The sequence below is a fragment of the Giraffa tippelskirchi genome, chromosome 2 (genome assembly GCF_054371585.1).
Source record: "Giraffa tippelskirchi isolate mGirTip1 chromosome 2, T2T-mGirTip1v1.2.pri, whole genome shotgun sequence".
Lineage (NCBI taxonomy): Eukaryota > Metazoa > Chordata > Mammalia > Artiodactyla > Giraffidae > Giraffa > Giraffa tippelskirchi.
Genome location: NC_137276.1, coordinates 134859997 through 134932085, shown reverse-complemented (window position 1 = coordinate 134932085; position 72089 = coordinate 134859997). Strand labels below are relative to the sequence as shown.

At 36.0% G+C, this 72089-nt stretch overlaps 1 long non-coding RNA gene across 1 annotated transcript; it reads right to left on the bottom strand.

Annotated features, from left to right (window-relative positions):
* Window positions 1–16519: 16519 nt before the first annotated feature.
* Window positions 16520–35943, bottom strand: LOC145523590 (uncharacterized). Its single transcript, XR_014066737.1, has 4 exons — window positions 35812–35943; window positions 33230–33411; window positions 21869–22328; window positions 16520–16845 (listed from the first exon to the last, which is right to left on the bottom strand). It is a non-coding gene; the product is annotated as an uncharacterized LOC145523590 (long non-coding RNA).
* Between the last annotated feature and the right edge of the window lie 36146 nt (window positions 35944–72089).

Genomic DNA, 72089 nt, shown 5'->3' with positions numbered 1-72089 from the left:
TTCAAAGTCAGCAACAATAGCCTGTAACTTTTTTAATGATACATATGCCGTAAGTTTTAAAGATGCACACACCATAGACTGGCAATGCATCTGGGTCCATTGGGTTTTAATTTCAGGTATGAGTAGGAATAATCTCAAATCTACCAAAAAATTTGAGATATTTGAGAATCTAGCAATCGAGACCATGGAATACTGAGAAAGCAGGATACATTTATTCTATACACAGGTTTCTCTAGATCATATATAAGAAGTAGGATGTCTGAGTATATTGAGCATGCTTATTTTCAATATCATTAAAAATAGTCAGTTGCTTTCCAAACATTATGATTTATACTTTGATCAACAGTGCTTAAATTCCTGCTTCTCTATATATTAATATTTGTAAATATTATAGTTCATATTGTTATATATTTAATTATTTTTGCCCACATTTTAGGTGTAAAATTGTATCTTGCTGTTTTAATTTTTATCTCACTTGTTACTAGTTGAGTTAAATAGCTCTTCATATATTTATTAAACATTTATGATCTAGCGTCTTTGAAATATCTATACAAATTTTTGACTATTTCCTCACTGAGTATTTTATTATTGATTTGTAAATGTTCTGTAAATCTTATTGACACTCATATTTTCTCTATTAGATCTGTGAAAAATAGCTTATTCTAGTCTTTCCTGCAAAAGTGATAGTGGTGGTGGTTTAGTCACCAAGTCATGTCAAACTCTTGTGACTCTGCAGACTGTAGCCTGCCAGGCTCCTCTGTCCATGGGATTTCCAAGGCAGGAATACTGGACTAGGTTGCATTTCTTTTTCCAGAGGATCTCCCTGACCCAGGGATCAAACCCTAGTCTCCTGCATTGCAGGAGTTTTCCTGTATTGCAGGCGGATTCTTTACAACTGAGCCAACAGGGATACTTGGTTGTAAAATGTTTAATATTTTATGTAATCAAATATATTAATCTTTTCCTTATGATTTTTGTTTTGTATCTTGCCTATATATCATTCTTATCCTGAATTTCCTAAGATACATATTTCAACACAAACAAATGTCTGTATATCATGTTACGTGTTTATCCCAATTGGAATTAATTTCATGCCTAATATGAGATAGGAATCTATTTTTTTCCTCCAAAGCTTAAGTGCTTCAATGCAATTTATTGAATGCAATTATTTCCTCACTGATTTTTTTTTTACCACGTTCCCATATATTTATTTGAAAACAGTGGCAATGTTTACCAAAGGGGGAAATAATCATACTCAACGGTTTATTGTGAGGACATCCCACCACCTTCAAATTCCTTTTTTTTTTTTTCTTAAGAATTGTGTTGGGCAATCTTGATATGAAATTTCATAATTTTGTTAGAACTTTAGAATCAATTTATCAAGATTCCAAAGAGCTATTAGGACGTTGAATGACTTATCTTATTATTATATTTTAATGGGGAAATTTAACATTTTAATTATTGAGCCCTGGTATTCACAAATATGGATATCTCTTCCTTTATTCAAATCTTTTTTGATGATTGTCAATGATGTTTTGCAATTTTATCCCTAGAACCCTTTTATTTCATTTAATAGTTTTTAATCACAACTTATTACAATATTTAACCCATTAATTTTCCTATCTGCTAAAAGTAAAAGCAAACATAAATATGCAGAAATTGTAATGAACTACTTGGTGTTTTATGAAGTATATAGTACTCTTATATAGAGTTAATGTGTAAACATAGACTTTGGATTCATATGAAATTAAATTAGAGAAGTTTCTTATAGGGATAGAAAGAAAAAATTGAGATAAAGGAGAACATAGAGAGTTACAGCTTCATTTATAAATTATTTCTTTAAATACAGAGATTGTATAACCTGAAATAAATATAAATTTCTTTTAAAATTTTGAGTAATAGGCTTATGTTTATTAATTGTATCCTTGTAGTTACCTTTATTTAATTTTCTAAGCAATTAATAAAGAAATATAATAAGGCAAGGCTATAAAAAAGAAACATAATACAATCAAATAAACAAACAGAAATGGTATACACAACTGTGTACTAGCAATTGTTGATTTATCCAAGAGGTATTCCCTAGTAACCAGAGGAGGGACCTTTCAGGGTAAACAACATAGCTCTTCAATATTCTACTCAAAATCCTAAGCAGGTGGGGTACACTGTTATGTGTCAGGAGATCTCCACTTAACTTGATACAGAAAGGCCAGTTAATAGAAACATGCCTAAGATTTTTGTAAATCTTACACAACTGATATTCATATATCTAGACTGCCCAGTACTTCCTCTTGAGCATTTCCATAGCAATCTCTGAAATCTCTGTTCACTATAAAGAGATCCTACTTTAACCTGAAACTCTTTACAGAATTCTTCCTTTTTGTCCTTGCCCAAGGCTAAGACCTGACTTTTTTTTTTTCCCCTTGAAACATACATAAGGGGAGGAAGATGCTCATTCATCCACACATTCTCCTTGTATCTCTGGACAAGAAGATAATTTTGTTAGTATTCTCTCAGTGTTTCACTTCCAGACAATTTTTCCTTTAAAAATAGCATAAAGGTAAGCTTATAGACTGTGAGATCAGATTGCCTGGGTTTGCAGTCTGGCTGCACCATTTCCTAGCTGTGAGATCTTGGGAAATTAGTATTTTTTTCTGTATCTCAATGCCCTCATCTAAAAATCAGAGATGAAATTACTGAGCTTCCAGACTTGCTATGAGAATTAAATGAGCTAACATACATGAAACACATGACATTTTTCTTGAAAGATAAGCTTAGTATATTTTTCACAGGTGTTTATCACTATAATGTTTACTAGAAAAGCCTAATCTGTATCTTTTAATTTCCACCATTATTTTCATATATCACCTCTGGAATAGCACAAAATCTCAAATATTTCATTTTTTTAAATAAAACTCCGATATTTCTTTTTAGTTTTCTCTATTGGAAATTCTAGTTATTTACTGCATGTATTTCATTGTGATATAATTTCAGAAAACTTACACCCTACCTTCTCTATACCTGAATGATAGTTTGATACTGATTCACATCTAAATTTAAAAAAAAGACAAACAAACATAAGAATATTGGTTGGTTATAAGTAGGTGAACTAAGAAAAAAGCTCATAAACTAATATTTTAAATTATATAACTTCTAGTTTTTAAATATATAGAATTAAGAAGAATCAAAGGAAAAATATGAAGCATAAAATGAGGAAAGGTCTGTTGTCTTTTATATTATTCATAAATAAAAGGGTCTAGATTACTATGTAAACCTACATACCCTGCAATACAGTGAATACTCTATGACTCAGAAGAATTTACATTCTATTCAACAGGATAGACTCCCGTCCTGTGGGAGTTGTGGTATACTGGACAATTTTGGTGACCTCTCCAGAACACACTAAATTATGTAGAATATAGAAAATAATTTTACTAGCAATTAAGGGTAATAGTCCTTGAAGTACATACACCTGTTGCAAGAGGTTATTTTATTACAGTTTTATATCATTATTGATATTTCACTGGCTTCTTTTCTTAATGGATTTGTCATGGGAGCATTAGATTGAATTAAATTAAATATTATTTATAAAGATTGCTTAAAATGACAGTAGTAAGTCTTCCTTGGGGTTCTTATTCTTTTAATAATGACAAAATTGAGTCTTGAGGAGATAAATATACATATTATTGCTTTCTGGTTACATTCATCATTTATAGCAACAATAGCCACACTGATAAAATTTTTCTCTTTAACTGCTCACTCAGTTAACTTTCTGAGGTAGTTATTATCATGGCCATGTACCTAAAAACTAATTGTCAAACTCTAGGGCAACTAGATTTTTCCTGTTATATTCCAGAAACTATACAATTTTTCATTCTATATTTAGGTTTATTGTTACATCACATCACATCATCTAATTGCTCAGTCATGTCCAACTCTTTGCTACTCCATGTTCTGCCAGGCTCCTCTGTCCATGGGATTCTCCAAGCAAGAATACTGGAGCGGGTTGCCAGTTCTTTCTCCAGGGAATCTTCCTGACCCAGAAATTGAACCCAGGTTTCCCACATTGCAGGCAGATTCTTTATCATCTGAACCACTAGGGAAGCCCATATTAAGTTTATTATCCATTTTGAATTAATATATTGTGAACTGCATAATGTCTTTGTTTACATTAATTATTGCATCTACCTGTGTCTTCATATTTAAAGAGAATTTCTTGTAAAAAACATTAGTTGGATTTTTTTTAATATGCTCTGTCAGTCTAGGTCTCTTATTATAATTTGGATTGTGTAGATCATTCAAATTTAAAGTGACTATTGCTATAGTTGGATTAACATCTATTCACATTGGTCATTAACCTTATTCTCTATAGTTGTTGTTTTTTTTTAATGTTCCCCTCTTTTTCTGTCTTCTCAGGTTTTAGTTAAGTATATTATGTAATTCCACTTTATTTGGCATATCAATTATCTTCTTTTAAAATTTTTTAGTTATTTCCCGAAGGTTTGTTTTACATGCTATGACTAAGTCCACTTTATATAACATGCTATCATTTCATGGATGGTACATTTTCCTTATAAGAGAGTATTCCTAATTCCTCTCTCATGTCCTTCCTTTCATTTATTTCACTTATACATAAGCTATAATCAACATATAATATCAATATATATAATACATTGCTGCTATTATTATTTGAATACTTATCTATTAATCAATTAATAATAAGGAAAATGAAAGGTTATCTTATCTTCATTTATTTCTTTTCTCATGTTCAAATATTTCACTCTACTTTATTCTTCCTCGTATGATTTGTGAAGATTAGTCCAGTGTAATTCTTCTACTTCTTCTTCTCTGAAAGTGAAAGTGAAAATCTTTGCAAACCCATGGACTATACAGTCCTCGGAATTCTCCAGGCCAGAATACTGGAGTGGGTAGACTTCCCCTTTCCAGGGAGTCTTCCCAACCCAGGGATTGAACCCAGGTCTCTGGCATTGCAGGAGGATTCTTTACCAGGTGAGCCACAAGGGAAGCCCAAGAATACTGGAGTGGGTAGCCTGTCCCTTATCCAGAGCATCTTCCCAACCCAGGAATCAAACAGGGGTCTTCTGCGTTGCAGGAGGATTCTTTACTGACTGAACTATCAGGGAAGTGTTCCATCCTTCTTCTAGAGGTGAGGTGAGGTGATTGTTTTTTTCCCTCTGACTTCTTTCAAAATTTTCTCTTAGGTTTTGGATTTCTTCAGTTTAAATGATATGCCTAGGGTTAGACTTAAATATTTATCCTGATTGTTTACTATGAGCTTCCTGGATCTGTGCTTTAGCATCTGTTATTACTTTTGGAAAATTTCAACCATCGTGGAGTCAAATATTTCTTATGCTAATTTCTCTTTTTCTTCTCCTTCCGGTGTTCCCATTTTATATGCTGTATCTTGTGTATTTGTTTCAGTTTTCTGATACTCTTCCTTTTTTTTTTTTTTTTTACTTTGAGTTTCAGTTTGAAAATATTCTATGAAGATCTTCTTAAGTTACTACATACTTTGGCTCTGTCCAATGTGCTAATGTGCATTCATTTCTGAAATATGCTTTTTTTAATTTCTAGACTTTCTTTTTTATTCTTTTATAAAGTTTTTCTCTCTGCTTATGGTACTCATCTATTATTATATACTATCTACTTTTTTAAAAAATTAAAAACCTTGGCATATGAATAATGGTTATTTTAAATTCTAGATCTAATAATGTTACTGAGTCCAAGCTCATTCTGCTTGCCATACAACAGGCCAATTAACCAAGAAACGAGGTGTTGAGGCAAGAAATACAACTTTATTTGGAAAGCCAGCAGACCAAGAAGATGGAAGGCTGTCTCAAAATAACCATCTCTTTGGGATCTGGGTGGTAGGTTCTTTTATAGAACAAGAATGGGGAGAGGTAAGGAACTAAAGTAAAGAGGCCATTGCATGCATGCTAAGTTGCTTCAGTTGTGTCTGACTCTTTGCAACCCCAGGGACTGTAGCCTGACAGGATACTCTGTCCATGGGATTCTCCAGGCAAGAATACTGAAGTGGCTTGCTGTTTCCTACTCCAAAAATGTCATTAATCTTTCAAATATCTCCTACAATGGCAAGCCTTGGGAAAGGGATGTGTTAAATTCTTCTTTCCTGTAGCCATGCATAAGTATACAGGGTCTTTAACAAAAAGGCTCTTTTGTTTAATATTTAGACAGAGGGGCAAGGTTTCCTGAGAAAGGCCAACATTTGAAAATACTATACTTTTATTGAACAAAAACAGGGAAGCAAAGAGTAAAGTAAAAGAAATAGATTCAACATGGAGTCATAATTGGCTCTTCCCTGAAGCAATAATTCCAATTTTTATTCCATATACACTTTATATATGAGTCTGTGGCTTGCTCTAACTCTTCAAACTGTGGGAATGGGGGATATTTTTCTTTTTGATTATAGTATTCCCTATAAAATTTATTTAAAGCTTGGCATGATGTTCCAGGTGATAAGAACTGAGATAAATAGGCCTTTAAAGTGAGGATTTACATTCATTTGGTGTTTGACTTTGGCTGCATTTACTATTTGTGGGCTTTCCTAATGGCTCAGTGGGTAAATAATTTGCCTGCAATGCAGAAGGCACAGGAGATGAGGGTTTGATCCCTGGCTCAAGAAAATCCACTGGAGGAGGAAATGGCAACCCACTCCAGCATTCTTGTCTAAAAAATTTCATGGACAGAGGAGTCTGGCAAGCTACAATCCAAAAGGCCAAAAAGAGTCAGACAGGACTGAGTAGGCACATTAGTTGCTATAGCTATGTCAGAGACTAAAATACCTTCTGGTATGTTTGTTTTTGCTTCCTCTGCTATCTTTTGGTTTCCCTAGTGACTGCTTCTTAAATGAGGTCTAAGGTTTGCAGTTCTTCTGTTGCAATCATCTGCTATAGTACAGATGTCCTATTGACATGGTGGTGTTAAGAGAAGCAACCATTCTCTAAATCTATGAGTAGATCTCAACCCTTTATTGTGTCTGTACCCCTTAGTTATGACTTTCACAAATTCCTCTCAGTCTTCTTACCCACCTTAGACAAGACAGGAAGGCTAGATGGGGCTGTCCTTCCCAAGTCCATAATACTTTGTTGAAGTAGTTCCCTTTGAGGACTACTCTTTGTTACAAAACCATAAAGAAGAGAAGAATACCCTGGGCATATTTCAAATGGTTTCCTTCCTTCCTTTGTTAGATGCTTGAGAAGAGTTTCCTGCATTTTTCAAAATGAAAATATGGTGGGGTTTCCAGAGGTAAAACATATAAAATGCTGGGGCCTCTGGAGTTTTTAATCTCAAGCCAGTTTACACTTAGCTGCCTGCAATTCCTTAATCATAGTTAAGTGTCCCAGTGGTATTTGCTCAGGAGTAAGGATGAGTGTGCCTACTACCAGGTTTTTGGGTAGGCAGAACAGCCCCTGGCATAAGTCTGAGCAGACCCAGAATTGGGTCACAGGGTTTTGTCAGGGTACACAGTTGGACAAGGTTGGTGATCTTGTCAGAGGCAAAATCTTAAAAGCAGAGAGAAGATACATTGCCTTTAACACAAACAATAATATTTTTCAATAAAAAAATATATATAATATCTTTAAAAAATTGGAGGAAAATGATTCCTAATATAGAATTCTATACCCAATGAAGATATTCTTTAAAAATAAAGATTAAGACTTCTAATATTCACTTTGACCTGTGAAAAACTGGGAAGTCAACATTCCTATACTCACGACACAAAAAAGCTGAATAAATGAATAAAAAACAAACAAAAAATCTTCTTAGATCTCTCAGAGAATTGAGGCCACAGGATGAACTCTTGCCCTCCAAACTGATGAAAGAAGCATACAGATAATGACTTATCTTGCTGGGAAAGAAGTCCACAACTTGAACCAATACCATCATTAATCAGCATCACTAATCATCAGGGAAATACAAATCAAAACCACAATGGGATATCACCACATTTGTAGGATGGTTATTAAAAAAAAAAAAAGATAAATCACATAGAAAACATTATATAGAAAAGGGAATTCTTTTATGCTATTTGTGGGAAGGTAAATTGGTACAGCCATTATGGAAACAGTACAGAAATTCCTTGAAAACTTAGAAATACAGTATCACCCAGCAACATTACTTCTGGGCATATATGCAAAGGAAATAAAATCTGTGCCTCAAAGAGATATGTGCACTTCCATGCTTTTTGTTGTTGTTCAGTTAAGTCATGTCCGACTGTCTGTGATCCCATAAACTGCAGCACACCAGGCTTCCCTGTCCTATGTTTATTGTAGCATTATTCACAATAGCCAAGATAAGCAAACGGCCTAAGTGTTCACTGATACATTAATATGCAGAAAAAATTGGAATGTATACACAGAATATTATTCAGCCATAAAAGAAAGTCATCTTGACACTTGTGACAGCCGAAAGAAAACTAAAGAACATTATACTAAATGAAATAAACCATATACAGAAGGACAAACACTTTATTAACTCATTCTATGTGGAATCTAAAAACGTTGAACACATAGGAACAGAGAGTAGAATGATGGTTGCCGGGGTCTAGGTGTGGGGTGGGAGAAATGGAAGAATATTGCACAGAGGGAACAGATTTTAGTTATAACATGAATAAATTCTGATTGCATAATGTACATCACAATTTCTGTAATTTATAATACTGTACTGTATACTTGAAATTTGCTTAGAGAGTGGAACTTAACTGTTTCCATTACATGCTCTAAAAATGAAAGCTATATAAGGTGATAAATGTGATAATCAGCTTGATTGTAGTAACATTTCACAATGTATACATATATCAAAACATCACATTGTACTCCTGAGTTATAAACTTTTATTCATCAATTATACCTTAATAAAGCTTATATGGAAAAGTTTGCCTCTGATTTTCCAGCAATATTATGAGTGTTTCTAAATTTCTTATTTTTTGCATTTATCTTATTAAAGGTTTTATAGATTCTTAAGTCTGTGGATTTATTAAAATTTCAAAAAATTCTTGCTCATTTTTGCCAACAAACATCCATATAGTCAAAGCTATGACTTTTCCAGTAGCCATATGTGAAAGTGAGAGTTGGACCACAAAGAAGACTGAGTGCTGAAGAACTGACACTTTCAAGCTGTGATACTGGAGAATACTCTTGAGAGTCCCTTGGACAACAAGGAGATCAGATCAGTAAATCCTAAAGAAAATCAATCCTGAATATTCATTGGAGGACTGATGTTGAAGCTGAAGCTCCGATAGCTTGGCCACCTGATATGAAGAGCCAACTCATTGGAAAAGACCCTGATGCTAGGAAAGATTGAGGGCAGGAGGAGAAGGGGACAACAGAGGATGAGGTGGTTGGATGGTATCACCAACTCAATGGACATGAGTTTGAGCAAAGTCTGGGAGATGGTGAAGGACAAGGGACCCTGGCATGCTACAATCCATGGGGTTGCAAGGAGTAGGACACCTCTTAGTGACTGAACAATAACAATAAAAAAGTTACCATGCTTATAGCAAAACTAGGGGCTACATCCATTGGCCAAAAAGTATCTGCTTCATGCTCTGGGAACCTGCTGTGCCAACTAAAGTGATTATTACATTAAGTGTAAATAAACTAAAACATTCTATACTGTCAATGACAATATTCAATATAATGCATGAAAAAGTGTCTGAAAAACATACACATAGAAGATTCTTATACCTTAGTAAAATAATGATTCTGTAGCTGGCTTATTAGCATATAAATACTCTTTAAATACCAAACAGTTGAGTTCTAAGATTTGTACAAAGTTCTAAGAAAAGTGCAAATAAAAATGTGAATCTTTCAGTGCCATGCATTTTTAATTCATATTTTGAATTTTCTACTTAAATGCAATTATAAAATGAATGCAGTATGTTTGGCTCACTGGAGAGCTGTCTGCCAAAATATTAAGCCTTTGAAAAATTTATGAATCCAGAAGATGCTATAGAAGTAAAACAAGTCAAGTAAAAGAAATAACTTTTTTAATGAAGATAAGTCCTAAAATACCTTAGCAATTGAGAAAAGATCTTATGGGTAATTCTTTTAATTTATGTAATTTAGCATTTATTCACATCAAGTACAACCATTTATACATGCTTACATTTATTAATATGCAGTTTATTTATATTCTTGCTTGATAGTAAAGAGGGCAGAGGAATAACTTTAACTACACTATGTAGATAGTGTAGCTGTAAAAAGTGGAACCTATCTTTAAACTATCAAAAGGAAATCAAATCTTTTGACATAGAATTCTATATCCAATGGAAATATACTTCCCAATATAAATCCCAGGTGTGGGAAACTACAACAGAAAAACATAGTTTCTTCTATCTTAATTTATTCATAATAAAACATTGATACATAGAAAAATATTTTTTAAAAGTTTTGAATGTGAGAATAGGTCAGTTCTTTCAAAGTAAAAATTATGAGGCAAATGGAATTTTGAATATTGAGTACATATTTTATATTACAAACATAATATTTTATTAAAATGTTCAATGTTATGTATAACATTTTAGTGAAACAAAACATATCTTTTAAAAGTACATATACTAAAATATATCTTTGGATTTGATTGTACAATATCTGGGATTAATTCTGAGTAATACAGAAGGATATCAATGGAAGCAATATGGAAGGATTATGAATGGTACATGTATAAGACAGAATCAGCCAGATACTGAAGGTTTGAGGGTGGCAATATGTTTATGAGGTTGAATTATACTATTTCCATTTTCGCATATGTTCAACTATTTCTCCATAAAAGAAAAGGAAAAAGTCAATGTGGTTTAGGAGAGGTCCTTATGATATCCATAGGATAAGAATGGATATTATAACTAATAGTCTATGTGTTACTTTTTAAGAGTTGTTGGAGAGAAAATTTTGAACAGCAGACAATATCTATATAAGAGTAACGTTTTAAAGCAAAAGAAAGAAAATGTACAATAATTTATGGGAATCAGAAGAGAACAGAATGAAAATTAATATCTAAAGAGAAGTGTATGAGAGAAATGCTCAGTTTTACCATAGTATGATTAGAAATGTAACAGATGTCATGAGAAACACATTTTCCCAGCAATAAAAAAATCATATAGAAAGGAAGAGTCTTACGTGAGGGAAGTACAAAATTTCATTCAATCTTAAAGTATAACATCAAGGGTTGTTTCTTTTTGGAAATCATTTCTGTTGTTCCAGAATAATATAAATAATTAAACCTCCCATCCTCAGCCTTTCATAATCACATAGCTCGGTACATATAGTCACCAAATGCTTACAGTATTAATCATGGTTTTAATGGTTGACTTTATAATCTAGGAATTTCTAGAAGAAATAAAGTTTTACCTACTTTGTGTCTGCAATACTCTGTACAGTATTCAGCACAAACTAAACCAATACTTGATAAACAGATTAACCCTGGTACATCTAGAAGGGTAGGAAACATGTTTTGAAAAAAATAGCAACACTTTATTACTAAATAATTATTTACCTCATGCTAAATTTATCTCCAAGTATAGTCACATTAGAGTGTATGGCTTCAATATATGAATTTAAGGACATCAGAATTCAGTCCACATAAGCTGATATATCGAAAAGCTTCTCTTTTTTTAGGGTTGACTTTGTATTAAAGAAACTTAAGTTAATTTGTTTCTAATAATTTTCTGTGCTTTTATTCCGCACCTAAGAATTTGTCATCTCAAGTAGTGACAAGTCTTCTAATTCCTCTGGCTATTATTTATTTTCTTTCCCTTACTACACAGTGAGGGTTCTTCACAAACGACAAATAGAAGGATGACAGGGTGTAGTGCTGCCTCGATCCCTATCTCAAAGAGAGTTTTCAACATTTCACATTTAAGATTGCTATATTTTATCAGAATAATGAAGTTATCATTCACCCCTTTATTTTATGCTGGTTTTTATATCAAGAATGAATTTTGAATTTTGTTGTTTTCCTGAATGAAAAATAGATTATTTTCTCCTATATTTTGTTAATGTGATAACATCAGTTGACATTTAAATATTAAAAACCATCTCTGTTTTTGTAATACACTAAATAACTTGTGCATATATACATTTTATTTTTATCTGAATTTTATTTGCTAGTATTTTCCTTAGGAGTTTGCTATCATATATGTAAGTGCGTGCTCAGTTGCTAAGTCGTGTTCTACTCTTTGTGACCCTATGGACTGCAGCCCACTAGGCTCCTCTGTCCATGGGATTTCCCAGGCAAGAATACTGGAATAGGTTGCCATTTCCTTCTCTAATACATATGAAAGATTTTTTTTTTTTTTTTTTTATACTTGGAATTTGTCAGGTATATAGTTTTGGCTTGGTATAAAGGTTTCAATTTTCAACTGAATAGCTTCAAATATTGCTTTGGGACATTCCCTTACTTTTCTCCTTTTATAGTTCTATGTTCTCTTTATATTTTACTCTCTTTTCTACTATATTTTGCAACATTTGTTTCTTTGTAATCCATTGTATTTTCTTTTTAACTTATTTTTCAGTTTACTACTTTTTTTCCTGAGCTGTGTCTAATCTTCTAAACTATCCATTGAATTCTTAATTTCCTTTAATATAATTTTCAAGTCTAGAATTTCAATTGTGTTCCTTTTTTTAAAATAATTCCCAGTTCTCCTCTAGAATTATTAATCTTGCTTTTTAAGTTTGTAGGTCTACTGTTTCCTCTTTTTCTCTGCTGATCTGTGTTCATGTTTTATCTCCTTGCTTATCTAATTTATTTATTGTGTACTCAATGTAGTACTTGCAAAAATGTTTAAATGAGTAATTTGAGACCTATAAAGAAATAAAATTTCTCTAGAGATTTATTTTCTGCCAAGTGCCTGGGTCACTATCAGTTTAGGACTATTATAATTTCTTGGACTGGGGTGACTTAAAATTAGAATGTAATCCTCCTTGACTTCACTTTATTTTTAGTGCTTAGTGCCTTTGGAAGTTTATGCATAAAGTAAGAGTTGTTCGCCTGGCAATCCTCTAGATATGTCCTAGACTCCTTGTCCAGTTTATAGCCACAAAAAAACTCTTAAAGTATGCTCTTCAACATTTTAGCCACTATATTTGGAATCAATAAGTGCCTTTGGAGTAAAAGGGCTCTCAATAGAGTGCACACATCCCTGGAACACCAACTTTCCCCAGAAGAATGGCCCAGTTCTTCTTCACTATCATGTTACTGCTTCAGTATTTTCAGACAGACTTTTACTTGTTTGATTTTTTTCAGTCCAAGTGTCCTATTTGCCTTCAGTAGGATAGACATCAGCAGATAGGATAACTATTACTAGATAGGAATAATTCTTGTTTAATTATTACAATCCAAGCAGAAATATTTAGGTGTAATATGTTTTGCTTGTCCAATGGTGACACTATCTTATAATAAATATTGTTATATTTTTTGTTTGTTTAATTCCTATCCCCACCCCCAACTATTCTTCTAGATTCCCTTTTTACAGGAATATCATATGTCAGTGATGTAGAAACGTGTTGCAGGCTAAACGGAGATTTTTGTATAATTCAGGAGTTTGAATTTGAGTTTTTTGAGCTTTCATTCTTTGTCAGTGATAATAGGCAAGAGTATACAGTTCTCTGTCCCACTCCTCCATTCAGAGACTGTTTTTCTTCCACTCTTACAGAGCAAACTGTTTCTTATAATTATAGACACACATATATATATATGCTGCTAAGTTGCTTCAGTCATGTATATATAATATCTCATTTAATCTCTTCATCAAGCTAATTCCTTCTTGGTGCCATTGTTGCAGTGACAATATTTAATTTGTTCAACTCACCTTAAACATTTTGCTTTATCTTCAAAGAGTAATTTTTACTGTACCTCCTGAGATAAGGGATGGAATTACCTGTTAGAGATATCTTCTGTTTATTTCCACCTCATACTCCTTCTCTAATGAATATCCATTGCTATGAACTTTTTTCCATCCGTTTTGAGTGTTATCTCCTCCTGCTTTCTCTTCATATAGAGCTTAGGTGTTTGCTTCTCATAAACATTGTGGTTAACCATGTGCCTCCCATCCTGACTGGGGAGTGATGGTGAGGGAAGTTGGGCTGGATAACAGCTCGGCCTAAGGAGGAGCTAAGCAGGCCCTGCGGTTAGAGGAAGGCCAGAGGAACAGCTTTGTGCTGTGGTTTTCCCTCAGGGAATAGCAGAAAGGAATTGGCCCTCTCAGCTGCTTTTTTTTGTTAATATTAAAAAAAAACAGAGAGAGGGGTAAAAAAAAAAAATTGTGGTTGAAAAATAATGGAGGAAACAATTTCTAAAACACAGAAAAATTTTTCATTATATGCAATATATACTTTTAAGAATTGATATCTTGCATAAGTAATTTCTAGAAAAAACTTAATAAGCTAATAAGCTTATAATTAACATAATTTTTATGCACTTGAAACAATCAAAAGATTTATTTTGTTATACATGGAAAAATCGCTACTCTTCAATAGTTTCTTCTACTGCAAAATTCTTTGAAGGGACTTGAAAATTTTTAAGATCACTTTCTGTCCTAGATATTTAGGACTCCATTACTTGCTTTATCTAAGTCCAATTTTATAGTAAGACTAAAGTTTATAGTAAGACCAGTTTTTCTAATAAATTCTCCCTTTGGATGAGTGAATTTTGATTATGAAAGTATTCTGTGAGGGATAAATTTATGTTCAAAAAGTTAAACTTTCATCACGTTTCTTAAAAACCCCTTTATACTCAAGAAAAAATTGTATAATCGTGCCTCAGTGTTTCAAACTATTTTATTATTAAATGTAACTGCATTTTCTTTCTTTGCTATGTTAAAATGATGAAACAATTTCTTCTCACTTCTACAGAAATTTTAAATATTATACTTTCCTTTTCTTTCCTCAAGAAAATAAGAACAGATTTTAGGGTTTTTGATGTTTCCAAATCTGAATTAATAGACCATAAGTGTCTTTTAAAAAATTAGAAGGAGAAATAATTAGAAGAGGTAATGTAACAACAACAACAAAAAAAAAACAAATCTGACTCCATATTGTATCTATTCCTTTAGCTCTTAACTTGTGTGCTCTGTTCTGTATTCCATCACATTGGTTCTGCACCTTGGTAAAGGAATGCTGCCTACAGCCTGAAATACACATAATGAGATCTGCCTCCCAGGCTTGACCTTTAAAGGTATTATACTTTTCACCCATATAGGGATAAAAATTGCAGAACAGAGAATAACATTTATGTCATTGAAGGATTAGGGGAACATCGTGACCAGACCTACATGGACAACTGCAAGAACAAAGGATTATCACATCTCCTCCAACTTCTGTCCAGCACCGAGAAGTTTGCAACAACCAGCAGCATCCCTTTCCCTTTTAGTATAAAAGGAGCCTCAGTTCTAACTCCAGTAAGATGGTTCTTTAGGATACTAGTCTACCATTTCCTTGGTCTGGTGGCTTTCCAGATAAAGCTGCTATTCCGCGCACTAACACCTCATCTCTTGATTTGTTGGCCTTTTGTGCAGGGAGCAGTATGAGCTTGGACTTGGTAACAGTGAGAGATATGGTTCTTCTGGGAAGCAAAAAGAAGGAATAATTTTACCTAGAAGGGAAGGAGATGATCCTGGTTACTCATAGCCTGAAAAGAGCCGGGTGAATGGACCAAGTAGAGCCGCTGTGAAAAGACTTATGGGCAAGCTCTGGAGTCCTACTGGAATGGAAACAAGGCCTAAATGATTCTCAGTCTCATTGTCTCAGCCCTGAAGATTATTATCATCTCTAACTGATCATTATCAAGACCCATTTAATAAAAAATCCACTTATTATGGCATATTTTCCAAATAACTTTAATAATATATTCACTGAGTAAATTTTGAACGTACAAATTAAATCAGGACACTGGAACTTTCAAGATTATTGCCTAGAGATCATATATAATAGTCATTTATTCAGCAGATTATTACTTTTTCAAAGAACAATTAAGCTCATGATCTTATTTACTCTCCATAATAGAAACTGACAGTGAGGTACAATTGAAAAATCGTGGCCTGTGACTCAGGAATCTAAGACCCAACTTGGCGTTACTTCCAAAGTTATTTCACTGGGAAAAGTCACTTAATTTCAGTATGTATCAAGAGTTGGAATGCGATTCTATTTTTTTATTTCTAATGTTAAATCTCATTTATTTGATAACAAAACATCATTTGCCTAATCTATTAAGCATCTGTTGTTGTTGCTGAAGCTCTAATACTTTGTCCACTTTATGCAAAGAGCCACCTCATTGGAAAAGATCTTGATGCTGGGAAAGATTGAAGACAAATGGAGAAGAGGGCAGCAGAGGATAAAATGGTTAGATAAACATCATCGAATCAATGGACATGAGTTTGAGCAAACTCCAAGAGATAGTGAAGGACAGGGAAGCCTGGTGCGCTGCAGTCTGTGGGGTCACAAAGAGTCAGACATGACTTAGCAACTGAATAACAACAACAACAAAGTATTCCACAACATATGTATATTCCAAACAGCTACTTTATATATATCCATGGATAGGTCCTGTAATCACATGGAGTCTGCCCTCTTTCACCTCCAGATTCAACTTCCCACAGGGATGTCTGTTGCCAAGAACCCTTTGCTTGAAAACTGGAGGAAGGTTTGACTTATGTATGGTTGAAGTTTCTCTACCAGGCATAGGCATCACTTTTACTAATCTCTGTTGCTCCCACCAATGCTGTCACCTTTGCTAGGCATTATTGCTTCCTCTTTCTCTGCCAGGAACTTCCATCCATGGTGAAATGGATATCTGAGAACCAACGAGGATCTTCTAGAAGAAGAACAAAGTTATTAGTTCAGGCCTTTTATTAAAATATGGAAACATGGTAAAAACTCATGACTGTTTTATGAAGAGCAAGAGGCATAAAAACTTTGTAAGAAGTCCAGGCAAAGTCATTTTTTCAGAGAAGTTTCACTGTTCAAATTCTTGAAAGCTATGAAGAAACTGAGTTTCTGTTAATCATGGGACAAGATGCAAGGACAATGGGACTGAATCCATGGTCAACTGGCTTTAGGTATGGGGAGGAACAGCTGGGAGCTAAATTCTTGCTAGTGTAGGTTGAAATATTTATTTCTTTAGCATCTTTGACACTGAATCCAGTGGGTTCTCCATGGACATATGTTCAATGCAGAAGTGAAGAATGCTTTTCTCACTTTTTCTATGTTTTATCGCAAGGTTTTTATAATGTCTTGTAGCTTACATTTCTGAAACTCTCCAGAGGAATTAGACAGAATATGGGCATCTAGGTCAGGGGCTACTTTTCTGCAAGTATAACATTGTACTTAGAATCAGCCTTTCTATTTTGAGCTGAATTGTATCTTTCCAAAACTTATATGTTGAACCTCTAAATCCCCAGTCCCTCAGATGTGACTGTCTCCAGAAATGGAGCCTTTAAAGAGGTTTGTTAGTTAAATGAGGTCACTAGAGTGATCTCTATTCAAGTATGATGGAAATCCTTATAAGAAAAGGACATTTGGAGACAGACATGTAAAGAGGGAAGACTGCATGAAGACACAAGGAGATGGTCATCTACAAGCCAAAGAGAGTGGCCTTAGAAGGCATTAACTTTTCAGGCCCATTGATCTCAAATTTCCAGCCTCTAGAACTGAAAAAAGAAACTAAATTTCTGTTGTGTAAGCCATTCAGTCTGTTTTATTTTGCTATGGTACCCTTAGGAAATCAATACATCTCCTCTCTACAAACTAGAGTTTTGTTAATAGAGGAGGTCCCCCTCCAAAGCCTCTCCAGTACTCTGCTCCATGAATTTCCTACATATACAGAGGCCTGAATCCCAGTTTTAGATGCAGCTTAAGCTTGAGAAGAGCCATACACTCTCTCTTTTCAACTCAAAACACTCTTGTACTTTTAATGAATGGCCGCAGCACTATTGTTGGACCCATCATTATGACAGATGCTCCTTTTAGATGGTAAGGCTTACTTTGTTATAAATCAGTCTATCATTTAGGTTCACAGACTTGAACTAATACAAAGGCAAACTCCACTTAAATGAGAGAGTAATGGATTTGTTGAATCACCTCTGCTTAGTAATAACAGCTTTAGGAGAATCTCCCTATTGCTCTTCTGTTTGCAAGTTTTGGTCAATACCTGAAGTAATGGTCTTATCACTAGGTTCACTTAATCACAAAAGCTTTGTGGTATCAGGGAGAACTCTCATTTAAAAAAGGAATTGACTACATAGCACACTTTAAGGTGCTGGTACTTCTAAATAAATTTGTAAACTCATCCTGATTGATGACACATTGGGAAAGATCTTGCGGGGTTGGAAAAGAAAATTAAAAACACATAGATTGCACACTGATAAAGGGTGAATGCTCTTTTCTTTGCTCACTGTGATTTAAAATCTTGTTATGTTTTAGAATAATCCATTTTTGTCTCATTTTAAGTTAATAAAGTATACTACAAACATTGAAGTCAAATAGAAATAAATTTAAATACTGACTTTCTTATTTAACACTATAAGATCCCTTTCCCCTACTCACCATATAGATTAGACTCTATTAATCTGCAAACTAGGAATGAAAATGATGTCTATTCCACACTATTTGTGAGAATTCTTAATGCATAATGCCTGGAAATTCAGAAATGTTCAATACATGTTAGTCAGCAGAGGCAAAACATTTTGTCACTACAATAAAGTTGAATATAAAATGTGCATATATTGCGTACTTTGAGAGGATATAAGACTTCCCTAGGGTTGTCATAACAATGTACCACACACTGGATGGCTTAAGACATCAGAAATTTATTCTTTCCTAATTCTAGATGCTAGAAGTCTGAATCAAGGTGTTGGTAAGATTTGTTCCCTCTGGAGGCTTTGAGGGAGAAGCTTTCTCATGCCTCTCTCCTAGCTCCTGGTAGTTATCAGTAATCCTTGGTGTTTCTTGGTTTCTAAATGTCCCACCTCTATTTTGTCTCTGTCTTCACATGACCTTCTTATAATCACTTCAGTCACTGGATTTAGGACCCACTCTAATCCAGTTCTGACCTCATATTAGGTTAGCTAAATACATCCGCAAGCCTTATTTCCAAAGATGATCACGTTCTAAGGTTCCAGGTGGACATGAATTTTGGTGGAGGACATTCTTCAACCACATACAGTCTGCCTTCTGCCCCCCACCCAGATTTACATTTATCCTACCTGAAAAACAATTACCCCATCCCAGTATCTCTGAGAGTCTTAACGTATTCTTGCATTAACTCTATCTCCAAAACTATCAACTAAAAAGTTCAAAATCCATCATTTAAAATCATGTAACCAAAGGACAGTTGACTCTGGGTATGATCTATCTTAAGGCAAAATTCCTCTCTATCTTTGGAGCATGTTGAACTAGAAAACAAGTTGTTTGCTTCCAAAATACACTGGTAGGGGAAGCATATAAGAGGCATAATCATTCTGAAAGGGAGCACATAGAGGGAATTAAAAGATTACTGGTCTAAAGTAAGTTCATAACTCATCAGGGCAAGTTCCATTAGGTTTCAAAGTCAGAGAATGATCCTGCTTTGCTCTTTGGGCCCCACTGGCCACAGCCTGTGAGCCACCCACAGTGTCATTTTCCTTCCTTTCATTTCATTCTATTTCTATCCCTTTTCATCCAGGCTGTAAGGGTTACTGTTGGTAAGAAATTCTCAAAAACCTTATCAGTGTTCCATGTATGTCAAGGGGATCCACACCAGTGTCCAATAATAAGAGTATCATTTTTTTCTTCTGTGAACTCACTAGAAACACCTATAACATTCACAGTTCTACCAACGTATCAGTGCTAATGAACATTCTGTTCATCATGTATTCTCTAAGCTTTCTCTACCATCTTCTTCAGCTTGTGTCTGAACCTTCACCAGAATCAGCTTTAACATACAAATTTTTACCAATCTTCTCTACAAAGCAATATATGCTTTTTCTATGAAGTTCCTCTATTCATTGCCCAATTCTGAAGCTACTTCCAAAGTTTTGGGTATTGATATTTGTTATAGTAGCACCTCACTTCCTAGTACCAAAATCTGTATTAGTTTCCTAGGGATGTGTAACAAAATAAGACAAAATGATTGGCTTAAAACAACAATTTCTTTTTTTTTTTCCTCACAGTTCTGGACAATAGAAATCTGAATTCAAGGTGTTAGGAGAGTTGATCTCTCCTGATGACTATGGGACAGAAAAAATTTCACGCCTCTCTCCTTGAATCTGGTGGTTGTTTGCATTCCTTGGCATTCCTTGTCTTATAGATGTGTTACTCTAATCTCTACCTCCAGCCTCGCATGGCTTTCTTCCCAGTGTATCTTCACATGATCTTCTTATTTCCAAATAAAGCCAAATTCTGAGGTTCTGGATGGGTGTGAATTTTTGGGGTGCTAGTCAACCCAGTGCAGGGGAAATGTAATTAGGACATGGAGCCACAGTTAATGTAGATAAATGGAGATAACTTAATAACACATTGCTTAGGACAGCATTTACCAGTAAGAAGTGTCATTCTCTTCCTTATACTCCCTGGACAAAGCCTATCTTTCAATACAACATGCTTTTTAGAAAAAGTTTAATCTTGTTAGTTTAAAAGGTTAGTTTTCAGGTTTTTGCAGAAAACTGCCACTCAAAATAGTCACACATATATATTGAACAAAAACAAAGCAACAAAAAATCCAAAGCATTTTCCTGTCTGTAATTTCAAGAGTAATAAATGTTAAGGGAATGTAAAAATACAAAATTAACTGTAAGCTGAAATCATCACTCTATCCAATTCTTTTTGCTTCAACCTTAATATAAGGTTTACATAAAAGGGAATTAATTTCACATTGCTTCTTGTTTGATTTGCCAAACTAATAATAATCCTCCTAGGGTACTGGTTGTTTGAATCCTTAACATTATGCATATTTGAGGTTTGAAGGGATGGTGAAAGCAGTGGAGAAATGTGCTGCTTCCTGTGGTGCTGGGCCACTTTTCAAAGATGCCTCCAGCTGCTTGGCCAAGTCCTCCAGCGAGTGCCTCGACTGGGAGGAAGGGCTACAGTGGCTCCTGCCGGCCATACACCCTGCAGCTCAGTAGGGCGAAATGACTTTGAACAAGGACTCAGAAGAACAGTGTGACCGAAACAAGGAGTACTGTGGTGGATAGAACAGTGAAGATGAAAGTAAAATGAAGCTGAATAAGCAGACAAACATGGGAGAACTGATGAAATATTCAAATGCCACCTGTTTCCTATCACTCCCACTGCTAGCCATTCCTTGCTCGGCAAAGGGGAGTTATTTAGAAACACTTGTTTTAGTCCCCAATCCTGTGCATTTGGGCTAGAAGCAAGAATATCCTTAAGTTTGTCTGTTGCTTCTTTTGCTTAGGAGGCCATTTTTATTATTTGTATTAAAACTTCATTAATATCTAAGGACTTGGTCCCAAGCATGATGAGCTCCTAGGTAATTCTAATACACATCTTTGGGCTTCCCTGGTATGAGCTTGTAAAGAATCCACCTGAAATACAGGAGACCCCAGTTCAATCCCTGGGTCAGGAAGATACCCTGGAGAAGGGATAGGTTACCCACTCCAAAATTCTTGGGCTTCCCTGGTGGCTCAGACTGTAAAGAATCTGCTTGCAAATCAGGAGACCTGGGTTCAGTCCCTGGGTTGAGAAGATCCCCTGGAGGAGGGCATGGTAACCCACTCCAGTATTCTTGCCTGGAGGGCCCTATGGACAGAGGATTCTGGTGGGCTACAGGCCATGGGGTCACAAAGAGTCGTATATGACTGAACAACTAAGCACAGCACAGTAGGGGTTTCAGATATGCTCACAAGCAGTGTTGACAGCTTCAAGGTGAATTCACTTATTATGTTCCTGCTGGGACTTGTCTTTTGTTGTATCCATCAATAAGTTTTTTGCTGCCTGCACGCTTTCAGGATTCCCAGGTGGCACTAGTGGTCAATAACCTGCCTGCCAATGCAGGAGACACAGAGACACAGGTTTGATCCTCTGGTCAGGAAGTTCCACTGGAGGAGAACATGGCAACCCACTGCAGTATTCTTGCCTCGAGAATCCCGTGGACTGAGGAGACTGGGGGACTACAGTCCATAGGGTCTCAAGGAGTTGGACGTGACTGAAGCGACTTGGCACGCATGCTTCCAGCAGTTCATCAGCCTCCGCTGGACACCATCGCTGTTGCCATAGACTACTGCCACCCTGCTGCAAATAACTGGACAAAAGGAGATTCCTTTCTCTTCAAACTCAAACTGACTGTGCCCACTGTCCACCAAACTGAAATGGAAAAAAAAAAAGAGAGAGAGACAGAGATCTCCCTATTTGCTTTTGAGTTAATTTATTACATTGATTCTAAAGCAATATTTCCCAATATTCTAATATCTTACAGAGTTTTTAATTAAACAAGCTTCCTTTTTTAATTTCATTGGGTGAAGACAGAGTTGGTAGATAATCAATGCACATTTTTAGACAAAATGCAAGAGTTTTCAGTGCAAATTATTTCTCCCCTTAAACTATTTAGTTAACTTTGGTGGCGATAGTTTTTACACAGTATTTTGAGTGATATACTATATTTTTCCCACTAAAAGCACAGCATAAAAGTCATATTCCTGTACAATTATTTTTTTAAATGTTAATACAAATTGGACATTAGTGCATACCTAATTGTTTATGATAGCCACTTTCCAAAGGTCATTTTTAATTGCACCATATATAATCATGATGGTGTGATCACTCACCTAGAGCCAGACATCCTAGAATGTGAAATCAAGTGGGCCTTAGAAAACATCACTACGAACAAAGCTAATGGAGGTGATGGAATTCCAGTTGAGCTATTTCAAATCCTGAAAGATGATGCTGTGAAAGTGATGCACTCAATATGCCAGCAAATTTGGAAAACTCAGCAGTGGCCACAAGACTGGAAAAGGTCAGTTTTCATTCCAATCCCAAAGAAAGCAATGCCAAAGAATGCTCAAACTACCGCACAGTTGCACTCATCTCACATGCGAGTAAAGTAACGCTCAAAATTCTCCAAGTGAGGCTTTAGCAATATGTGAACCGTGAACTTCCAGATGTTCAAGCTGGTTTTAGAAAAGGCAGAGGAACCAGAGATCAAATTGCCAACATCTGCTGGATCATCAAAAAAGCAAGAGAGTTCCAGAAAAACATCTATTTCTGCTTTATTGACTATGCCAAAGCCTTTGACTGTGTGGATCACAATAAACTGTGGAAAACTCTGAAAGAGATGGGAATACCAGACCATCTGATCCGTCTCTTGAGAAACCTGTATGCAGGTCAGGAAGCAACAGTTAGAACTGGACATGGAAAAACAGACTGGTTCCAAATAGGGAAAGGAGTATGTCAAGGCTGTATATTGTCACCCTGCTTATTTAACTTATATGCAGAGTACATCATGAGAAACGATGGGCTAGAAGAAGCACAAGCTGGAATCAAGATTGCCAGGAGAAATATCAATAACCTCAGATATGCAGATGACACCACCCTTATGGCAGAATGTGAAGAAGAACTAAAAAGCCTCTTGATGAAAGAGAGAGAGGAGAGGAAAAATGTTGGCTTAAAGCTCAACATTCAGAAAGCTAAGATCATGGCGTCTGGTCCCATCACTTCATGGGAAATAGATGGGGAAACAGTGGAAACAGGGTCAGACTTTATTTTTGGGAGCTCCAAAATCACTGCAGATAGTGATTGCAGCCATGAAATTAAAAGACGCTTACTCCTTGGAAGGAAAGTTATGACCAACCTAGATAGCATATTAAAAAGCAGATACCTTACTTTGCCAACAAAGGTCCATCTAGTCAAGGCTATGGTTTTTCCTGTAGTCATGTATGGATGTGAGAGTTGGACTGTGAAGAAAGCTGAGCGCTGAAGAATTGATGCTTTTGAGCTGTGGTATTGGGGAAGACTCTTGAGAGTCCCTTGGACTGCAAGGAGATCCAACCAGTCCATCCTAAAGGAGATCAGTCCTGAGTGTTCATTGGAAGGACTGATGTTGAAGCTGAAACTCCAATACTTTGGCCACCTCATGCAAAGAGCTGACTCATTGGAAAAGACCCTGATGCTGAGAAGGATTGGGGGTTAGAGGAGAAAGGGACGACAGAGGATGAGATGGCTGGATGGCATCATCAACTCGATGGACATGAGTTTAGGTAAACTCCAGGAGATGGTCATGGACAGGGAGGCCAGGCGTGCTGCGATTCATGGGGTCGCAAAAAGTTGGACACGACTGAGTGACTGAACTGACTGACTAATAATGGATTTTAAAGATTTTTAATTCTTCGCTATTTCCAGAAATAGCTAAAATTAAAATCCTTATATACTATATTTTTACACTTTTGGGAATCTATCTGGAGGATAAATTCCTAGAAGTAGAATTCCTTGATCAAAGCACATGTGCATTTATAATTGTAATAAATATTGCCACGTTGTACTCCACAGGAAGCTATACCCAAATAAGCTTTACAAAAATGTTTCCCCAAGTCTATACTTCTTTTTGACCCTTGACAATCTGAAAGGTGTTAAATAGAATTTCTTTATAGTTTTAATAGCATTTGTGGTAATATAATTGATATTGAGCTTATTTTCTGGTATTTAAAAGCCATTTAATTTGATGTGAACATTTTTCATGTATGTAATCTTTTTTATTATTAATTTATAAGGATTTTAAAATATTTAGGTAAATAGCATTTTGTCTATGATAAACATTCAAAACTTTTTCCTATTTTATCATTTTTCATTTGATTTTGTATTTCATTTTCCATATTAAGTTTTCAAATGACTTTGGATTGTCAACTTTCCACAATGGAATAGCAGAAAAACTTCTTGATCAACAAAGCTTAATTTAATAACCTTATTACATAGGAGGAGAAAACACTACCTTGAGAGAATCTTAGTAATGTCTCAAAAGGAGGTTGTTAGGAAATGGTATTTAGAGGGTTTATGGACCTACACTCAAATAGGTTAAGGTGTGCCTTTCAAGGTGAAAAATTGGTTGGAACTGCACAAAGTTCATGATGAAATGATGTAGGATCAGCAAAGCAAGCCTACTTAAGCAATACTTGGTGAGCAAATTATTGTACTGATAAGTAGACTGTTCATCCAGGTGAGCAAACTGTGTTCCCATAAGAATTGATTTGCAAGAATTTCCTAACGCAAACAATAAAGTTATTTATTGATTTTTAGTTTTATCTTCCTGGGCAAGAATTTTATGGAGCAAACAGTTAAATTATGTTGACACACGTGGTCTCATTTCTCAATACTAAAGATTAGTTGTATTTATGCAGGTGGCCTCAGTTTTTACAATTTTTATTTAGTATTTTTAGAGGCCTTTCATATTTTAAAATTATTTTTATAATGATTTTGTAGTTTCCTCTTCTCCTTCTGCACCACTTCATTAATCTTCGTAATTTAATTATTTTTTTCCATTTGGAATTGATAATAAGAAATGAGGTTGTGCATGGAACAATTTTATGGACTCTGAGGGAGAAGGTGAGGGTGGGACGTTCTGGGAGAATAGCATTGAAACATGTATATTATCATATGTGAAACAGAACACCATTCCATGTTCGATGCATGAGACAAGGGCTCAGGGCCAGGGCAATGGGATGATCCAGAAGGATGGGATGGGGAGGGAGGTGGGTGGGGGGTCCAGGAGGGGGAGCACATGTAAACCCATGGCTGATTCATGTCAATGTATGGCAAAAACTATTGCAATGTTGTGAAGTGATTGGCCCCCAACTAAAATAAATAAATTTATAAAAAAAAAATAAAAATAAAAAAAAAAAAGAAAGAAATGAGGTTGTGATACAAACTTTTTTTTATTAATTTATTTTAGTTGGAGGCTAATTACATTACAATATTATAGTGGTTTTTGCCATACAATATTTTTTTATTGTGCCTATTTGATTGCCCTAACACCGTTGCTAATTAATCTACATTTTCTCCAATCATACAAAATGTCACCTTTATCATGTACTAAATTCTCACATATATTTGTAGTATATCTGGATTCTTTTATTTACTGTTCATGGTTCTATTTATGAATCAGCGCTACACTTTTTAATTATTAAGATTTGCTATAGTTCATAGTATGCTTGAATACTTTCAGGTATTCAAATCCATTTCACTCTTACCTTTTAAAAATTACCTAATCTTGAATGGACAGCCCCAGAGTCTCAGTGGTAAAGAATCTGCCTGCCAACACAGGAGACATGGGTTCAATCCCTGGGTGGGGAAGATCCCCTGGAGAAGGAAATGGCAGCCCATTTCAGAATTCTTGCCTGGGAAGTGCCATGGACAGAGGAGCCTGGTGGGCTACAGCTCATGGGGTCACAAAGAGTCAGATATGACTTAGCAACTAAACAAAATAGCAAGTCTAAACAGGCATTTAACCACATGAATTTTAGAATCATCTGTCTGCTGCTGCGTCGCTTCAGTCGTGTCCAACTCTGTGCGACCCCATAGACGGAAGCCCACCAGGCTCCGCTGTCCCTGGGATTCTCCAGGCAAGAACACTGGAGTGGGTTGCCATTTCCTTCTCCAATGCATGAAAGTGAAAAGTGAAAGTGAAGTCGCTCAGTCGTGTCTGACTCTTCGCGACCCCATGGACTGCAGCCTACCAGGCTCTTCTGTCCATGGGATTTTCCAGGCAAGTGTACTGGAGTGGGGTGCCATTGCCTTCTCCCAGAATCATCTGTCTAACACTAGTAAAAAATATATTGGTAGGTTGCAGGCATCACAAGTTGCACATTGATTTAGGATTAGTTGAAATTCTTCTAAATTTAAGTCTATCTATTCAAAAAGAAAGCATTCCTTTCTAATAATTCAAGTTTCACTTTGGGTCCCTTAGTAATATTTTCAAAAAAATTCACTGTATTTCTTATTTAGGTTACTCACAGGTGTTTTATGATTATGCAGCTATTGTAAATGAAATTTTTCTTCCGTTAATCTTTCTGATGTATAGCTAAACATGCATATAATAAATATGCACATATATATACATATATGCTGTTTATTTTGATATATTGATTTTTCACTAACCACCTTATTGAAATCTCTTATTGCTTTTGACAGTTTTAGTGGTTTTTTGAATTTTGTAGGTTTTCTATATCATTGTAAATTATTTTTAATTTTTCATCCTGCTTTTCAATTTTATACCTTATTTCTTTCTCATGAAATTCCATTAACTTGTATACTCACAAAAAATATTAAATACTAGTGATGGTAATCAATTTTCTTATTTGTTCTCAACTCTAATACAAATTCTCTTATTTTTCCCATGACAGACATATATGTGTGCATAAGATATATATGTGCACATATAGATATATTTACATGTTACATACATAAACATATATATATATATACACACACATGTTAGCTATACACATATAGAGATGAGATGCCTTTATCTATATAACATATTTAGAAAACATATACCTTAGCAATCTTATCTGGCATGGATGTGGCCTTTCATCAAAACAATTTTGTATCAATAAATATAGGCTTTACTCTATAATTATAGTAAATTATTTTTATTGATTTCTTTGAACTATTGACATAAACTCTGGTTGTTTTGTGTTATCTTTTCAATTAGTTGGAATTACACTAAAAAATGTGTAATTGTATAACTTTCAAAGAGATGAAGGTGATGGGATTGACTAAAAGATCCCATCAAAGTAGCAACTTGCCTGCTCATGTCTAGCACCTACTGTTGGAGGAGAGGTGGCTAAAAATATTGCTTGTTTAAGGTGAGGATACTGTCGATTCTTCAGGACAACTCCTTCACAAGTTTCTCAAGTAGGCTTCCTACCTTTTTGATTTCTTCAAATTCTTCTGTATACTGTAATTTGAATATCCCTGCTTATCATTTGCAAATAACTGATCATATCCTATATCCATTTCTGAGTATTCACTGAAAACTTTGGATAACAGAGCATCCATTTCCTAGGAAAATGATCTCCTAAAATAACCTGAAGCAAACTGCTAAAGATATACACCAACTAGATATATTTTTACATTATATGATTTAGGACTTATATAGCTTTACTTATTTTTGGTCTACTTGAAATGCCACTCTCAAAATAGATAATTTAAAATATTATACTCCTGAAATATCACTAAAACTTTCCTTCTAGTTTTTATTTTATGAAATTTTTTGTTTTATTTATTCATACATTATTGTGAGTATAAAATTTTTATGAATTGAAACTTTTATTATTGTAATGCATTTGCCTTGAATCAACATTACCTGATGTTAATGCCATATCTCTTTTTTGTGTTGTTGTTGTTTCTCTACTTACTGCTAACTTTATCCATCTGTTTCTACTTTCTCTATCACTTAGGTTTAAACATATTTCATATATAGTATCTAGTTTGATTTTATTTTGTAATCCAGATCAATTTTTCTTAATTATTTATATTAATACACTTTTTGAAGATTACTTTAATATATATACATTCATTGATTGAATTGTCAGGTTCAAAAACATCATTTGACCTTCAGCTATAAAACAAGAGGGAATCATTATAATTACCACATGTTGCCCTACTGTTACATTTATACACTTGACTTTTGATATAGTGATGATTTTTCTATTTTGACATGGTTTGTGATTTATAGTCTGTTTGTAGCTACAATTTCCACAATTGGATTAACTTCAGTCCCGCAATTAAATAAAAACAAGAATCATTGCCAATCTTTTGCCCTAGTGTCTATATCTACACTGGTCAAACGATCTTCTATAAATTTCTTTTTCAGAGCTCATGAGGAATATATTTCTTTTGTTCTTGTGTGTTTTTAAATTGTGTATCAGAAATGAAATATTGACTGAGTGTAAAATACTCAGGTTCCTCTTTGTTTGAGAATTTGAAAATTGCTGGGGATATGTGAGGCCTTCTGTTCTCTACTCTATATAGTTATCTTTAGCCTTTTTCCTCAAAGCTTGAAGTTTTTAAACTTGGACTCTCGTTTTACCTTAGACAGAGTAAGATCATTTAATATATTGTCATTGCTCAGTCATGTCCGATTCTTTGCAAGCCCATGGACTGAAGCATGCCACATTTCCCTGTCCTTCACCATCTCCTGGAGTTTGCTCAAACTCATGTGCATTGAGTCAGTGATGCCATCCAACCATCTCATCCTCTTGTCATTCCTTTCTCCTCCTGCCTTCAGTCTTTCCCAATGAGCCAGCTCTTCACAACACATGGCCAAATTATTGTAGCTTCAAGTTTAGCATCAGCCCTTTCAATGAATAATCAGAGTTGCTTTCCTCTAGGATTGACTGATTTATCTCCTTGCTGTCCAAGGAACTCTCAAGAGTCTTCTCTAGAACCACAGTTCCAAAGCATCAATTCTTCGGTGCTCAACTTTCTTATTGTCCAGCTCCCATATCCATACAGGACTGCTGGAAAAGGCATTTAATCTATACATTACAGGTTTTCATATTAACCTATGCATTAAAGTTTTTTTTACAGTCCTAGAATATAATTGAATTATATCTTGAAATTTTTGTCATCATCTGGTTCTTTTTACTCAAGGATACCAATTATATCTATTTTGGATCTGCCCTGGGTATCTTCTTTATCAATCAGTTCTCTCAATTTCTTTAATTATATTGGTTGTCTTTTGTATTTAACTCCATTTTAGTCTATTTTCCCAGTCTGACTTGCCATTCACTTTTGAACAGAGTCTATTTCCCTTTTATGTTTTCTGTGTAGCCTCATTTTCTGAAGACTTCCTTTTTATTTCTTTTTGAGTTCTAGAGGTTCTTGTATATATGTATGTATCCAACGTCTTCCTCATTTTCTTATGTGTCTGTTTCAGCTCCTACTTTAAGTTGGCATTTTCCACTGTTTGGCCAAAATCATGTATCTTGTCCAAGGTCGTATTTTCCTGCTATGCATTCCTCATTTTCCATTTTATTTTTCTGTTCCTTTTTTTTTTTAAGTTGTATACTATTTGTGGATGCCTCATTGGCTAGTCTAAAGTATCATTTATCTTTCTGTGAGGTGAATTCTGACCATACTACCATCTCTCAATAGGAAGTTTCTGTGGCATATGAGTGATGTCTCCCTGGTTCATAGGGAAATTTCTTATGACACAAAGTTTCAAGTTTGCATGTGTTATGTGCAAGTATATATTATTTACACAAACACACTTGCACACACAGACAGACACAAAGATAGATTATTTCACTTTTACTTCTCCCAGGTGAAAGAAATCGGCAGTTGCAGGGCTGTTTACAGTTCAAAGACTTTCCTTTATCTGGATTCCCTGGCAGATTACTTTTTACATTTGGAATGCTTGTGTGCTTTCTTCTTCAGCTTCATCTCTTTATTTCTCTGTGATGATAAGTAAGGTCTAGAGAAATCCCTATAGCCCATTTCGTTACTCTGATATGCAATTGTTAGAAGTATTTTATCTTTCAGGGTGATCAGTTATCGGGGAGTTATCTATGCCAGCATTATCCAGTGGTGCTGCTGTAGATTTCTTTTCTCAGCATTTTCTTGCATCATATTAAGATTGACACTGGATTTCACAGGTATTCTTTGTGTATTTTTTAGAGTTGCAGGTAGTTTCCAGTTTTACCAAAGATGAAGCTATGTTTCTCATCTCTTTCTTATAATTCTCACTGTTTCGCAATGATTTCAGAGAGAAGAGAGAAGAGGCAAAGGCAATAGAGATGTCATTATGCCACTGTAAACCACAAGTCACTTTTTAAAATTTTATTTTGTTGTTGCCTTCTATGTCCATTGTCAACTATGACTTAGTCATTAGTCCATCAAGCATTAATGTGGGGAGAGATCTGAGTGACACTAAAATTCATGTCACATCTGGACAAAAATCTGAGGCACCACTGTTAAATTATGCCTCCATTATATTTGGGGTATGTTTTTATTAGGAGACTCCTGATAATCTGGTCCCAGTATGACATTGGTCTTCCCATGGCAGGGGTCATAGCTTCAGTTCAAAATGTAAGGTTTGTGGTTGTTTAGTTGCTAAGTCATGTCCAAGTCTTTGTATACATATACAAATACTATATACTCTTTATATACACTATAGACAACACACAAAAATATTTTTAGGCTGGTTCACAAAATCAAATTTCTTTATCATATGACATGATACCGTATCATATTTTAAAAATAAAATTTGAAAATTTTTTGTATAATTCAATTTGTTGTTCAGTCACTAAGTCGTGTCCACGTACTCCACGGACTATAGCACACTAGACTCCTCTATTGTCTACTGTCTCCCAGAATTGGCTCAAATTTATGTCAACTGAATTTGATAATATTGCTATCTAACTATCTCATCCTTTGCCGGCCCCTTTTCCTTTTGCCTTCAATCTTTCCCAGAATCATGGTCTTTTCTAATGATTAGTTCAGGTTGAGAGAAAGGTGTTTTGCAGAGGAAGTATTCCTAAAGGAGGCAATGCATGAGTTGGATCTTGAAGGATGGGTAAGCACCTACTAGGAAAATATGAACTGAAACTGGAGGGAACAAAGAAAGGGAGTGAAAAGCAAGGAGAACTGAGGAAGCATGATGTATCAGTGTGCTGTTACTGCAAGACAAATTACCACAATTTAGAAGCTCAAAAATCATCCATTTATTAGCTCATAATTGTGTAGGTCAGAATTCTGAGTTTAACTCAGCTGAGTTGTTGTTTTCAGTTATTAAGTATTGTCTGACTCTGTGACCCCATAGACCGTAGCCCACCAGGCTTCCCTGTCCTTTACTATCTCCCAGTTTGCTCAGATTCATGTTCATTGAGTTGATGATGCTATCTAACCATCTCATCTTCTGCCACCATCTTCTTCAATCTTTCCCAGCATCAAGGTCTTTTCCAATGAATTGGCTCTTCACATCAGGTGGCCAAAGTATTAGAAATTCAGCTTTAGCATCAGTCCTTCCAATGAATATTCGGGGTTGGTTTTCTTTAGGATTGACTGGTTTGAACTCCTTGCAGTCAAGGGATGCTAAAGAGCCTTCTCCAGCACCACAATTTGGAAGCATCAGTTCTTCAGTACTCAGCCTTCTTTATGATCCAACTCTCACACCTGCACATGACTACTAGAAAAACCACAACTTTGACTATATGGACCTTTGTCAGCAAAGTGATGTCTCTGCTTTTTAATATGCTGTCTATGTCAGTTTAAATTACTGTCTCACTAAAACTGCAATGAAAATGTCATCCTGGCTAGGGTTCTTCTTTGGAGTTTGGGATCTGCTTCCAAGCTCATTCAGGTTGTTGGCTGAATTCAGTTCCTTGTTTGTTGCAGCTTTGAATATCTCTGAATTTTTCCATCTCTGACTTTCACATCCTCTTTTGAAAGGGATCACCAGACTGAGTCTGGTCTATTCACATTCAAAAGGGAGTTATTATACCAAGTATGCATACTGGAAGGTAATAATTTTGTGATCTATCTAGAATTCTGCCTGCTACACAGAGCTTATCGGAAAAGATTTGTGATCTTAAGTATGACTCGACTCTCATACAGACATGGGTCAGACAAGCAGAATGAGCAGGTAGAGGCTGGATATCTACCATGGAATGGAGTTTGAATTTGCCTTGGTAGGCAATAGGGCACTGCAGACAGATTTAAACAGGTAAGATCTTTCCTGCTCCAGCAGCAGTGTGGAAGATGAATTGGTAGGGTATAAACTGTAGACAGAGATAGTTTAATAGTGACTGTTAGAATATTCCTAGAAAGAGCTAATAAGCTAACACTGTTAAAATGAACAAGCATAGAGAAGTTTACCTTTAGATATTAAAGAGATAAAGGTGGTTGAATAGATTGAATATATTAGTTATATTTTTACACATTCATTCAGTACCTATTATGTGGTAAACAACATTCTAGGTATTGGGTCAAGAATGAATATAAAAGAGACAACATTTTTTTTTTTTCTTAAAATGCAGGGAAAGACCAAAAACAGGAACTGTATAAACAAGCAAGGCCATTTCTGAGTTTATTGCCTGCATTAAGACAACTGGATAGGGTAATGAACTAGAAAAGATATCAATTAAGCTACTTTGGTCTACAATTAACATGAGACTCAACTTTAAATGGCTTAAGAAAGAGTGAGATTTATTACCTCATGTTAATAAAAAAAGAAAAAAAAAAAAAGACTAGAGTTAGTGTTGTGTGAGTGTTACCTGACTCAACCATATCATTTATATCCTGGTTTTCTCTTTCTTCTCTGCCATCCTGATGCTGACTTTTATACTCAAGCTTTCACCTTCTTGGACATAAGACAGCAGCAATGGTTCCAAGCTTCATGTTTTTACACAACAATACCCAGCTGATTGTTGAGAAGTTAAGTCATCTTTGAATCCACCTTTTAAGACAAAGAACATTTTTCAGAATCCCACAAGCAATCTTTCACATCTCATTTATCAAATTGGAATCCATGTTCACTCCTACTAAATCACTCAAAGCATACTCAAAATACCATAACTGATTCAGAAAAATGGTTCTTAACCTTAGACCAAAGAGGTCAAAATCTCTCTGCGTGGAACTCTGCCATTGTTTGAAAACTACAGGTTATACTTACACAGATTTAAACTCATCATGCCTGAAGGGTATTATGCTTAGTGAAATAAGTCAGACAGAGAAAAACAAATACTGTATGCTATCATTCACACGTGATATAAAAAATTTCAATCTCTAGGTTGTATACTTGAAATTAATATACAATTGTAAATAAAAGGGAAAAAAAAAAGGATTTAAACCCATCAGAGTTATACTAATGGGGCTGGAGCCCACATCCTCTGAAATGTGGTTATGCAAGGAGGGTAAACAAACTCAGGGTGTTGTTAGAAATGATTAAGAAGAGTGAAGAGTCATCTGTTACAGAGAATGAAAGTGTACGAGAATAACTGAGACGGCAAGTTAATGATTGGTATTTCTCAAGAGTGATATTTGAGCTGAAGCCTAATGCTAAGGAGGCAGTCAGGCAGGTCTGGGCAAAGCAGGGGGAATCAAAAGGCTCTAAGGTAAATATGATCTTGGCATATCAGAAGACTGAAAGCAAATCAATGTTGGAGAAGCTGGTGGGGTCAGTTTCTAAAATATCTGAGGGTCCAAATAAGGAGTCTGAACTAAGCAGAGTGACACTTATTTCAGAGAATGAAGCATGGTAGTAGCAAGAATGTGTTAGGCAAGCTACAGTCCGTGGGGTCACAAAGAGTCAGACACGACTGAGCGACTCACATACATGCACACATATTCACTCTAGTGTGAGGAAAGGAATCACACAGAGAACTTAAGAAAGAAGAAGGGAGTCCATGAGCAGTTTATTTGGTTGTTCCAGTGATGGCTTTGGAGATGAGGGAAAGCAGATTTAAAAATAAGACTGGCAGTTTTTGCTGGTGAATCGCATACAGAAAGTGAGGAAAAGAAAGAAAAAAGAGAACACATGTTCTTCTATGTTTAAGAGGCTGAATAACTGAGCAAACATGGGGTGGGTGATTAACTAAGAGTAACAAGGTGAACAGGAAGTTAAAAATATTTTCTAAAAGAAAATTAATAATGGGAAACAATCTAAAGGTATCAGTTGAAAGAAACATACTCAATTATTGCATATAAATCAAACTAGGCAACATGAGAAAATAATAGCCCAGTCTCTAGTTTACTGAGAATCTGAAATTATAACTTTCTAAAAAACAACCCCAAAACAAACACTGATAAGTGGCAAATATAACAACTACTACTTGTAATGGGGATTTCAAGATTTAAAAGGATGTTAAAAATATAGAATTTTTAGGGAAGTTGTTAATATCATGCTCTATAGAACTGTAGGCAACAAATTCATCAAAGTTATCAAATAAAGGATGCCATTTGTGTTGGAAATACTTATGAAAAACAATGCCTGGAGAAGAAATTAGAAAAGATCTCAATTCCATCTAACCCATTATCTTCCCTCACAAACACACTATTACATATTCATGCAATATGCCTAACTACATTAAGATTATCAGGAAAGAACAAATCAGATTCTACTTCATATTCTTGACAAGCTAACTGAAAACTGCAAAATATTTCAACTACTACCTATAGAAACATAAGGCTAAAAGAAAGAACATTTGCTAAAACCTTATTTTCCTGTCAGTAGCTAACTTGGAAAAACTGAGTAACCACACAGTGGAAAATGAACTTTTCAGATACTGGGGAAAGATCTTCTAGTTATTTAGATATAAAAGAATATTTATAAAATATTTTTGCAAGCCCGTTTCTCCCAAAATTGAAAAAAGTAAAATGCCAAAAGTATCATGCTCATAGAGATGTATAATAGCTGTTTATAAAATTAAATAAGTAATATATTCTTGGACCTTGTTCTATGACACAATATCCTGTTTCAAGTGGTAAAAAAAAAAAATTATGACTTCAATTATTCATTCAGTAGATACCTATTGAATGACTACATGTGTTAGATTCTATTCTAAGTACTGAACAAACACATAAAATTCTTGTTCTGAAGAATTTTAGAGGAACAAAATATAAATAAACCCAATTAAAAAAAAAAAATAGGAGGGAATTTCCTGGTAGTCTAGTGGTTAGGACTCCACACTTTCACTGCTGAGGGTTCAGGTTTGATCCCTGGTTAGGGAACTAAGATCCCACAAACTACATGGCACAGCCAAAAAAGGAAAAAAAAAAAAATAGGAAAAAAAAATTCAATCATTTCTAAGTAGGAATTAAATTAGGCTAACATAGTGAAGAGTAAAAGACTGACTACTTTAATTTAGGTCCTAAGGGAAGGTGTCTGGGTGATATTAGTCCTTAATGAAGAGCAAATGCTAGGCATGGAGGGATCTGGGGCAGAGTATTCCTCAGGCAGCATGAATAGTCAGTGCAAAAGACTCTAGTCAGGAAAATACATCATCTGTTTGAAGATCTAAAAAGGCTATTGTGGTTGGTCACAATGGATGATGCAAACTGCATTGGTTTCCTAGGGCTGGCATAGGTACCACAGTGGTAAGGAACCAGCCTGCCAATGCAGGAGGTGCAGGAGACAAGGATTCAAACCCAGGGTCAGGAAGATCTCCTGGAGAAAGAAATGACAACCCACTCCAGTATTCTTGCTTAGAGAATCTCATGGACAGAGAAGCCTGGTGGTCTATAGACCATAGGATCACAAAGAGTTGGACACGACTGAAGCAATTTAGCATGCACACACGCACAAGTGTCAGGTACTGTTCTAAGTACATAAGTACTTAATCTATCTAGTCCCCAATTCCAACCCTTGATGAGAAAACTAAGACACAAAGAGGTGTTATGTGACTTATTCTATTTCATACAGCTAGAAAGGGACAAATTTGGAATTCAAAATTAGGCGCAAATATGAGATGTTATGATGTTAACCACTATAATACTTTGTGATTACATGGCAATCCAGAATTGATTAAAAGTATAAATACATAACCATGGATAAAGCATATCATTATTCAGTTGCTCATCCATGAATACTTTCATATTTAACCCATATCGTTTTAACTAGATCAGAAAAATCTACTACTATATTCTTGTGAATATTCAACAAGCCCTTGAAGCTTTAATAGCTCTGTTACAGATGTTGTGGGCTAGGTCTGCACTTGTGGGTTTATTCATCCTTTTTAAGAAGTCTTGCCTTAAACTGGTTTCTCATCCTTTCAGCGGCAACATTTATTTGCTCTTCACTCCCAACAACTTTATTGATTGTATTTTGCTGAAAAGTATCCTGATTTGGAAGCCCACTAGATTTGGAAAATGTCAACCATAGCAGAAACAACACTAGGTCACCTAGTGCTGAAGCTCCAACATTTTGGACACCTGACGCAAAGAAATGACTCATTGGAAAAGACTCTGATGATGAGAAATAATGAAAGAAGGAGGAGAAGAAGGCAACAGAGGATGAGATGGTTAGATAGCATCACCAACTCAATAGACATGAATTTGAGCAAATTCTGGCAGACAGTGGAGGACAGAGAAGCCTGGACTTGCTGTGGTCCATGAGGTTGCATAGAATTGGACATGACTCAGCAACTGAATATGAGAAGAAGAAACCTTTTTCTGTTTCTAGACTTATATCAATATACATTTGGGATACAGAGTGATGAAGTTCATAGGCCCTGTTCTTGGCATTGTGGAGGTCCCTGTCTGTGTGACAGTTCCCTCATTTTTAAAAGAATATGGGAGCATGGTGAGAACTGAATTTTAAAATATAAATATATTAACACTCAGCACAGTACCTAGCATATGTATATAATCGATAAATGGCATATGTCAGTTTTATTAACCTAGATGTCTGTCAGAAACAAGTGTCCCGGCTAAATAATTTTATTGAACACCCACTCTTAAGGTGCTCCTTAATAGGAAATAAAAGATGTTTATATTGAAATTTAATATAAGCATCAACTATTAAAAATAACTATTGTTATACATTTATTATTTCATTTATTATTCTTGTACTTTTCTAGCTCATTTATAGGTGACAGATCTTTTATTCCAGGACATACATACACACACACATACACCCCATATTCAGATAGACCTGTTTTGAGACCCTTCACCTTTCCTTATGCTTAATTATTTATAGTGCTCATTCCTGAGTCCTAGAAATTGATCATTTTTTCCCCTGCCTGCAGCCTATACAGTTGCAAGGAGTTGGACATGACTTAGTGACTGAACTACAGCAAAAAATGAAATTTAACTGTACTTCATCATTTTCTTTCAGAACAAAACTCTCCTCTCTGCTTTCAAAGTTGCTATTTACCAAATCTGGTGAAAATGATCCTGTTAATAGTGTGATGACAAAGTATTCCAGCAGCTATTTCTAGATCCAGATAATACATAACAGCTCTAAAAATATATAGCATATTCTTGATAGCCTGCTGAAGACAATGATTTGACATCTGCTGTACTTTCCAAAAGAGTGATTTCAAAGGATGGAAATTTAAAGACAGCAAAAAAGAATGATAACAGGGTTGGATGAAAAAGGCAATTTGAAGAGGTTAGGATTCTCAGAGATCCTCCATATTTATCTTTATAATTTATTTCACTTTAGCAATAATTATATCTTCACATTAATTCAAAATAAGCACTTCAAACTCACTTCAGGAACTATCAATATAAATTTTTCTGGATTTTTCAGCAGAAAATGACAGAGATGTCTTTAATCACACACAAAATCACATGACCAGCATATTTTACATACCCATTCAAGTATTCATTCTTTGATTAAACATCATGTGTCACAATGTGCAAGGCATCATGCATGAGTAACTACGTGCTTCAAAAATAATATATGTTCCAATGGGCAAGGAACGTATAGTCCATTGAGAAAATAAAATCAAGTAAATGAGAGTATTGATTTGCGTGGGCTAATATTAAATGATTTGATTCACATTGCAAAGATCCCAGATGGCTATCAATAACTTGACATCTCCAAATCCAAATCCCATTTCATTCTGTACAAAAGACCATTTTACTTGTATCCAGCAACTCTGCTCCTTGATTCATGTTTCCTCCAAGTGACTTGCTTTTTGGCTTTCTATTCTTCTAACACTAGCTTTACCATCAAAACAATTCTAAATTCTATCTCTTCCGTTCTGATCTTCCCTTTTCGGATCTTTATGATGTTTTCAATTGAATCTCAAAAATCCACAGCCATGTTTTCATGACTAGGCATTTATTGAAGTCTTGTTTCTTCAAACAGATTCATACTCCTTGAAGGCAGGAAGAATGTCTCTAGTTTTTGAAATATAACTGAGAACATCTTCACGAGTGTGTGCATACAATCAAGTTTTGATAAATATATTAATTGACAAGATCAAAGAGCAGTATTTCTTTTCCCATCCACATTTTTCCTGTTATACTTTAATTAACGTTAAAGTGTTTATGCTTCAACACTTTATTTTTCCTGTTAGTAGTACCCCAAACTCACTCAAAATATTAAAAGTAGATATTTTGGGTTCCTATGAATTATTTCTAGAATGGAATTATATTATTTCTGGTATTGTACTAAATGATAATATATATCAGTTCAGTTCAGTCGCTCAGTCATGTCCGACTCTTTGCAACTCCATGACTGCAGCACACCAGGCCTCCCTGTCCATCATCAACTCCCAGAGCTTTCTCAAATTCATGTCCATCGAGACGGTGATATCATCCAACCATCTCATCCTCTATTGATCCCTTTTCCTCCCGCCTTCAATCTTACCCAGCATCAGGGTCTTTTCCAATGAATCACATAATATATATATATACACAAAGTGAATCAGAGGTTATATATATATATATGTGTGTGTGTGTGTGTGTATATATATATATACACATATATATATTACCTCTAACTGATTCACTTTGTAGTACAGCATATACTCCAATTAAATAAATAAATAAATAAATAAATATATATATATATATAGCCTGAAAAATATTAATGTAAATAAAAATGACTCGTAGTCACAGGAATAAACATGATTCAGTGGATAACCAAGAAGTACCCTAGTACTACAGGTAATACTGATGGTCAAGAAGTAACATTTGTGATATGTCACAATTCAATGAAAATGATTGCAATCAGAATAACATGAAATTTAGTTGGCGCTGAATAGATGATGACTATGACTAACTAAATTTCAACAGATTTCAGTGGATGGCCTTAAACAAAGGTGGTCACCACCCACATTTTCACATGTAACTAGAACATTTCACATTGTATAATATTTTCATGCTATGGCTTTTATTCTGCAAATTATATTTTAATAGAGAACTATTCCATTAGTAAACAGACTGGTCTTGCTGACACATCTTTCCTTTTAAAATATACTTTGGCTGAATTCTAACAAAACCATTTTGAATGCAAAAGGGATGCTTTTCAAGCCAGATGGTTTATCTAATAGGAATGGTTTCTGATTAGAAAAACAGCAGTAGACGCATGATCACAGCAGGTGACAAACTGGTCCTGTAGTTTACATGAATTTGCAACTGAACAAGTCATGAACCAAAGGGAATCTATTTTATAATCTGCCACAATCTATTCTAAGAGGAAAGGGGACTGTAAAAGATACTACCATATCATATGCAATTCATATATCATTTTTCAAAAAAAATATTTATTTCAATTGTAGGATAATTACTTTACAATATTGTGATGGTTTTTGCCTCTACAGCAGTATGAATCAGCCATAGGCATATATCATTTCTTCATATGAATACGGACATTACTACATTTGTGATAAAATTTAATTGTATGCCAAAATTCCTGAGTATTTTGTGGAGACTATTAGTAAAAGTTCAAAATCATAATGATTTGCAGAGTAGTCTATATAGGCATAATAATTCAAATATTTTTAATCTAAACAATTAGGAGTCTTTTTATTTTAAAAAGTATTGCTGTTTTTCTTTCTTACTGTTCTTTTTCTTTGCACTTTTATTTCCCTTCATTTCGAAAGAATTTTTCCATGTGCTAGTAATCAGACAAGCAGAATATTATTGGCATGGTAGGCCCAGCGATGCCTAAGTCCACAGAGCAGGGAACCTTCTGAGCCCTGCAGAGATGGCATGGGAACATAGGTTCCTGAATAATGGAATTATTGCCTGCTAGGGTAGTATATGTTGTTTCTCGGTGCTAAAATGACTACTGGGAGCACAGAACACAGTGAGCGCACACATCCACATTCTGACTCAGCAGCATCTCATTCCCAGTGGTTTGCGGAGACCACCAAACACTGAATCATTTCAGTAAGGTGTAATGGGCAATGTGGTTTCATCAGATCCACTTATATACCTTCTTACTTCACTTACATCAGCAATTCTGTTTATTTGAAGCTATGGAAGAAAATCACAGTAAAAGTAACCTAGAACTGAGTCTGAGTCATCATTCTCAGTTATCCTCACTGCAGCCAAATTCCATGATCTTTTCTAGAACAGTGGGTATCTGAAATCTGTTCAAATCATAGATACATTACTCAGAAGAATCATAATTTCCTAATTGTTATCAATATAATTATTTAAACTAACCCACTCTAAAGTTGTTAAACATGCATCAAAATATGTCTAAGTATGATAAAATTTGAAATCCCATTTTTTTGATGTAATATAATGATTTGGCAAGTTTTTTGTCCATGGATCTGACATTATAGGAATAGTTACTCCAGCAAATTATTGTACCTTATATTATTTCCTCTAATTAATCAAACTCCTTCAGAATTTTAAATGTATAACTTTTACCACTTGTTTTGGCAGTTATTCATACACAGACTTGTAACCTTATGCTATATAATAAGGTCTACCTGCAATACAGGAGACACTTGTTCAATTCCTGGGTCAGGAAAATCCCCTGGAGAAGGGATAGACTAACCACTCCAGTATTCTTGGGCTTTCCTGGTGACTCAAATTGTAAAGAACCAAATGAAATGTGGGTGACCTGGGTTCAACCCCTGGGTGGGGAAGATTCCCCGGAGGAGGGCATGGTAACCCATTCCAGCATTCTTGCCTGGAGAATCCCCATGGACAGAGGAGACTCATGGGCTATACTCCATGGGGTTGTAAAGATTAGGACACAACTGAGTGGCTAAGCACAACCTAAGCAGTAACAGTACAGGAAATATATCTTCCATATTCCATTCAATTCTTTCATAATTCTGTATTATGTAGAATTGACTGTGCTTATTTTATGAAATTGAATATGCTTGTTTTATTAAATCCTTTGGTTGCTTATAGGAAGATGAATTATCTTGAAAGAGAGGGATCTGTTTTTGATTCTGCTCAAGTTCCAGAAACCTGTAATACAACTGCTTCAGTGCTAAATAACATTAGTATCTTTTATCCTTGACTTTGAAAATAAAGTAAGTGACCAACAACCTGAAATTTCTTTAAAGTGTTTTCATCTGTGCTGTGGGTCAGTGTTGCTTAGAATAAATGTGTGCAGATGTATTCTGGTAATCTACCAGTTCTCAATGATAATAATTTAATTTTCCTCTTCATTTTAATATAGCATATTATATAATATTTATTATATATTATTTTCTATTATGTTATAACATCATATATATTATTTGGTAATATATATATATAATGTTCTACAGCATTCTATATATAGAATATATACTATAGAATATATATTAGAATTATATATAGAATTGTTTTAGAAAAATATAATAGGTTTAAAAAATTAAAAATTCAAATTATAAAAAAGAGAAAAGAAAAAAAAGGAAGAAGAAAGGGAAAAGGGGAAAAAAAAGAAAACTCCACAGAACTGCAAAGGCCTAACATAGAGGAAGAGGTTTATAATAAAAAGTGTGACTGAATATACACATATAAATATACACCCATAAGCAAAATCAAAACAGTCCAACAAAAATAAAATACAGTAGATTGACTCGGCAAAAAAGGAAACTGAAAATTATATCTATCAGAACAAAACTAACTAAAGCACAAACTGGAAAACAAAATTAGAGCAAGGTCCCAACTGGAGAATAAAGCAATGAAAATAAAACTAACAAATATGTTGAGAGGGAAGGAAAGAAAGTAAAGAAAGAAAGAATAGATATACAAAGTTAAATAGAAGCAGATAAAGAAGATTTATTTATATTAAATATTAACTGCAAGGGGAAAAGAACAGTAGGAAAAGAAAACAAAGGAATAAATGCAGAAAAAATAATAAGAGTTTTAAAAAATTAAAATTAAAAAAAGAGAGAGAAAAAAAAGGAGAACTCCACAGAACTTCAAAAGCCCAACGTAGAAGCAGAGGTTTATAACAGCAATAAAAAATGTGACTGAGAGAAGAAAAAAAAAAGCTCGAAATCTTAATTAGATTTCATAGTGGCAATAAAATCGACAACTACAACAGAGGGGGAAAAAAAAAAGAAAAAAAATCCAAAAGAACCTACAGAGCAAGTCAAAACATAAGAATAATAAATGTTTTTTCTTGAGTCATTGCTGTCAGAGTCCTTTCCCTCGCTGGGGGTCACAGTCCACCTCACCTCCACAGGATGCTCTCCAACACTGTGCTGATCTCTGGACCTGCTGTAGAAGCAGCTCAGATTCTAATCTGGTGCTACCCCCATGTGTTCTTGCCTCCAATGTCCACAGCTATCAGAATTAGTGTTTTTGTGTGTGTGTGTGGGAGCTCTCAATGATCTTTTATATATTCCATAGACACAGAGTCTGCCTACTTGATCATTAAGACTTAATATGCAGCTTGTACAGCTGGTGGGAAGATTTTGGGTCTTCTTCCTTAGGCACATTGCCCCTAGATTTCAATTGTGCTTTTATTTCCAACTCTGCGTGTGGGTCATCCACTGGGGTTTGCTTCTGAGGCTTTCCTGGAAGACTTGAGTTTACCGCTGTGAGGGCCAGGTGTGGAGGTGGTGAAGCCGCTTGGGTCGCAGGGGTTCTGGCAGGACTAGGTACTCAGGGGAGTTGATGGCTAGGGCAGCAGGAAAAATAGTGCTCTAGAAGGGTATGGCTGCACAGTGCTGGAGAGGTGAGCGGTGGCTGTGTGGTGCTGGAGCGGCAAGCGGCCAAGAGGAGATACCCCACGTCCAAGGTAAGAGAAACCCTAGTAAGACAGTAGGTGCTGACAGAGGGCATCAGAGGGCAGACAGACTGAAACCACAATCACAGAAACCTAGCCAATCTGATCATATGAACCACAGCCTTGTCTAACTCAGTGAAACTAAGCTATGCCATGTAAGGCCACCCAAGATGGACATGTCATGGTGGAGAGTTCTGACAAAATGTGGTCCACTGGAGAAGGGAATGGCAAACCACTTCAGTATTCTTGCCTTGAGAACCCATGAACAGTATGTATAGTGAAAAAGATAAGACACTGAAAGATGAACTCCCCAGGTTGGTATGCGCCCAATATGCTACTGGAGATCAGTGGAGAAATGCCTCCAGAAAGAATGAAGAGATGAAGCCAAAGTGAAAAAACACCCAGTTGTGGATTTGACTGGTGATAGAAGCAAGGTCCGATGCTGTAAAGAGCAATATTGCATAGGAACCTGGAATGCTAGATCCATGAATCAAGGCAAATTGGAAGTGGCCAAACAGGAGATGCCAAGAGTGAACGTCCACATTCTAGGAATCAGCAAACTAAAATGGACTGGAATGGGTGAATTTAACTCAAATGACCATTATATCTACTACTGTGGGCAGAAATCCTTTAGAAGAAATGGAGCATCCATCATAGTCAACAAAAGAGTCCGAAATGCACTACTTGGATGCAATCACAAAAATGACAGAATGAACTCTGTTCATTTCCAACGCAAACCATTCAATATCATGATAATCGAAGTCTATGCCCTGACCAGTAACGCTGAAGAAGTTGAAGTTGAATGGTTCTATGAAGACCTACAAGACCATTTAGAACTAACACCCCCCAAAAGATACCCTTTTCATTATATGGGACTGGAATGCAAAAGTAGGAAGTCAAGAAACACCTGGAGTAACTGGCAAATTTGGCCTTGGAGTACAGAATGAAGCAGGGCAAAGGCTAATAGAATTTTGCCAAGAGAGCGCACTGGTCATAGCAAACACCCTCTTCCAACAACACAAGAGGAGACTCTATACATGGACATTACCAGATGGCCAATACTGAAATCAGACTGATTATATTCTTTGCAGGCAAAGATGGAGAAGCTCTATACAGTCAGCAAAAACAAGACTGGGAGCTGACTGTGGCTCAGATCATGAACTCCTTATTGCCAAATTCAGACTTAAATTGAAGAACTGAGGAAAACCATTAGATCATTCAGGTATGACCTAAATCAAATCAGTTATGATTATACAGTGGAAGTGACAAATAGATTTAAGGGACTAGAACTGATAGACAGAGTGCCTGATGAACTATGGATGGAGGTTCATGACATTGTACAGGAGACAGGGAGCAAGACCATCCCCAAGATAAAGAAATCCAAAAAAGCAAAATGGCTGTCTGAGGAGGACTTACAAATAGCTGTGAAAAGAAGAGAAGCCAAAAGCAAAGGAGTAAAGGAAAGATATACCCATTTGAATGCAGAGTTCCAAAGAATAGGAAGGAGGGATATGAAAACCTTCCTCAGTGATCAGTGCAAAGAAATAGAGGAAAACAATAGAATGGGAAAGACTAGAGATCTCTTCAAGAAAATTAGAAATACCAAGGGAATATATCATGCAAAGATGGGCTGAATATAGGACAGAAATGGTATGGACCTAACAGAAGCAGAAGATACTAAGAAGAGGTGGCAAGAATACACAGAAGAACTCTACAAAAAATATCTCCACAACCAAGATAATCACGATGGTGTGATCACTCACCTAGAGCCAGACATGCTGGAATGTGAAGTCAAGTGGGCCTTAGGAAGCATCACTACGAACCAAGCTAATGGAGGTATTTCAAATCCTGAAAGATGATGCTGTGAAACTGCTGCACTCAATGTGCCAGCAAATTTGGAAAACTCGGCAGTGGCCATAGGACTGGAAAAGATCAGTCTTCATTCCAATTCCAAAGAAAAGCAATACCAAAGAATGCTCAAACTACTGCACAATTGCACTCATCTCACACTGTAGTAAAGTAATGCTCAAAAGTCTCCAAGACAGGCTTCAACAATATGTGAACTGTGAACTTCCAGATGTTCAAGCTGGTTTTAGAAAAGGCAGAGGAACCAGAGATCAAATTGCCAACAACCACTGGATCATTGAAAAAGCAAGAGAGTTCCAGAAAAACATCTATTTCTGCTTTATTGGCTATGCCAAAGCCTTTGACTGTGTGGATCACAATAAACTGTGGAAAATTCTGAAAGAGAAGGGAATACCAGGTTACTTGACCTGCCTCTTGAGAAATCTGTATGCAGGAAAGGAAGCAAGAGTTAGAACTGGACATGTAACAACAGACTGGTTCCAAATAGGAAAAGGAGTACGTCAAGCCTGTATAGTGTCACCCTGCTTATTCAACTTATATGCAGAGTACATCATGAGAAATGCTGGGCTGCATGAAGTACAAGCTTGAATCAAGATTGCTGGGAGAAATATCATTAACCTCAGATATGAAGATGACACTACCCTTATGGCAGAAAGTGAAGAAGAATTAAAGAGCCTCTTGAGGAACATGATAGAAGAGAGTAAAAAAGTTGGCTTAAAGCTCAACATTCAGAAAACTAAGATTATGGCATCTGGTCACATCATTTCATGGCAAATAAATGGGGAAACAGTAGAAACAGTGAGAGACTTTATTTTTAGAGGCTCCAAAATCACTGCAGATGGTGATTGCAGCCATGAAATTAAAAGACACTTGCTCCTTGGAAGGAAAGTTATGACCAACCTAAACAGCATATTAAAAAGCAGAGACGTTACTTTGCCAACAGAGGTCTGTCTATTCAAAGCTTTGGTTTTTCCAGTAGTCGTGTATGGATGTGAGAGTTGGACTGTAAAGAAAGCTGAGCGCTGAAGAATTGTTGCTTTGGAACTGTGGTTTTGGAGGAGACTCTTGAGAGGCCCTTGGACTTCAAGGAGATCCAACCAGTCCATCCTAAAGGAGATCAGTCCTGAGTGTCCACTGGAAGGACTGATATTGAGGCTGAAACTCCACTTCTTTGGCCACCTAATGTGAAGAGCTGACTCATTTGAAAAGACCCTGATGATGGGAAAGATTGAGTGCCGTAGGACAAGGGGACAACAGAGGATGAGATGGTTGGATGGCATCACCGACTCAACAGACATGAGTTTGGGTAAGCTTTAGGAGTTGGTGATAGATAGGGAGGCCTGGCATGCTGCGGTCCATGGGGTTGCAAAGAGTCAGACACGACTGAGCGACTGAACTGAAGAAGGTTATGGCAAACAGTATTGGCCAATACACTTCAGTTTTCATGCCTGGAGAATCACCGTCCCTAACAGAGAAGCCTGGCAGGCCACAGTCTATGGTATTGCAAAAAGTCAGACACAATCTAAGCACCCTTCGCTCATAGACACAAGATTTTTTTCCTGTGGCAGCTCTTCCCTACTGAGAGTTGAGCATGAAGGTGGTGCATCTGCTTGGCTTTCGGGGACTCTGGTTGCGCCAAGTGTGGAGGGACATGGACTGCCTCTGCTGCAGAAGTTATGGCCCTATCAGAGTCTTTATTGGAGCTTCTTGGAGCTGGTGATCAGAAGGCCTCTTTGGCCAGTCTTTCTCCATAGCTCCATCCATTCACGCACTTAGAAGGTTCCCTTGCCTGGGGTCCTTCTCTGTTTCTCCCTGCATCAGGCACATAGAGGAGCTCCCCTGGCTAGGGTCCTATGGTGTAGATCGATGCATCAGTCACTTAAAGGAGCACCCTGGGTGGGGTCCTGCTCTGTAGTTCAGTGCCTCAGGCCTTCGATGGGCAAACCTCTCTATTGTTCAGCTGCATCTATATTGTATTTAGAATATTACATAGAACATTATACACACACACACACACACACACACACGGCTTCTCCAGTGGCTCAGTGGTAAAAAATCAGTCTTCAATGCAGGAGATGCAGGAGACACAGGAGACGTGAGTTTGATCTCTGGGTTGGGAAGATTCCCTGGAGAAGGGCATGGTAACCCACTACAGTATTCCTGTAGTCCATAGGGTCTCAGAGAATCAGACACAACTGAAGCAACGGAGGACATAAGCCCGTATATATGTGCATATATATATATATATACACACACACACACACATATATATATATGTAAGCACATATCAAGTCATCTGGATGATCATTATAAACAAAGACTGCCATGGGATGACAATTTCATGCTTCAAACATTGAGTTAATTTATGCAAAATAACACCATCATTAAATCCATTTAATGTTAATCCTATTTTTTAATACTTTAAATATGTCTTGGAATAAACTAATAAATAAAGAGTGTATACCTAGTTATACATGTATTCAGATATAAAATAAAAGTAACTTAAGTCATTAATCACAGTCTAGGAGAATACTTTTCATCCTTCAAAGCAATTGTTTGAATTTCTTTTTTTTATTTTGAATTTCTTAAGCATAAGAAATGCTGCTATAGTCTATGTGTACTGTCTGTGGTTGGGTATCACTTTATTACAGTTATAGGTCAGAACACCTGGGTCAAATAACTCAGTTCATGAATAAGCAATGTTTTCTGTAAAGGGTCAGATGGTAAATATTTTAGACCTTACAGTCCACATAGTCTCTGTCGCAACTACTCAACTCTATACTGTTACAGAAAAAAAGGCACAGATAATATGTAAATGAATGAGCCAATGTGTCCCAACAAAACTGTATTTACAAACAGAGGCAGTGGGCCAGATTGAGTCCATGACTGTAGTTTGTTCACCTCTGAATTAGTTTAGTGGCTTCAGGATATGGTATTATGAAAATATTTCGAGAGTAAGTTACCTACTATCCCAGCTTCTAATTGTGGAATCTATGTACCACTAGCATAGCTCTCCAAAAGAAAACTGAGAAACCACACAAAACTTTGTTTGCTTCTTACTTTAACTTACAAATGATTTATTATTTAGAGAGGTTGAGCAAAATCCACCTAGTGTCAAAAAAGATGTTTTGTACAGATAAAAAAAAATTGATAACAGCATAAATTAGCTGTTCATGCCTATTTAATCACCATAATAAATAGTGATTAAATAGCTACTTATATTTATTAAATATTAAAAAAAAGAAATGATCCCTATTACTAAAGCCAGCATTTCACTTTCCTCACATAAACAAATTTTAAGAAATTTTTAGTGCTATTTTATTACGAATGTGCCTACTTCTTGGAAGAACAACATGGCAAGATAACACATTTTAGTAATGGGAATAAACAAGCTTTCCAATGTCATCGTAGATGTATCTGATACATTCTAAGTACCCTGGGTTCTGGACTATGCATTTCACATCTTCTGGACAATGATTACCTTTAGAAAGAAAAATTTAACACATCGGGTACTTTCCTTTCTTGCCAGCTGAAAGCTATTAATTGAAAAGCAGTACACAAATAACCATGGAAAATGCATAATTTTAAAAAGTAGATTTTTGTGTTAAATATAATAAGTCAAGATGCATTATGAAATGCTGATAATACAATTCTTTCAGGAAAATAGCAATGTTTCTATTCATGATAAATCTATATAATTATAATAAAATCCTACTGCTTTGAAGAAAGCATGTGAATGAAATGTGTTTTTATAATTTAAGCAGTTATATAGCAAAGTTAATTTGCTGTATTTAATAATGCACATGATAATATTCTGTTTATAAAAAAGACAAAAATAATAAATATTTCCCATCAAGGTCTAATCTTTATTATTTCCAGTCAGTTAAATACTGATGTTTAGCTTATTAAAAAAAAAAAAATTGTAGAACACTTTTGAAAATGTTCTACTTTTTTTTCTTTATTTCCTCTACTGTTACTTTATTCTGTTTATTCTTTCATTCATCCTTTCTCCTCCTAAGTCATTTATTTACTCACTCATTTTGATTCATTTAATTGTCACTAAACATGGAAGTGTCTGCTGTTTTTCTCATAATTAGATTGGGGTTCTGGGTTTGGGAAAAGAATACCACAGAGGTAAGTAGCTTTTACATCACAGCATATCAGGGAGCAATGATGTCCACATGGCATCACTGGTGATGTTAACCTTTGTCATTTGGTTAAGGTAATGTTTGCCAGGTTCCTCCACTGTAAATTTCCCGTTTTCCCTTTCCCTATACAATTATTTGAAACACATCATCTCGATTATTCTTAATGGGAGGATGAGAGGAAGGTACAAGAATTAAGTTCCACCTCCTAGGAAGGTAAGTATCTCCATATATTATCGGGAATTCTGCGAAAAATATTGGTCACTTCTCTCTCATTTAAATAATTGTTACATTTATTTACATTAAATTAATGTTAATAAGTAAAAATTATTTAACTTCTTAAAATTTAACTTTTTAAAATTCCTCCAAAAATATCATCAAGCAAAGCTGTTTATTAGACTTTATGCAGTAAAGAAGACTCAGAGAGGTAAAGTCAGAGGGAGAAAGATATTCATTAGGTTTCAGTGCCTGAACTGAATGATTTTAATATGAGCCTTGCCAGGAGGGAAACTGGTTAGGATTTGGCAGAGTTTAAAAAATAAAAGTTTTGGATTGATGGGCCCCATGAAATGAGTGTCTTGAAATCAATATTGTTGAATAAGCTATTAATCTTGATTAAAAAGTTATTTCAAAGTCTTGTCTTTGAAGAGCAAAAATTTCCTAGAGCAAGTAACTGACTTATTTTTGCTTGTTCTCTATATTGTTCCATAGACAAAACAAGTCTACTTAGATCTGGTTTTATTTTACATAGTGACCACAAATTATGTTAGTTTTGATTCTTTATTTTTTTATTTTGTTCATTTTGTTGTTTTCCTAGATTCCTGAGGTGAATGCAAATTCCACTTGTATCCGACTTTTCTTTATTAAAACAAGCATATAGTGCTATAAAACTTCTGAGTATAATTTTAATATGCGATTTGATAGGTAGTGAAATTCATTTCTAAATAATCTATAATTTCAGTTTGATTTCATCTTTAACACCAATAATTGACAACAGTATCTTTATTTTCAAGACTTTTTTTTCATTTTGGCTATTTTTGCTTTTAATTTCAAATTTTAGTCTATTGTCTTCCATTCTTATAGCACATATACATGTTTTTGCATTGTACTGATTTTTTTCAGCTAACATATTCTATGAGTATTTTGAAAAAAAAATCTATGTTGTTTACTGAAATTTTTAAATTTATTATTTTGTGCAATTATATTTCTAATAGTTTTGCTTCATACGATTTTTAGCTATGTTTCTCAGCACATAAATCTTATGATGGCTACATCTTCCTGGTGGATTGTAAGTCTTGCCTTTTGGTCCAGCTATTGTTCCTCCAGCTCCACCCTCTTCACCACTGCTTTCTATCTCACAGGAAAATAGCTCCTTTGTCTTTTGGTATTTAGCCTCTGATTTTCCATCCGCATGTACTCAGAATTCTCCACAGGACAAGCTGTTGTTTTCTAGAACAGTCAAATCTCATCCTATTAACAGGAAAAATCAGATATCAGGCTGCAGAGATATATATACCACAGTGACCACATTTTCCATTTCCAATGTTAAACAGAATATATTTACTGCTATAATGAAGAGTCTGGAATAGCTTTTCTGATATGGAGACTACTTTTTTGCATCTAGTGTATAATTTGCATATATTTTTTATTTACATGGTTATATGATCCATTCAAGTGATTGTCCCAGAATAGAAAGATCTTTCTTAAACATATGTCTGTTTATCTCTGCTTCCTCTGAAACATCACAAGTTATCGCAGGTTCCATTCCCTCCTTTAAGATTTCAAAGAACCCAGGGGCCACGTCAGAGTTCAACTTTAAATCAAACAGTCAGATACTCCCAGAAGTCTCTGCAAGAGAGAAGTGTTCTCCAAGTTTACCTAAGCCCAGGGAGCAATTTAATATAATAAAAGTGAATTCAGTCATTACAAGCAGGTGGCATCTGGTTGAGTCATTATTGTTCTGCCATTTCCTGTGAGATCTTGAGCAATTCAGTAGATTTCTTTACAATTAAATTTATTTCCATACAAAGCAAGACTAGTACTAGAATTTACCTTATACCACTGTTGCCAGGATTAAATGAGATAAAATCTGGAGTGTGTTTTGCAAAAGCTTGGCACAGAGTAAGTACTCAATACAAGATAGCTATTATTGGTAATGGAAGCTCAATTCTCAGATGATAAATATATGCCCGGCTTGCATGCACTGTTCCAGAGATCATTACCTTTTCCCTAGGCAGAGATCACTGTTACACCCAGAAGCATGGGCCAAGGACCCATCAGGATCTGAGAAAGCACATGGAGTAACAGAAGACAGAATACAGGAAGCAGGTGCTGAGTGATCCACTTAATTCTGATGGATGGCATGTGCCTGGCTTAAGGCTATTTTTAACAAGCCCAGCAAAACTGAAGCAGACCTTACTCTGTAGCTTCTTGAAAGCACTGCCAGTACCTGCCAGGCTCCAGGAACAATGGGAGCTTTGTGTAAAGGTATTTGTTACCCTTTCTGGCCAAGGACTGTTCTTTAATCATGAGTTAAATCCCTTGTCGCATTATGTAATAGGCTCCATTCTCACTATGTATCTATCTATTATAATGCAAGCAGTATAAAATATATCTCCAAAAGTATAATACTCACTTTCTTTTTCATATGCCTTAAGTTTTTGAGAGCTGGTTGCTGCCTCACCAGCAAGATGAGTCAACAGATAAGTGACCACAAGTGTGTACTGCAAAAGTACTTTATCCCCTGCATCATCTTCATGAGAATAGAAATAATCTGTTGCTTCACTTTTGCCTTCCCAACCTCATTATAAATGTCTTTATTACTCACCTGGAACTATTCAGGGAAGAGAATTGAGGGAAACATGAAATTCCAGATTAACTCAATTGACCCAAAACAAAACACAATAACCTCTAGCTGGAAGTCTTAAGACACCTCAGCTCAACATCTTTAAACATAATCTCTTGATTCCTATTATTTCTGCCTTCAATTTTCTTCTCTTCCAACGTTCCTTATGGAAGAAAATGGTACCACCACTAACCTAGTTGCTCAGGATTAAAATGTTGTAATCATATTTCATCTTTCTATTTCTCTTAAACCTCACATCTAATCCTTCAGTAAATAGTAGTCAGAACAAAGGTAATCAGAGTTACCTTGGGTGTACGTTCTTTTTTTTTGCACCTCACGTGGCTTATGGATTTTATTTCCTCATTGAGGGATCGAACGCCGGCCTTTGGCAGTGAGAGTGCAAAATCCTAATGTTAGGTAGTTAGGATAGTTTAGGAGTTCCAGAACGGCAGTGGCTAACTCACAAGGAAGGGAAAAGCTGAAGAAAATAGAACAAAGAAAGGTCTGAGGACAAGAGTGAAGACCTCAGGTAGAACAAACAGCACTCCTAGCTAGCCCAATTTACATAAGGCAGGCCCAGGGGGAGGGGGAAAAAAAAACATATAAAAAGAAGAGCCAAAGGGCCAGGGGCCTCTCTCCCTATCTGCCTCTTGTCCTCTCTGCCTCTCTCCCTCTCTCGCTCTCGCTAGCTCTCTCTTGCTCTCTCCCTCTCTCTCTTGCTCTCCCTTGCTCTCCCTCTCCCTCTCTGCCTCTCTGCCTTTTTCTCTCTCACTCTCGCTCTCGCTCTCTCTTGTTCTTGATGTCTCTCTCTTTCTCTCTCTCTGTCTCTGTCTGTCTCTCTCCACGTCTTTTTGGTCGGCAGGTCTTGAGGATGTATTTTCCTTTATTTTCTAAATAAAACTGAGCTGTAACACGGAGCTGTACCACTGATCCATCTGGGTCCATCACTTCAAATTTTTATTGTGATGAGACAAGATTGAGGAAATTACACACTCCCCAACACTAACAACTAGACCACCAGGGAATTCCTGGGAAATGCACAAATATTAACTGAACAAATCAATTTTTTTTTTCTTTTTTGGCTGCCAGAGTAGCTTAGCTCCTCGACCAAAGATCAAACGTGGGTCCTCTGCAGTGGAAGCATGGAATCCTAACCACTGAATTGCCAAGAAATTCCCCATGTGTGCTTGTTTTCACTCTTCTCACCACCTCCACCATCAACCCAATTGATGTCATCATATCCAACATGGACAACTTTTATAGCCACCTAACTCACCTCATTGTGTTTTTTTTTTTTTGCCTCAAAAAAATGTGAAATATTGCCTTGCATTCCTCAGTCTATTCTCTACACAGCAGGAAGAATGACACTTCCAAATGGCAAATCAGATAGTGTTAGTCCTCTGCTCAAAACTTTTCAATGATTTCCCATCACATTTAGAATAAATTCTTTGGTTTTTACTATGGCTCTTAAGTTGTAATTTGACTTCCTCTACAGCTTTCTTGATGTCTTCATTTCCTAGTATTATATCAGTTGACTATTTTACCCTAGCCATGGTGGTCTCCTTGCTATTCCTTAAGTTCTTGGAGCTCACTCTTATCTCAGGGCATTTGCACTTGCTATTCCCCCACTCAGAAATATTATGCCTCCACATACTTGCATGGCAAGCTCATTTATCCACATCATTCAGATTTCTGTTCACATATCCAGTTACAAAGTATACAAAGTAGCTTTCTTGCTTTTATCTCGGTTCCTGAGAGAAAGGTTTTATTTGGGGAGTGGGGGGATAGGGTGGGGGTGGAGAGCTGTGCCTGGTAGCATGTGGAACTTTAGTTCCTCAACCAGGAGTTGAACCCATACCCCCTGCAGTGGAAGTGCAAAATCTTAACCACTGGACCACCAGGAAGTCCCATTTTTTTTTTTTTTAACCCTGAAATAAGTATCCATGTCTGTCTATCCTATTATCCTACTTTATTTTTCTTAACAGTACTTATAAGAACTCCCCAATGTTTTATTCTATTTTTATTTTATTATTATGTTTCTTCCAATAGTAGAATGTAAGCTCCATGAGAGTGGGGCTGGGTCTGTACTCTTCTGTTGTGAGTTCTCAACATTTATAACACAACTTGCCCCATTATAGAAACTCATAAATGAAGCTTCTATTTATCGGTAGGTATAGGTTTGTTTTCTTTGTATTAATTAGAGCCTGTTCTGCTGTTGGTGGTCGTTTAGTCACGAAGTCATGTCTGACTCTTGTGACACCATGGACTGTAGCCTGCCAGGTTCTTCTGAACATTGGATTCTCCTGGCAAGAATACTGGAATGGGTTGCCATTTTCTTCTCCAAGAGATCTTCCCGACCCAGGAATTGATCCAGAGTCTTCTACACTGCAGGCAGATTCTTTACCGACTGAGCTATGAGGGAAGCCCCAGCGTTCTGCTAAGGGCTCTAATAGAAACTCTGGTATATAAAACTGTTGCAAGGTCATTAGATATATTATGGGGGGTTGTACACTTCAGAATGGCATTACATACAAAGTGCAGTTATTTACACTAGCCCTGGAAAAAGGAATGAAGAAATGATTGTACAGAGACCTAACCTTGAGGCTAACAGAGAGGACCAAGGGAAACTGATAAATTTTGAGCAAGTAGAGTAATAGCATCCTCAAGTCCAATGTTGAAGACATCATCACACAGGTAACACTAGGAACCATGATCTTTTTTGAAATCACTCTTTTCCCAGAGAAGTAAAGCATAACAAATGTGTAATTTTAGGCCACTAAAATGTCTGTAATTAATATTTAATGAATAGAATATGTCAGCCAAACAATATCATGGTAGGTAGATAAGGTTAAATGATATATGAAATAGAATTTATAGATGTATTTGGTGGGATAAAGAAAAATGGCAATAACTGATATAAGATTAAACATGTTCATGCCATTTTTTCTCTCAAAATCTTAGGAATTTTGTGAAATGGGGAAGCTTCAGGAAGAAATAAATGCTCTGTGTGTGTTATCTCATCCATCCTCATGCAATGAGGTGCTAGAGATTTCAAATTGAAATGCACTTTGAAGTTATCAGGACAGAGAAGTCATCAATTTTAAGGTCTTTCCCGTTTTTATTTCTACTGTTCCTCAGGTCATTTTATGCCCTGGACCATTTAACTCCCTCTTTCTTAGGTTTATATCACTCATCTTGCTTTTCTCTAACTTCTCTATTTTGGCACTTCACCTCTGTTTTCCTTCCATCAAGCCCACTACAAGGTCCACAAATCATTGCCTCTGGGGAGTCATTTTTCTTCCATACTTCACTTTCATCATCTGTAAAATAAAAATACCATAAATATTTTATGTATTTTACAAATATAGTATGGCATAAAGCAAGTAATATATGTGAAGAATGATCGAAGATGCTGTGAGACAATCTGAAGGCAAGGAAAGTGGAGGAAGTCACATCACTAATGGAGCTGTCACTAACAGGGAAACAAGGCCAAGCAGGGACAGAAAGGAAAAGATAAGGCACCAACAGAGAGAAGCAAGTGATGAGGGAAGTGACTACAACTAACAGCTTAAGGGAACAATAATGAAATTAATAAGACATCTTGTGAAACTGCAAGATAAGCACAAGAAAATATAGTTATTTTGCTCATGAGGGAGAGTTAGGCACTGTGATAATCTAAATATATGGTATTATTTATGTACATTGGAAATTTGTTAGTAAAATCATGGTCTTTCTTATTTACAGTGAAATAGGAATTAGAATTAAGTAATGATTGCTGCTTCTGTTTGTGCATAAGTGGAATTGCATTATGATTAGGCTAATAGAATAAGACATAAGCACAAAAGCTATTGAAGGCTCAGCCTTTCACTTTTATCAAAGGAATAAGAAAATGAGCAAGAAGTAATAGGCAATTAGAGTCTACTAACTACTAATCCCAGGATGTTCTTGTTCAAGAGCCAACAGTAGAGGTTGTTTAGAACAAGAATGTAGATGATCAGAGAAGAAGACTGCCCACTGGCCTAAGGCTATGGCTTGCTCTATATGTGTCTCAAACCAAAAAGACTTGGTATACCTCTCTCAGCAGGATATATCTCAAGAAATTCCAGGGAAAACTGAGGAAAGCTGCAAACATCAGGTTATGATATAAACAGATCCTCTGATTTTTTCAGAATTAGATGTTAATGAGACTTCAGATTACTGGTTTTCCTCAGGGAGAAAATCACTAATGCAAATTCTCTAACTTATTTTGGGACTCTAAAGATGTGGCTAATAATCCTTGATTAGAAGGATTATTCTAACTACATTTCTGCACACAGTTATCCAGACTTTGAAGTGCAAAGAAGTAAATTCCAAGTAGGTAAATTAAAATCATTAAAAAAAATTATTCTATGTGTAACAATGATTAGATGAAAAAGCTGTATCAATTTATGCCAAAGAGTCATCATGCTCCAAAGTCATTTCTTCTTTTATTGACTATTACCTGTATTTTTTTTCTTCTCTCTGGAAAGGAAGTTATAAATGAAGTTTAACACTAAACTGCAAACATGATATTAAAAAGGGAAATTTCAGAATTATATTTGTGTCTGTCTTGCAGAAAGTAAAATATTCATATTAACAGAAATAACATCAATTAACTAAATATGTAAAGTCTTATCTAAAATTTTGAGTTTATTATACACTATTGATTGATATGGAGGAACTTATGGAGGTGATCCATCTGATCCACCCAATAGAAATCAACTTATCTGCTTTGTTATCACAAGCTTGTAAACATTTTCTGAATCAATCTAAAATATTTTATTTAAAAGAAAGAATTTTCTTTCTAGGACATATGTGTTGTGTTAAGTCTTAGATTTCTGTTTTGCTTATGTAAAATTGGAATTAATATTAATTTCCACTGATTCATTCACTCAACAAATATTTGTGGAGTACCTACTATGTACCAAGTACTGTTCTAGGTAACGGAGATTGAGAAAAAGATAAGAACAACAAACACCCTGTTCTCATAGGGCTTATTCTAGTAGTAGAAAGATAAAATAGGTAGGATAGATAGATTGACAAATAGATGATGATAGATAGATACGCCTTAAAAAAATAAACACAGAGATGGGTTGGAATTCTTGGTGGGTACTTCAGACTGGTCAGAGAGTCTATTTCTGAGTATACCATCCCTAAACTTCAACCTGAATTATAAAATTTGGAGAAAAAATACTCTCATCAAGGAAATGACAATGACAAAGTCTGAAGACAGAAACTAGTCATATTTTAGAAAATAGGGGAAAAATCAGCGTGATCATGAAAAAGCAAGTACAATGGAGAATAGTATAGCATGAGCATAGGGAATAGGTAAATACTAGATTATACATGGCCTCATGAGACAGGGTAGGAGTTTGATTTTATTCTGTCTTCAGTGTTGTATCATTTGTGTAATAAATCACTCTGAAATTTAATGACTTAATATTAATTTATGTTGTTTACATATCTGCAATATTCCATGCAGCATCAGCTGAAAGTTGTTAAACTAGAGGCTAAAATATTCAAGATAGCTTACTTGCATGACTGCCACATTGCCATATCAGACGAGAGCTCAGTCAGAACTATGGACAAGAGGTCTAGGTTCTTCTTCACATGGCCCTCTCCACACAGGCTTCTTGGGGTTATACAAATACAGTAGCTAGGTTTTTTAAGAGCAAGCAGTCTAAATGAACTAGAAAGATATAACACACTTTACAACCTTCTCTCTCAAAGCCATATAGCTTTGTCACATTCCTGCCCAGATTTAAGGGAAGGGAATAACTCTTCATTGGAGAGGTCTCAAAGACATATTATAAAAAGGAAAAGGGAGCTAAGAGGTAATATTATTGTCATATTTGAAAAATACTCTCTGCCACAGTTTGTTTCAGGCTACAACAATTTATATCTCTCCCACATGCAAAATATGTCCTTTCCCTTCCCCAAGACAGAAAAGTCTCATTCCATAATTACATCAGCTCAAAGTTAAGAATCTTATTGTCTAAATCAGACCTAGGTAAAGGTGATATGTTTTATGGGCAGTTCCTCAAATACAGCTCTTTGAGCACTCTTTTGAATGATGTTGATATCAAGTGAAACATTTGACTCAAAGAGCCAATTGTTCTAGGTATCCAAAGGCTCAAATTTTGGGAACAATCATTGGATAACTGCTATGAACAGTCCCATTAAAAATGACAGGTAAGAGGAAGGAACACAGTAATTACTGGTCCATATCAATTTTGAAATTTAGCTAGTCACGTGTTGCCAGTTCTTTGATTAGAGTTCACTCCTACTCCTGGTTCTCCATAGGTCTTTGTTCAACTCAGTCCTTCCCTCTGAGTCCACATTTCTTTTCCCTAAGGCTTCGTAAGAATTGACTTAAGCAGATTCTCTACTTGTAAATGTTTGAAGGTTCAGAACCCTTCTTCATGTTGTTTTGTTTCTCTTCCTTCTATTACAAGCTGATATAACTCCTTTAACTATTTTGGTAGGCTTTCAATATATAAATTAATTACATATTAATTTATAATTCACTCCAAAAGATATTATATAAGCCCAAATCATTTCCAAGTAAGTCATTCTCTTCCTCAACTTCATCATGACACTATGGGATAACATCCTTAAGATTCTTAAATTCTTATTGTATAATAAAGAATTCTGCTAATTACAATATTATGATCCTTAAAACTGCTTTGTCTGTTTGAAAAGTTCTATGAGGGACCATTTCAAATATCTCTGAGTCTTAATAATAGTGTTAATAGATTTTACAGTAAAATAGATCTTTTCCCTAAAGTCAATACTTAATTTGAGTACCATTTGTCACCTAGAGAGATTTGGGAAGAGAAAAATTTAGTTTGAAACTAAGATTGTTTCAAACTGGATCCTAAGATAGTTTCATGCTGAATCCTTTATAGAAGAGTTCATTTTTAGCTTAAACATCTCTTATATTATGCCATATTATATGCATTCATGCATTATACACATTATACAATAGTATGCAAGATCATACAATTATTCCTAAATTTTAATCATGTCTTTCCCTCTAATGATCTGAAGCAAAACTCCACTCTTCTCCAGTTTCACTCATTTCACTCTACTGTCTTTAGTTACTGCATTTCTCCAAATTTTATCTGAAAGAATATTAATTGGGAGTTAGTCAAATTAGATTTTGGTCTTTGGTCTGCTACTGATTTAGTGTTGACAACTCAGTGTTTTGGTCTTCAGGTTCTTCTTTTGCAATGTAAATTTTAGACTACATGATAATGGTGATAAAAATAATACTTTGCATTTGTATAACAATGGAAAATTTTAACACTTTTTGGATGCACTTTTTGCTTTAAATTGTTATGTTGTAAGAGAAGGTGTAATTTTAAGAAAAAAATATATTTACAACTTTCAATGTTGTTGCTGTTCAGTTGCTAAATCATGTCTGACCCTTTGTGGCCTTATGGACTGCAGCATGCCAGGCTTGGCTGTCCTTCACCATCTCCCTGAGTTTGCTCAAATTCATGTCCATTGAATCTGTGATTGATACTTTACCTTTTAACTGTATATGAAATATATTTTTGCAGTATGACTTTGTAATTAATCTTATGGTTTATGTGTGAATGATTAACTTTCACCACTAGATTGTAAGTCTCATAAAATTGTGATTCCCAGGTGGTTCAGTGGTAAAGAATCTGCCTGCCAATGCAGGAGACGTGGGTTGGGTCCTTGGGTCACAAAGATACCCTGGAGAAGGAAATGGCAATTCATTCCACTATTCTTGCCTGGAAAACCCCGTGGACAGAAGAGCCTGACAGGCTAGAGTCTAAGCAGTTGCAAAGAGCTGGACAAGACTGAACGACTGAGCACACATACATGCTCATAAACTTAGAAAAAAATTGCCTTTTCTCTCTCTCTCTTTTTTTTTTTTTTAAGGCACATACTATATACTTAGTGATGATAATAAAGGTAACGTGTCAATATACTAAGTTTTATTTTTGATAATAATGTCACCTTATTTATGTCCCAGTGAGCTAAGTCACATAAGTCATGTCCAACTCTTTGTGACCCCATGGACTGTAGCCCACCAGGTCCCTCTGTCTATGGGATTCTCCAGGCAAGAATACTGGAGAGGGTTGCATTCCCTTCTCCAGGTATTTATGTCCAGTATTCTTCTAAATATTTGGAATACATTGTCATCACATGCTAACAACAACATAAGACAGGTATTGTCTCTCCAGCAACTGAAACTAAGTACAGAGAGGTTAGCTAAGGTCAAACAGCTAGTAATTCTAAATGTCAAGTCCATGATCTTAACCACTAATCTAAACTGCTTCTGATTATAGTAAAGTTGATGGTGATGGTCAAAGAGAATGATGTTAAGAATTTTATAGCTGAGAATTACTTAAATAAACGGGGCTTAATTCTAAGAATGGGAACCCCGGTGGCTCAGCAGTAAAGAATCCACCTGCTATGCAGGAGATGCAGGAGACATAGGTTTGACCTCTGGGTCGGGAAGATCCTCTGGAGAAGTAAATGTCTACCCATTCCAATATTCTTGCCTGATAAATCCCACAGACAAAGGAGCCTGGCAGGGTACAGTCCATAGTATCACAATGAGTCAGACACAACTGACCACACACACACAATTCTAAGAGTAAAATAATTATAGCAAGGTGAAGAGAGTTACACAGAGGGAATTAGCTTGCAAGTGGGTTAATACTTCCAGAACAAAGGGAGAGAGTGGAACAGAAAAAGACTAGGAAACAAGTTGCCTGAAATGAAGGTGTGAAGTATAATCTTTTTATAGTATTAATGGAATATGACCAATCAAAATTTGATCATTATACTAAATCATTATAGTAAATCCAATGATTTATACTAAATCATGATACTAAATCAAAATTTGATCATTATACTAAATCAACCTCTCTGATTACAGATCCACAAGAAAATCACCTTTAATCCTATTTCTAGAAACACCCAAAGTTAAGCTGAATTGATAATCAAAAATATAATGTGTATCACAATACAAATATCAATATAGAAATATCAGAATATAATATAAAACATATAAATAAATGTATTATAAAAGATTGACTTACATAATTATGGAAGCTGAAAAGTTGAATTACAGTCAGCAAACAGGAGACCCAGGAGAACTGATGTGTAGTCCCAGGGTGAGTCCAAAAGCTTGAGCATCAGAATTGATGGTCAGTGTTCCAATTCAAAAGCTGGCAGTCTTGAGACCCAAGAAGAGCCAATGTTCAGTCTGAAGCCAAAGGATAAAAAAGAACAACATCCTAGCTCAAAGAGTCAGACAAGAGGATTTTCCTGTTATTCAGTCTTTTTGTTCTATGCAGATCTTCAACTGATGGAATGATGCTCATCCACATTAGGGAAGGCAATCTGTTGTAATCAGTCTGTTGAGTCTAATGTTAATTCCATCCAGAAACATCCCCTATGACAAGCTCAGAACAATGTTTTCCCAAATATCTGGGAATGATAATATAATGATTTTTTTTAAAATTATAGATGGAAATATTTTTACTATCTTATAAATATAAGATGAATATGTATGTATTTACTAATTTGTTGCTGTTTAGTAGCTCAGTCATATCCAATATTGTGACCCATGGACTGTAGACTGCCAGGCTCCTCTGTTCATGGGATTTCCCAGGCAGGAACACTGGAGTGGGTTGCCATTTCCTCCTCCAGGAGATCTTTCTGACCCAGGGATTGAACCCACATCTCCACATCTCCCCTTCATTTCAGAACGATTCTTTATGGGTACTGAAGTAATTTTTATATGCACTTAGTTGCATGTATCTGAGGAGTACAATTCATTGAGCTTTGATAAATGTACATTTGTGAAAGCATTATCCCAACAAAGAAAAATAACATTTCACTCATTCCAGAACATCCACTTGGGCCCTCCTCTAATCAATCTCCTGACTGTTGGGTGATGGTTTTTCTAATTCCTATTATTATAGAGATATTTTGCTTGTTTTTGAACTTCATGTAATGGAAATATACAATATGTATCTTTTTGTGAATGGCTTCTTTTATTTAATAAAATGTCCTTGGGATTCATCCAGGTTGTAGTATATATTAGTAGCCCATTCTTAAAAAAAAAAAATATATATATATATATACACACACACACTAAATAGCATTCCCCTATAAGCATATGTAGCTCTTTATTTATACACTTAGTAGTGGATGGACATTTGGGTTGTTGCCACTTTGGTGCCATTATGAAAAATCTGCTTTGACCCTTTTTGTATAAGGCTTCTTGTTGACATATGTTGATATATCTCTTCAGTAAATAACTAGAATTGCTAGTTCATAAACTAGACACATGCATGTGTGTGTGTGTGAAGTCTCTCAGTCGTGTTTGACTCTTTGCAACCCCAGGGACTGTAGCCTACTAGGCTCCTCCATCCATGGGATTTTCCAGGCAAGAGTACAGAGTGGGTTGCCATTTCCTACTCCAGAGGATCTTCCCCACCCAGGGATCAAACCCAGGTCTCCCGCATTGTAGGCATACACTTTACCATCTGAGCCACCAGGGAAGTCAGACACATGTATATAAGGATATAAATATATTAATTATACTTTTGAAGGAAATAAAAAATAACAAATATGTTAATCTATTTTAAACATTCACCAAAAAAATATGAGATCCATTCCACATCTTTACGAAATTTGATGCTGTCAGTCTTTATAATGTTAGCCATTCCACTAGGGGTGAAATAATACCTCATTATAGTTAGACAATTATTTTCTCAACAGACCAACTACATCTGTTGAAAAATTATGTCAAAAAACATAATTTACAATACATTGTGGCAAATTCCCCAAATATAAATGTGAGTCTTTGAGCTAAAGAATATAGATCTTGAATATTTACATTGCAAATATGAAACTAAACAGTGACTATATATCTGGGGTCTTCAACATAAGCAATAACTTCTTTTTCCTTTCTCTTTAATTTTTGTAGAGTTTGCCACAAATCTCATTTTTTGCTTACCTCCATGATTAAGGAAATAAAAGTTTTTTGTTGTCGTTGTTGTTGTTTGTTTTTTATTAAGTTGTCCTAATTAGTTAAAAGTAACTACTATTGTGAGATTTTGCTTAAAGTTTAATTGGCACATATTTTCTGACTCAAAATTGCTTTGATGGTTTTTTTTATTGAAGGTATTTTCTAATTAAAAAATAAAAAGTGAAATAACTTATAAATAAGGATGCACATTAGAATCTGAATTTTGTCAGATGGAAGTAAGATAATTATGTACAGATTTTATATGATCTTCAAATTAAATTTTAGCCTCTCAGTATTAGCTAGCTTACACAAAAATTACATACAGGTTAGAATCAAACAAATCAGTTTTTAACTATCTAGCATAAAATCACCTCCAAGTATGGTGTCTGAGGTACTCTTTGCTTCTTCAGCAGCTTCAGGTCTGGGCTGGTGGGAGGGAGTTGAGGGACCACAGTTGTGTGGGTGGCCTGGTCTGCTGGACCTTCCACAGGAATTGCTGGCTGCCACCTGCTAAGGAAAAAGATGTTTCACCCACACCTGCTGTTGGAAATTCTCCCCAGGCAGAGGAGATAACCAAGGTCCCACATAGATTAGCACTGACAGCAGCCATATAGGTGAGGGTGAGGAGAAAATGGTAACCATGAAGGCACCTTGAAAAGATCAAGGCCTGGGTCCATAAGAAAGAACTAAGGCACACACCCAGGTGGAGGATGGTAACTTCAAGCTGAACAGAAGACTCCAAGAACTCTCCCTTGTTACCTCGCCATGACTCAATCAAAAAATGTCATATACCCTTCAGCTCTCACCTCAAATTTTACCTTTAAAAACTTCTCCCTGAAAATCAACAGGGAGTTCAGGGTTTTGGAGCCCAAACTATTCATCCTCATTCTTAGGCCCTGAAATAAACCTTTCTATGTTTCCTTGACCCCCTCCATTCCAAATCAAATGAATGAGAGCATCCTTTCCTTCAGTCTTTTATGTAAAGTTAGGTAGGACTTTGAGACTGGTTGACCACAGACATGCTGTGTTTGACTTTCAGAGTGTTCAACATTTAAAAAAATTCCGGATTTGAAAATATAGATTTTAACATAAACATTCTTATCTGACTTCCTTGACAGATAGGGACATCTGATGAAATGGCAGCCACATTCAGGGCAGGAATCAACTAAAGGTGGGTAGTACTTCCAGTTGACATACTCCTCTTCCTATTTGGAACCAGTCTGTTGTTCCATGTCCAGTTCTAACTGTTGCTTCTGGACCTGCATACAGATTTCTCAAGAGGCAGGTCAGATGGTCTGGTATTCCCAGCTCTTTCAGAATTTTCCACAGTTTATTGTGATCCACACAGTCAAAGGCTTTGGCATAGACAATGAAGCAAAAATAGATGTTCAAAATATCATGTTTGTACAAAAATGATCTTCATGACCCAGATAATCATGATGGTGTGATCACTCACCTAGAGCCAGACATCCTGGAATGTGAAGTCCAGTGGGTCTTAAGAAGCATCACTACGAACAAAGCTAGTGGAGGTGATGGAATTCCAGTTGAGCTATTTCAAATCCTGAAAGATGACCCTGTGAAAGTGCTGCAATCAATGTGCCAGCAAATATGGAAAACTCAGCAGCAGACACAGGACTGGAAAAGGTCAGGATTCATTCCAACCCCAAAGAAAGGCAATGCCAAAAATGCTCAAACTACCGCACGATTGCACTCATCTCACACGCTACTAAAGTAATGCTTAAAATTCTCCAAGACAGACTTCACCAATACGTGAACTGTGAACTTCCAGATGTTCAAGCTGGCTTTAGAAAAGGCAGAAGAACCAGAGATCAAACTGCCAACATCCACTGGATCATCGAAAAAGCAAGAAAGTACCAGAAAAAAGCATCTATTTTTGCTTTATTGACTATGTCAAAGCCTTTGACTGTGTGCATCACAATAAACTGTGGAAAATTCTTCAAGAGTTGGAAATACCAAACCACCTGACCTGCCTCTTGAGAAACCTGTATGCAGGTAAGGAAGAAAGAGTTAGAAGCGGACATGGAACAATAAACTGGTTCCAAATAGGAAAAGGAGTACGTCAAGGCTGTATATTGTCACCCTTCTTATTTAACGTGTATGCAGAGTACATCATGAGAAACGCTGGGTTGGAGGAAGCACAAGCTGGAATCAAGATTGCCGGGAGGAATACCAATAACTGCAGATATGAAGATGACACCACCCTTATGGCAGAATGTGAAGAAGAACTAAAGAGTCTCTTGATGAAAGTGAAAGAGGAGAGTGAAAAAGTTGGCTTAATGCTCAACATTCAGAAAACTAAGATCATGGCATCTGGTCCCATCACTTCATGGCAGATAGATGGGAAAACAGTAGAAATAGTGGCTGACTTTATTTTTCTGGGCTCCAAAATCACTGCAGATGGTGATTGCAGCCATGGAATTAAAAGATGCTTACTCCTTGGAAGGAAAGCTATGACCAACCTAGACAGCATATTAAAAAGCAGAGACATCACTTTGCCAACAAAGGTCCATCTAGTCAAGACTATGGTTTTTCCAGTGGTCATGTATGGATGTGACATTTGGACTATGAAGAAAGCTGAGCACAAAAGAATTGATGCTTTTGAACTGCGGTGTTGGAAAAGACTCTTGAGAGTCCCTTAGACTGCAAGGAGATCCAACCAGTCCATCCTAAAGGAGATCAGTCCTGGGCGTTCATTGGAAGGACTGATGTTGAAGCTGAAACTCCAATACTTTGGCCACCTGATGGGAAGAGCTGACTCACTGGAAATGACTCTGATGCTAGGAAAGATTGAGGGCAGTAGGAGAAGGGGACGACAGAAGATGAGATGGTTGGATGGCATCACCAACTCGATGGGCATGGGTTTGGGTAGACTCGGGGAGTTGGTGATGGACAGGGAGGCCTGGCGTGCTGCAATTCATGGCGTCGCAAAGAGTTGGATACAACTGAGCGACTGAACTGAACTGAACTGAACTTGCTTTTCTGATGATTCAGCAGATGTTGGCAATTTGATCTCTGGTTCCTCTGCCTTTTCTAAAACCAGCTTGAACATCTGGAAGTTCACAGTTCACGTATTGCTGAAGCCTGGCTTGGAGAATTTTAAGCATTACTTTAGTAGCATGTGAGATGAGTGCAACTGAGCGGTAGTTTGAGCATCATTTGGCATTGCCTTTCTTTGCAATTGGAATGAAAACTGACCTTTTCCAGTCCTGTGGCCACTGCTGAGTTTTCCAAATCTGCTGGCATATTGAGTGCAGCAGTTTCACAGCACCATCTTTCAGGATTTGAAATAGCTCAACTGGAATTCTGTCACCTCCCCTAGCTTTGTTCATAGTGATTCTTCCTAAGGCCCACTAGACTTCACATTCCAGGATGTCTGGCTCTAGGTGAGTGATCACACCATTGTGATTATCTGGGTCATGAAGATCTTTTTTGTACCGTTCTTCTGTGTATTATTGCCACCTCTTCTTAATATCTTCTGCTTCTGTTAAGTCCATACAATTTCTGTCCTTCATTGAGCCCATCTTTGCATGAAATATTCCATTGATATCTCTAATTTTCTTGAAGAGATCTCTAGTCTTTCCCGTTCTATTGTTTTCCTCTATTTCTTTACATCGATTGCTGAGGAAGGCTTTCTTATCTCTCCTTCATATTCTTTGAAACTCTGCATTCAAATGGTTATATCTTTCCTTTTCTCCTTTGCCTTTAGCTTCTCTTCTTTTCTCAGCTCTTTGTAAGGCCTCCTCACACAACTGTTTTACTTTTTTCATTTCTTTTTCTTGGGATGGTCTTGATCCCTGCCTCCTGTACAGTGTCATTAACCTCCATCTGTAGTTCTTCAGGCACTCTATCATATCTAGTCCCTTGAATCTTTTTGTCACTTACACTGTGTAATCGTAAAGGATATGATTTAGGTCATACCTGAAGGTTCTCATATTTTTCCCTACTTTCTTCAATTTAAGTATGAATTTGGCAATAAGTTGTTCATGATCTGAGCCACAGTCAGTTTCCAATCTTGTTTTTGCTGACTGTATAGAGCTTCTCCACCTTTGGCTGCAAAGAATATAATCAATCTGTTTTCAGTGTTGACCATCTAGTGATGTCCATATGTAGAGTCTTCTCTTGTATTGTTGGAAGAGGGTGTTTGCTATGACCAGTGTGTTCTCTTGGCAAAACTCTGTTAGCCTTTGACCTGCTTCTTTTTGTACTCCAAATCCAAATTTGTCTGTTATATCAGTTATCTCTTTACTTCCTACTTTTGTATTCTAGTCTCCTATAATGAAAAGGATATCTTTTGGGGGTGTTATTTCTAGAAGGTCTTGTAGGTCTTCATAGAACCATTCAACTTCAGCTTCTTCAGCATTACTGGTCAGGGCATAGACTTGGATTTTCATGATATTGAATGGTGTGCCTTAGAAATGAATAGAGACCATTCTGTCATTTTTGAGATTGCATCCAAGTACTGCATTTCAGACTCTTTTGTTGACCATGATGGCTACTCCATTTCTTCAAAGGGATTCTTGCCAAGAGTAGTAGATATAATGGCCATCTGATTTAAATTCATCCATTCCAGTCCATTTTAATTCACTTGTTCCTAAAATGTTGATGCTCACTCTTGGCATCTCCTGTTTGACCACTTCCAATTTGCTTTGATTCACGGACCTAACATTCCAGGTTCCTATGCAATATTGCTCTTTACAGCATTGGAGTTTACTTCCATCACCAGTCACATCCACAACTAAGTGTTGTTTTTGCTTTGTCTCTGTCTCTTCATTCTTTCTGGAGGTATTTCTCCACTGATCTCTAATAGCATATTTGGCACCTACCAACCTGGGGAGTTCATCTTTCAGTGTCCTATCTTTCTGCCTTTTCATACAGTTCACGGGGTTCTCATGGCAAGAATACTGAAATGGCTTGCCATTCCCTTCTCCAGTGGGCCACATTTTGTCATAACTCTCCACCATGACCAGTCTGTCTTGGGTGGCTCTACACAGCGTGGCTCATAGTTTCATTGAGTTAGACAAGGCTTTGGTCCACGTAATCTCTTTGTTTAATTCTCTGTGATTGTGGTTTTCATACTCTCTGCCCTCTGATGGATAAGAATAAGAGCCTTATGGAAGCTTCCTGATGGGATAGACTGACTGAGGGGGAAACCAGATCTTGTTCTGATGAGCCTGACCATGCTCAGCAAATCTTTAATTCAATTTTCTGTTGATGGAGGGGGCTGTGTTCCCTCCCTGTTGTTTGACCTGAGGCCAAACTATGGTGGAGGTAATGAAGATAATGGCGACCTCCTTCAAAAGGTGCAGTGCATGCACTGCTGCACTCAGTGCCTCAAACCTGCAGCAGGCCATTGCCGTCCCATGCCTCAGCCAGAAACTCTTGCACATTCGTAGGCAAGTCTGGGTCAGTCTCTTGTGGGGTCACTGCTCCTTTCTCCTGGGTCCTGGTGCACACAAGATTTTGTTTGTGTCCTCCAAGAGTCTTTTTCCCCAGTCTTGGGTAAGTTCTGGCAGCTCTTTGGTAGGGTTAATGGCAACCTCCTATAAGAGGGCTTATGCCATACCCAGGTCTGCTGCACACCCACATCCCCTGCCCCTGTGGCAGGCCACTGCTGACCTGTACCTCCTCAGTAGACATTCAAACACAATTCTGTCTCAGTCTCTGTGGGGTCTTTGGGACCTGGTGTGCACAAGATTTTTTTGAGCCCTCTGAGTGTCTCTGGCAGGTATGGGGTTTGATTCTAAACATAATTTCATCCCTACTGCTGTCTTGCTGAGGCTTCTCCTTTGCCCTTGGACATAGGGTATCTTTTTGTGGTAGGATCCAACATTCTCCTTTTGATGGTTGTTCAGCAGTGAGTTGTAATTTTTTAGCAAGAAATTACCTACCAGGAGGTAAAGGTGAAAGCCCACAGATTTTAAAAATCCAAGTAATAGGAGGCTGCCTTCACATTTACCTAAAAACATCATAGCAAATCCATCTTAAGAGAACATGGGAGAATCTGGTACTGCATGGAGCTATTATGATTCACTTATGTGAAGACGAGGTGATAACACTGTCAGTAAACACCTGTATATACTTTTGGGAAATAGCTGAAATAGGGTAATAGCCTATTATATATTAACAGGTGCTAATGATTGCATATCATTTAAAAAATAAAAACCTAAGAGCCGTCTTTGACTTTCATTTATCATCTTTGACTTTGATTTAAAAAAAAAAAAGTGTTGAGTATTATGAAAGCCAATTGAAGCTAAACACCAAATGCCCTGAACTTGTCTCATTATGCCATACCCATTGATTGTATTATATGTGGCATAAAAGAATTCTTGCCACTTGCCTCCGAGCTGGTGCTGTGCTTCCAAAACTCACCTTTTTCTTTTTTTTAATCTGTTTTTAACCCTAGTCACACGTAAGTCTCCTAAATGCCTGATTTTGCCTCTTAACTCCCTTTTCTTGCTTTGACACTATTGGATTTTGTAGTCAATGTTTACTTTTCATTTGAAGTTACCTTTCATGTGAATAGTAAATGTCAGCCCTCTACCATGTTCCTTCTGTTGGGTCAGCATCAGTCCTGATTCTTTATCAGTTCAAGAGTGGAAGAAGTTCAAGTACGTATGAATATAGACTTACAAAAAATCCAAGCACAATACAAAAACTGAAATTGAATACTAGCAAACAAGACAACATTCCTTCTTTCAGCTAATAGCTAGGGAATCTCAGAAGGAGAAAGAAACAGCACACAAATGAGACTGTGTACTGAAGACAGCCACAGAGATAATTCATGCTGTCCTTCTATTTCAAAATAAGCAAAGTGAGTAGAAATTCCAGCTGAGAATTATTCATTTAAATTTAGGATTTTTAAGAATTAATAGGAAACCATCAAGGCACTATTGCTAAGGGCTAAAATACTTCCATTGGAGTTTTCAATTGTCTTCATTCTCAGTCCCTCTTGAATATCATTGAGGAAAAACAATGTGTCTACGAGATTTTAATAGAACAAAGAATGCATCTGTCAGCTCTACTCATGAATTTTAGACATTGGTGCCTCTGATCATCAGTTTACTTTAGCTTTGCTCCTGACTCACAAGAATGTTAAGTACTCAAGGGATTAAAGGCTAGTCTCTTGAGGTTCTGTAAACAAATAGGCTGATATGGTCTAGTAATCAAATGAGATTTGTTTCACAAGTAGATACCAGTGCAATTACTGAAACTAAATACAAAGATGAGAGAGTTGCCAAGCCAAAAAGAGTGTCAGTGTTTTAGAACAGATGGATAAAAGACTATAATAAGGCATCCGTTATGAATAGGACAAATATCTGACCAATTCAAGAAGAAAGAACATTGGTTAAAATCTTCCTCTTAAACACTAGACATTTTATAAAGCACAGTGATAAAACTTCCATTTGAATTCCCATCATTTTTTTTACTGTTTTAGAAACTAACATACCTATAAATTAATTCATCAGTATAGAGAATCCCAGAAGAGTTTACAAGTAAAAGAAAAAAAAACTACATTTCACAACATGGGAAGAGTATTGGAGAAATGTAAATAATCCTTCTTTGTACTCTAAAATTTTTCAATACCTTGCATTTTTCTAATTCATCTGGAAACTGTTAGAAGGGGGAGAGAGATGAAGTTCTATAAATTACTTTGCACATAGATCTCTGCCAGAAGCTAGGGAATTTAGTGTTAATTTATTCCATATATTAGCCTAGCACAATGCATACTAGAGAATTTGTAAAATAATATACAATTTTATAAAAGTGTAGCTTATAAATAAAAGCATGTTTATTAAAATATTATAACGATGACCATATAGCAATAAGTGATATACTAATAAATGATGAACCTAATAGCATCAAAGTGATGTTTAACTTGTACATATTTCAAACAAAATAAAAATTTTGAAAGATCATTTTGTATTTATTATGATTACAATGAATCAGAAATTAACCATATGTAGAGGTATTAATTCTTCTTAGTTTCTCCCTGACATCATCTAAGAATTCGAAGTGATTTACTTTTATATTAAGAAGATATACAAATTCTGTTTTTAGACCTTCTTGGGAAAACTTTGAAAAAATTATGCTATCTTTTTAAAAGTATCAACCAACAACTATGAAAATACCTATAGAAACTTAGCTAGAGAACTACACTGGTGGCTCAGTGGTAAACAATGCAGTGCCAAAGCAGGAGACGTGGGTTTGACCCCTGATTTGGAAAGATCCCACATGCCACAGAGCAACTAAGCCTGGGCACCACAGCTATTGAGCCTGTGCTGTATAGCCCAGAGCCACAACTACTGAGTTCACACTGTAGCTACTAACACCTGTGTGCCCTAGAGCCAATGCACCACAACAAGAGAAACCACCACAGTGAGAAGTCTGCACACTGTAAAAAAGAGTCACCCCTGCTCACCACAACTAGAGAAAAGCCCACATAGCAGCAAAGACCTAGCAAAGCCAAAAATCAGAATAAACAAATAAATAAATAAAATTATATATATATATATACATATGTATAAAGAAATTTAGCTGGAAACATCATCCTTCATGATTTCAATCAGTTGTTCTT